The sequence below is a fragment of the Hyalella azteca genome, unplaced genomic scaffold (genome assembly GCF_000764305.2).
Source record: "Hyalella azteca isolate HAZT.00-mixed unplaced genomic scaffold, Hazt_2.0.2 contig7030, whole genome shotgun sequence".
Taxonomy (NCBI): Eukaryota; Metazoa; Arthropoda; class Malacostraca; order Amphipoda; family Hyalellidae; genus Hyalella; species Hyalella azteca.
In genome coordinates, this window is record NW_025937166.1 from 84,591 (window position 1) to 156,679 (window position 72,089).

The following is a 72,089-nucleotide window of genomic DNA, read 5'->3' on the forward strand; positions in this document are numbered from 1 at the left end:
GCCGCGCGTCTGCTCATCAGGAGCAGTCGGTTCCCTCTGGTGCTATTAATGAGTATGAATTTGATATTAATTCCTGAGATGTTATCAGGGCAGCGGCCTAGGGTGCATCACGATTGCCCCGAGCCATTGTGGTATTCTTGATGTTGTCGATGTTGTTGTGGAAAACGTTGATTTTGCGGCTGCTTATGATGCTGAAAAATTATAGCAAAGTAAAGTCGTCGATGTAGGTTATCATGCTGAGTAAATTATGTGAAAAATTGTATCCAATTCTTAATTCGACAATTGATTTATATAAGAAAGTCTTTATGAAAGTGATGGTGATTTGTTTACACAATCTCTCGAAAGTTTTTACGATCGTGACAGCTTAGCTGCTGTGTAAACGGTTTATCAGTAAGCATGATTCCTGACAGAAACCGATAAGTATATATTCCAGCCATGTTCCAACACTGGAAAACAGTTATTTGTCAGTGTACAGTTCTAACTCTGACACCACCCATGCCACGTTTCCATGTCTAGAACATCCATGGAAAGCTTGGGCTGTAAGCTGACCCTAGAGCGACCACATGCGTGTTTGGCTTACACCCAAAGCCGTGACCTTATACAGCCGCTGTTCAACACAAGCCTGACAAAAAGTAGCGAGGCACTAAAACATCACTAAAATGAAGCCCAATAAAATTCTGTCAAGGAAAAGCGTTGTCAGGAAGACATGCCGGTAAAGGAATTAGCCGCCCAAGCCCCGCTGTGCCCATATAAGGATTGCGTCGTGAGCCGTCTAACCTCATGCAATTTATCTAGCATATTGCAGCAGAGTTTATTAATTTGAACCTATGGTACTGCTGAGCAAGACCTTCCATCTCTACAAAGGCCTGCCAATTCTGATGGAGATAACAAGTAAATCATCGAAGGATATTCAGCGGCCGAATGTCGGCCATCAATGATTTGCCTTTGACTTTTGAAATGATAGTTGGCTTATTGTTGGCTGAATGTGTTGCCGTGCGGTCTGTTCTACTCGTGGTAATAAATTTAAAGGAGAAAGCTTTAATGCTTGCATCATTTGCCAATATTGTTTTACATTGTACGCATGTTTCGCGTCGTAACCAAGCAAAATCTACGAGTTTCACGAAATTTTATCGCAGCTTTTCTACACAAGCTGATCATACTGAAAGAAACAGAAATTTAAACTATTGATCGAGACCGAATAATTTTATTTTATTGAAGCTGACGACTGTAAGTTAAATAAATTTCGAGAGCTTAAAACTTTTAAATTTTTTTAGGTTGATGACTGAAACATAAAGATATTTGCAAATAGAAGAAGTATACATGCAGTTTTATATACGTGATTCTCGCAAACTCTCCTCGGTTCAGTTTAATATTCGCCCTGTGTTATCCGCTGTCTGTTGAATCTATCCGCCGCATTGTTAAGTCTATAAATCTTTCATGGATCATATACGTCAGTTGACGCTACACAGTTATGAATCTCGATCCGAACAAAGCACGTGCATTTCCAAGCCCTGATCCTGCTGCTGACCTTCATTAAAAATCAACAAACATGCACGCGCGCTATAGGGTCGGTCGGTTCTTCGTTCTTGAGTTTACCATCAGGAAGCTCAGTAAAGTATTGCTTCCCGTACATGAGCTACGACGTCGTCATGACAAGACAACGACTCAGTCGTGAGCTATTTGAATGTGATGAAAAGAACGTACGAATTTTCAGAAATAATAAGGTTTAATAAAAGAATGATTGTAATAAGTCACCATTAATTAAAGTGAGGAATTAATCATGAACGCAGGATTATAATAATGTTGTGAATTTCGTAACAAATACTTTCCTATAGAAATTGTCAACACGTCTTCTCTGTGCCGACTATGTTGTGCTATATATTATACATAGATCAGATAATATAATATTAGATCACTAAATCTACATTACTCCACTACCTACCCAGGACATTTTGCCAGTTTTAGGCACTGTACAGGATAGCAAGATTGTTTCATTGTAGACAAAGAGACATTAGCTGTCAGCCAAGATGAAGTTGTCACTGGGAAGAGGCGTTGTAGCGAAAGCTCGCCGCTCCTCGCATCACAACAACAGGATCTACTCACATCTATTTGAATTCTCCACCTGCCAAACATCGCAGCGTAACTGCGAGTTCTCGCGCTGCAAAACATCGCAGCGTAACTGCGAGTTCTCGCGCTGCAAAACATCGCAGCGTAACTGAGAGTTCTCGCGCTGCAAAACATCGCAGCGTAACTGAGAGTTCTCGCGCTGCAAAACATCGCAGCGTAACTGAGAGTTCTCGCACTGCAAAACATCGCAGCGTATAACTGCGAGTTCTCGCGCTACAAAACATCGCAGCATAACATCGTAGCGTTGCGTTGTAACGTATTCGCCTAATCCTGAATTGCTGTATTTCTTCCCGTCTCGGTTGTAGGATAAAAATTAATTGCCATTAGACGGCAGTTAAAATCGTCAGTAGGTCTAAGATGGACACTAATGTGACATGAAATAGCATTGACTTCGTCGAAAGACTTGACCAGCACGAAGAGACAAAAAAGTTTGTGTAAAACTCGACGCGTTATCGACAGAAATGGAATGGTTGCGTCAAGCAAATGTTGCGTTTGATTAATTCAAATCATCATGCTAATTCCAATCCTCAGTCATAATAAATGTGAGAAAAATTCTCTATACTGTAGAAAATATTCAATTTTCACACTTTGATTCATGGCCTATGAATGTTTATAAGCGAAAAATGTATCCAAGTTACGCATTAATTACATATTTTTTGCCGAGCTCTCAACAACGCAACTGATGAGTCACTCTGAAAACATTGCGTTCAGCATCGTAAATCGGATCAAACTTTGCGATAGAGAAGGGAAAGGAGGTGAAGGAGGGATTATCCACCCTTACTCATAACTTGAACTGATTCATCTCCGGCCGGCTTGTAACTCAAGCATTGGCCGAATATTCTTCAACTCTAATCCAAAATAAGGGTTTAGTACTTAATTAGACAAGTGTTGCTGGACGTTGAGAGCCGCGGATGTTATCTCAAGCAAGGTGTCAGTAAGTGGCAGTTTTCCTACAACCTGGAAACGCTTCTCGTGTCAGTAAACCGCAAGTGACAACTCAGACCTCCAGTGATAAGATACCAGACTTCTTTATTAGGCTCGGGCAAGACGTGCCGAGATGTTGAGTTTCACGGAAATTTATCAGGAATGTGCATGACTGGAATGATCAATAACACTTAACACTTGTCGAGTATGTATTTTGAATTATCGGAATTTTTCGTTTCATCATTAGGTAAAAATTTAAATGATGAATCAATTTTCTTTTATTTTTATAGCTTCTTATTTAATTTTATTTTTAATATAACATTTATAATTTATTGATATTTCGTGAAGAATATTCAATGATGCATTTAGGATGGATTCTTAGTTATGTGATTATTTAAGATTGAAACATTTTCTGTCATATTTTAATGTATACAATGTATTAATCATACAAATTGGAAAACTGCGGGTCATATACGGAGAAAAAAAAATAATATATCACGTTTGTAGCAATTCCTTCTTTTTATAGAATATATTTTTGTTTCACGTATCCGCACTAGAACTTTTAATTCGTTTTTCTAACTGCATTCCAAAATCGATGTGACGATAGCCTTATTACATTTCGAAATAATGAACGTTTATAAATATTTAAAATGAATTAATTGATATTGCTATTTCTGGGATAATTGTGAAGAAGCATTATAATGAGTCTCATCTTTTATTATATAATCTTTTCCTGATATATATAAGATATATAATAATCAATTGACCTCTCAAGAATATCATTTCCATTAATAGATTCCAATTTTCTTGCGTTAAATTTTCTTTTTGGTATTTTTATTAAATAAAAGAATGAATTAATCCTGTTATTTCAAAATGTATGGATAATTCTTGGGAGCGCGTGTGAATATCCTAACGCTGGTCTGTGTAAACACCGTACCAAGAAATAATTCAAATTAGTTGTGGTTCCATGCATGGCTACAAATTTAAATTAATTTTTAGTCGAGTACTGGGGAATTGTTAACATTGATCCGTACATTAATCAAGATTAAAGCTACTTGATAGAAGCTTTGAATTGGAATTGTTAAACCTCGTTCTAGTTTTGACTATTGGACATAATGCCTTGTTTTTAATTTCTGAACACAATGCTAGCATGCTTGGGATTTAGGCTTACAGCATCAAACGCATGACATTGTTTGTATTCAGTCAATCAATTATGGCCAGGAGGAAGACGGGGCAATCTAACACGGTTACCGTGTAAAAATTCTCGTCAGGCGTATTTGGCCGCAGTATGTAAAGTCTATGACAGCTTGATGGATGATCGGAGGCTTTTTAAGCCAATTATTCCCCATTGTCTAGTGGTTGGCAAGCCAATACTGTAAGGTTAGAGCTCGTGCCTGTCACAGCGCTCGTGCTCTCACGACCAATGTTATTCTAAGAAGACAATGTCTGCCGCTATTAGACACGCAAGCCGCAACTCGAAATAAGCTGAAGATTTATTTTCTGCTAATGGATCCCAAGAGAAAGTGCGAGTAATAGTAATCCTTGTCACAGGCTTGTTTCAAGAGAATTTCGAAGTGTGTCCTTGCGTCTTAGTATTGTCTTGAAATTGGATCCACGTTTACTGAAAGTATTTCGTTTATTGAGGTAGGCGTGCCTGTTGCTTTTTAAGAAGACACGATCGTCGTGAGAATCTCCGCACTTTTGAAAGCTTTGTATTCGTGAAGAGATTATACGCATTTCGTATAGGAGGCATCTTGCTTACTGAAATAAGACGGGCCACTTCTGAAGCTTCAAAAGTTCTATTGAATTCTACACTTCGAATTGTGAGCAAGCAGATGTAACTTCGTAACAGAAAAATTCTCAACACATCTGAATTGCTTCGGTGTTCTGGACTTATTATTTTACGAAAGAAATAAATCATTTCGGTAATTTTTACCATCTTAGACATAATTGTTTTTTTTTTCAAAGAAAATATTTTGGTATCATAAACTTTTATATAAATTTATTAATCTAGTGCTTGAGATGAATTATTGCGAACATCACTACTCTCAATTAATTTTTTCAGCACGAGTTGCTGAAAAAAAATTTTTAATGAAAAGTAAAACTCACATATATTGATTTTTTATGTTGAACGTTTCACGGTTCCAGTCATCACAGACGGCAAATGATTGGTTTATGACGTAAAACCTGCTTATGGGGAATTTGTGCGTGTGGTGACACACGTTCATGTTAGGGACTGTAAGAAAATCTCGCTGTTAGCAGCATGGCGATGTGTCAAAATGAGTGGAATTTCCTGACGCTTCCACTTCCGTGTCGCTTAAACTTTTAAGGTTAACAGTTAAACTGCCTAGTAGCCTAACCCAATTGTAGTTGTACTCTATTTTTTTGCCCTGAAAAATATTTGGGGTGAGGAAAACTTCCTTTCGCCGCCACTACAAGAGACGTTTTTATTTGTAATTTTTGTCATTAATTTTTCATGACAAATGTTACATCCTGGACTAGCTTAGAGTGTGCATCTACATGTATGTATGTTACCAAGCACGGAATATTTAAGCTAGTAATTTTATGGAATATAGGAAGGTTCAAATGTTTTACCGATACAATTGTATTAATATTGCAAAAACTCTAAAAGCTTCGATAAGTGATTAAATTAAGCACGATTGTGAAGGGCTAAGAACAGTAAAGCTGTACAAAAGTTCTTCATCGGAATGATGAATGTCTCTGAAAAATGAACTTCTTTCAATTTTCTAGTATGGCTCAAAATGTTTTATTTCTATATATGAAAATTTGAAGGTGTCATAACAGAATTAAACTTAAAAACTGATTCTGCCTGGACATTGAATAAAATACAAACACATCAAGAATCATCTAGGAAGAAATCCACACAAAATGACTAGATAATTATAAATTTCATTCAGCTAACCGATTAACTCAACTCGACATCACAGATTGAAAAAAATAGCAGCAAAATATAGCTGAATAGCAGTATGTATGCTCACCCTTACCATCGCCCTTATCAAGACTTTTTTAAACATCAAAACCCAACAACATGAAAAAAACACATTAGTCCTATTTAAAAATTGCATTCAGAAGCAGAGAGTTTTTTCTTCGAAACTGGAACTGTTGAACATCGTTCAGTAGCCTCCTTCAAACCTACCATCATTCATTAGACTCCTTTAAACCTAACATCGTTCAGGAGTCTCCTTCAAACCTAACCTAGTTCAGGAGCCTCCTTCAAACCTAACATAGTTCAGGAGCCTCCTTCAAACTAACATAGTTCTGGAGCCTCCTTCATACCTCGCGTCTGCATGGGTTTGAGCTAACGCAGGACGGTAGCCTAGCCACAGGCATTTATTTGCCTACCAAGAGACACATGCAGGTAGTTCAAGCCTCCTTCAAACTAACATCGTTCAGTAGCCTCCTTCAAACCTAACATCGTTCAGTAGCCTCCTTCAAACTAACATCGTTCAGTAGCCTCCTTCAAACCTAACATCGTTCAGGAGGCTCCTTCAAACCTACCATCATTCATTAGACTCCTTCAAACCTAACATCGTTCAGGAGTCTCCTTCATACCTCGCGTCTGCGTGGGTTTGAGCTAACGCAGGACGGTAGCCTAGCCACAGGCATTTATTTGCCTACCAAGAGACACATGCAGGTAGTTCCCTACAGTTCTGGTACAGTCATCCACTCGCAGTCCCCACGTTGTTACTGTCATTTACCTGACATTCTGACGTTGTTACAATCATGAACTTTCTGCTATTACTTTGGTAGAGTCATTTGATTGCTTTTCTGCATTTTTATGTTACTCTGATTTTAGAAGTCCTTTAATTCCAACAATTCTAGCAGTAGTAGAAATTTTCTTTCACTTTTGAATATGACACAGTAATTTTTTGTCTGTTCGTGTGTTGATATAGTCAGATTATATAAGTAGCTAACTGCATGACACTCGGCAACTCTGATGAAAGCCAACTATCTAAAAGTTTTGGAGTGATACATTATGTTTGTCATTAATCCAGACAAGTTTATTGTCTAAAAATATTGATTGCAAATATATCTTACTCAATGTCTGATTCAAATCAAGTTTTAGTGACATATTTGCCACAAATATTCAATTGAAAAAAATAATAGGAAAGACACACCATGTAATTAGACCAAGAATTTCGATCAGTTTAAAAATCATTTCCTACATGTGCTGATCTTGTAGCGCTACGCCAGACATCGCTGTCGGCTTCTCTCGAACGTAACGTCAAGTTCAACATAATTAATGGCCCGTTTCCCATTGAAGAACAAAGCCTTGAATAATATTGCAGCAAACACCCAATGTTTACTCAAGGAAAATGCGTCCATAGAGTAGGCTCAGCTTGAGGCACTCCTTCACATGAATCTTGTGCCTCTTTTAAGTGGCCAATCGATGGCTAACGCATGGCCGACGAAAATTTCATTATATTTTCTGTCTGTGCCTCGGATAAAAGTGCAACCATTGTGAAGGCTGCGCATAAATTTGATATAATTAGAGTAAAAAGTTATTACAATATAAGAAGTGCAGAGAATATGTATTGAATATTAAATAAAGGCCGGCGCACCCAGGTGTTTATGCATTTTCGGAATGACGCAATAAGTGCATCTATTTTCAGAGCTGAGAAAATATACTTTTAATGAAGATTTTTAGTGAATATTTTATTCATTTTTCCTCGAAGTATTGAAATTGAAATGTTTTTTTTAGCATCTCACTTATACCGTTTATATACATAATTATCCAATTATATAGTTAGAAATAGAAAAATATAAAATGTTTAAGATTTCGATATAATTTGCCTTTTTTAGAATGGTTAATAATTTTTTTAATTAATTATTTTCATTTTCTATCGAAAACATTAATAATCCGCTGATCATTACAATTTTCCGGCCATCTGCAATAATTTTATAAAAGCAATTGCGGAAAATGCTTAATTAAAACACAACTGAGATAATCGATGCCACTATCGCCCTCAGGTAATACCATAAACACGGAAATTTCTACATTACCTTGCAATTTTCAATTGTAATCCTTGATATCCAACATGTTTAATTATAATTGTCTATACTGTGAATATTATATATTTTCATATCTACAAGTGTGAGATTTATTTGTGGGAGGTTGGGTGATGGTGACGGAGGCTGCCTGGCCGGACGTCTCATCCGCACCTCCCGCTGTGCCGGACCATGCGCATCAAAATGTCTCTGTATAGGCGTCAATACAATAGGAATCATAACACTCAGGAGCCGACAGTTTATAAAAAAAATATAACTCAGTACTCACCGCAGTGAGTGACAGACAGCGTATTTTCTCGTCGACGAAAACGTGAAGTCACGGACGGACAGACAGACGGACGAACAGATGGACATGGCGAGCAAAATAGTGCATGTTTTCCATAAATGAAAAAATGCGCTAAAAATAACACCATGATTAACTACAAGAGGATATTTTAGAGATGACATTATAACAAACGGATTTATACTTAGGCGTCAATAGCGTTGAAATAGGATAACTCTTTATTGAGGACGAAATACCATTTTATTGCCGCTAACACGATAGGAACCAAAATACTCAGGCACCAAAAGTGTCAAAAAATATCACTTTATTGTGAACTAAATATCCTTGGGTAGCCCATAACGTCTATGAAAAAAATAACACTATGTATTTATACTAATATTTGTCAATATTCTGCTCAGTAAGTGTTTTCTACTTTTTGGGAACATATTTAATTTTCTATGGTTTCTAAAAATATCTGAATAGAGACAACAAACGGCATAAAACTAATAACATTTCAATGAGGTTTCAATTCCTAAGGAAATTTGTACGCATCGATATAAACAACAAAACGTTACATTTTATGAAGTCACTATTGCGAGCGAAATTTCTCTTTACTCATTGAAAACAGTGATTGTAATTGTTTTCTCCTTAATCGCCGAGGTTTCAAGCATCACAATGCGACAAATGTTTACTTTTTGAAGATTTACACTCATTAACATATAATCAAATATAATCATCTATCACATGATAAAATAGCGATGGAATTTTCAGAATTATTATTTGCGAGATAATATTTTTAAACCAATAAAATATTTGTCAATTTCAGTGAAAAATATATTATTATAGTGACCAAAAGAGCGCTATTTTTGGGTGTCCAGGATGCAATTGTGAGTCGGCGCGTTGCGGTCAAGTTCTCTGGGTGGCCCAAAAGCACAAATAAATGAAACTGAAAAGTTTTTCAGATTGTTGGTCCAGAGCTGGACTAATTGAAGGCAATGACTTTATATTGTTGGGACGCTAGGCTTGAGAGAGACATGACGCTATGACGCCATTGACGCAGAAATCCTGGAGCTACAGCTACACAAAAGGCATGAAGTGTCAACTTGTTCAGTGCTGTTGCCAGCACCACTGAGGGCTGTAAAGTAATTTATTTGTGTCGCTTGTGGGATTGAGAGATCGCGACTCAGGCTCGAAAATTTGCTCACTGAGGTGAGTTCGTTAAAATAAATTGTTTGTCTTAATCTGTGGGATACTTGGAACCTGGCAGTGTGGGCAGCCAAAATTAACAATATGAGTAGTGAGTGGACATGAGAACAAATATGAGACTCTAATAATAATTTAGTTTTAATCCCATTCATTATCCATTTTATTACTTTCTTACTTATTTTTCTCATTAAAGTATTGTGGTCACGAGAAGTTGCCTGCACTTTCATCTGCCCAATAAAAATTTCCGGTATTTAGGGAATGGATTCGCCGAAGTGTTCACGGACCCTAAACGCCACGCAAGGAGCCTAAAAATGAAAGTATTCTGAAAATCAATAAATAATTTTTTCCTCTACGGAAATGTCGGCAAAAGTTTTTACGACCTGATGCCTCGGGCGGTAATTCTGACCACGTTTCACGTGACCACATAGCAGTTAATTGAAGATCATCAATCGTCGCTCACATTTGACCTGAGTCATACAGGGAAGATTATTTAACACCAATTATGTTTATGTTGGCAATTTGGAGTTCATGAGTGCTGATGATGAGGAGAGACGGTCTTGTTACTAAGATGAAGGCGTAGTCGCTGGTCAGAATTTCGGACGATTTCGTGGGCGAAAAGTCACGACCAACGTCTATTCTATGGGGTTCTCAGAACTGCCAAGGAGGTCTACGATTCCAGATTTTTGAATTGCAACAGTTTTGGAAACGTTTCCTCTCATCATTATGTACGTCATCTCCTTCTTATATTTCGCATAAATAACTCACTGCTCCAACGTACCGCAACATACTTTATCTGGAAGAGCAAGGGTCAGGGGCTACTAAAATAAAACTCATGTCTAAACTACGATCGCGAGCTAAGAGGTTTTCTGCAGTGAAATACTTTCGATCCAGCTGATGCTATCGAACTTTTTGTGGAAAAATCCACAAGAAATCAACTGACATGAGAGTTGCCTTGTTAAGAAGAAAAGAAGAAAATTAATCAATAAATGGCTAAAATGTATTATAAATTAATTATAAATGTTCTCATTCTCGCAGTTAAATTTTTACGTTTACAGTCATTCCTCAAGTGATCATGATGCTTCACCAATTCGATAAAAATTGTATAAATTCTTGCGTGACTTTCATGCGAAAATCTAACACGACCCGTGGTATCGAAGGCTGCGATTTTGCTCAATGGTCTCGAAAAAGCAATAAATATTACTGCAACTGAAAGGAAATATTTTATTACAGAACAATTCCAGTAATTTGCCCGCTTCTGCTCGACCAAAGATCACCCAACTGAAACAGACACCTTCCATCATGGCGCTCATGGTCTAATGTCACGCGACCTTCCTCGAGATGTTCCTTTATTTTTTTAGAATTTTTCTACAAACATCTATTTTCATATTCACTCTATTATATTCCAATATCATTGAGTTATCAATTAACTATTGCTATCGCTCGATCAACTGAAATTTTTTTTCACCTAATCGCATGATCGAGTGCCAAATTATTTGTTTTCTGCACCCATTTCAGTAATGTTTCACAGAGCATTTCAGATTTCACCTCATCAAATTCACAGAACAATTACAAGTCTCATATTACTAATAAATAAACTAAAATAATATTTGTATATTATTCATGGCGTGTCGTACGTAAATGGAACAACTTTCTTCCGATAAAGGTTTTGAATTCCTCATTTCAGTCTAATTGAAATCAAAGTAATTACCGTAGAAAAACTTTACAAAACATTTTCAGACATAATATACGAATTCCATCAAATAATTGATACCCAAATTTTTCGCTTTAGCTGAGGTTTTTGTTTCTAATTACCTGATTCAAACAATTAAGTGTCTTAATTTTAAATTTCTGCTCCCGGTACCCATCTTCAAAATTCATTAGGTACGTCAGTTTGAAAACTTTCACCTCATACTTGTTTCTTATCTCGTTCTTCACGCGCTACAAAAAACAATCTCATAACCGAGTATTGGGTGCCTGCAGCGTGACTCCTGGATGGCAATTTAGGTGTGGTTATCTTTAGTGTGTGCGAGACGTGATTGCAATCGACGCTGAACTTGACACCAGGACCTTGCAATCACGGCGTGGCTTTGTAATCAACGGCGAACCGCGTGCTGCATCAACGAGATTCTGTTAGTTATACGCGAGATCGCGGCAGATTAGATGGCTTCCTCAGCAACAACCTTTCCTTGAAATCAGGATCTCGTTTGCCTGTTTAAATTCTGGTTCATTTTCTCCGCCCTTGTTGTTAGGTTTTGGCTGTTGGTGATAATACTTGTCCTGGAATGTTTTTGGAATATATGAAATCGCCTAAATATTGGCAAAAGAATTGTAAAAACTGCAGAAATCCAAATATAAGAATAATAATAACAATAAAAATTTATTATATATTCAACTTGTCAGTGCTATCACGCTGCTAATGTCACAGGCATGCTTAAAATAACTAACTGCGAGTCTCGCCCAGTTCTGTAGTGCCAGTTCAAGCCTTTAAATAAAGGTAACAATACTTTTTTTGTGGTTGAGCGACAAATTCAACGAGGGATAATAAATAGCCATTCAGAGCTTGTTCGAACACCTGTTAGGACGTCCGTCATCCATCAGACGACCGCGACCGGTCTCGTTGAGCAGGAAAAACTTGAATTGTGTTGCAAATAAGTGGGTATCGATGCGGCTTATGGATCTGATTCACTGCCGAGTTCGAATTCAATTGCTAGCTATCGAGACCTAAGGCAACGTTCCGCCCTTCAAGCTTCTGCAGAGATAACTTCAACGCGTCTAAAAAACAGCAAGTGCAAACATTTTTTTTAATTATGGATTATTGATTAAAATTTGTTACTGGTAATTAAAAATGATCGCTTCAAACAATCCTTATGAGTGTTCATAACGACTTCAACGGACCAGATTTTACAGAGGAATCAAGATATATAAAAACAAGTCCTGCATGATTTACTGCTGAATTATGCCATCGTTGACAAGGAACTCATCCATCAAGCGTAGGTAAATGATTAGTTCTACGTGGTTGCAGGGCTCATTATGGTACAGACGCATTTGTGATAACTTGTTGGATTTTCTGATGAGCTGCTTCGTTAATTCAATTTGACTTTACTGCATTGCAAGAATTGCAATTTTAAGACATAAATAATTGTTTCTCAAGGTATGTGCAGCGTATTTTTCATCAACGAGGACTTCCTATTGAATCATAATTTAATATAAACTTTTCTTCGTCAGCGAATATGACATACTGTTTTTCAACGAATATAATACCGAGTTTTTAGCATTAAGTGTTGGTCATTATTCTCACTATTCACACCTGTTACTCATTATTATTCACCTCTTAATTCTGAAATAATTTTTCACCATGAAATTACGTTTTGGAGAAAGCATTCACCTCTCTTCCTTGCCCGCACGAGTAGAGCGAATACTTGTATTTGAAACCCGCGCAATGAATTCAAATTTAAAAAAATAAGCCTCATTTTGCATCGAGAAAGACTTTCAAAGAACATAAGAGTAGAATTGGCCTTGTTATTTATGTCTTAGTCGGTGGAAGACAGCAAGTATAGACCAACATCGTCTAATGCTCGTCTCTTGTCGTTCGACAACCGCCGGCCGCTTATCGAGCTCCTCTGATGTGTATTTAATCACCGAGGCTAACCTATGATAGACTTATGCGAGAATAATGGGTGGATTATCGGTGGCCAATACATGACCAACGGCTGCCAATGTTTCAATAGTTTAATTAAAATTTATGGTAGTCAAGCATTATTATTAACAGAGAATATATTTTCCCAAGCATTGCAGTTTGGAAGCCGTACATTTTCATTTAGTGAGCGTCTCGTGATTACATGTAATATTGCATTGCAGAATTTCAAGAAATGTGTCTGAAATATAATTTTAATACCAAGCTAAACAAATTAACAGCCATAACATTCTAAAAAGAATTTTAGGGATCGCAACTTATTACGCATGAAACTCATTTAAATGCCTATGTATCAATAAACACGCAATCATTAATTACGGATTGCTGTCACTTCACACGGTGTTAAAATGTCACAAAACAGAATTTTCAAATCAATTCCAAACTGTAAATTTAAAATCATTTCTGACTTTTATGCGACTATCCGAGGACTAAAAGCAGCTGCCGATATCATTTATGTCCATCATTTTTGATAAGGAGTAGCAAGGCCAGTCTCTACACATCCTTTGTATCCTTAGAATTCTGCATGCTGAGTCGAAAAACCCGTCTGGCATTCAGCGAGAAAGAGAAAGTTTTGATGGATGGCTGTATATCGGTGAACAGCAAATGCTAATACAGTTGAAATTTATAATAAACTCAACAGATCTCCCGTCGAGCACAATGAGATTTCCAAGCAAATGTATCAGGACCATTTCCGTGATGTATCACAGCCATTACCCATTCAACAATAAGCCTGTTCTTATTGGAGCTCAAAAGTATTAATTGAATTGAAAACATTTTGCTAATTTTTTCTTAACAATTTCCTTTGGGGGAGGAAATTATTTTGTTCTGCGGTAATTAATCCGTCAACAAATTATAATGATAACCCACTCATCACTTCCATGTTTCTCCATGTGTCGAGATGGAAGTGTAACCGGCTTATCACTTCCATGCTCCTCGGTGTGTTGGGTTGAAAATGTTTCCCGCTTATCACTTCCATGTTTCTGCGTTTGCTGGGAGGAAAGTGTCGCTCATTCACCACCTCCATGCCCCTCCGTATGCACGGGGGAGAGTGTTACCCGCTCATCGCTTCCAGCTCCTCCGTTTGTGAGGAGGAAAATGTTACCCTCTCATTACTTCCAGCTCCTCCGTGTATAAGGAGGAAAATGTTACCGGCTCATCACTCCAGCTCCTCCGTTTGTGAGGAGGAAATGTTACCCTCTCATTTCTTCCAGCTCCTCCATGCATAAGGAGGAAGATATTACCGGCTCATTACTCCAGCTCCTCCGTGCGTAGGGAGGAAAATGTTACCCTCTCATTACTTCCACCCTCCTCCGTGGTTGAGGTGAAAATGTTACCCATGATGACTCCTCTTCCGTAGCTGAGACAAAAAGTGTTACTCGCTGATCATTTCCATGGTCCTTCGTGTGTAAGGAGGAAAATGTTACCGGCAAATCACTCCTGCTTCTCCCTGCGGATGGAAGAAAACGTTACCCTCTCATCACTTCCACCCTCCTCCTTGGGTGAGGTGGAAAACGTTACCCGCTCATCACTTCTCTTACGTGGTGGAGACGGAAAGTGTTACCCGCTCATCGTTTCTATGCTCCTTCGTGTGTAAGGCAGAGTTTTAACCGCTCATCACACCCATTCTCCTCCGTGTGTGAGGCCGAAAGTTTTATCCTCTTTATGAGGCTTTGGTCTCACGAATACAGCTTGGCATTGTAGCGGCCTGGGAATTTACGGCCTCTTCACATTTATTTCCATTCAAGTTGCATGGAAAAATTTTAATGCTTATCTGAAGGCACCGAGAGATTTGACTTTACAAATTTGAATTTGGGTAAAATATAAATTATATGAACTGATACATGAAATAAAATTCAAATGACCAAAACTTATCGATTAGACTCCGAGGAATTTGAAAAAAAAAATAAATTTTCCTAGAATAAGATGACCGAATGACATGATACACATTTATAATAATTAACTTTTTGCCAAGATATTGATCTCCATAGTCTGAAAATAACCGCCACGAAGAATTAATAAATGAATAATTTATTTGGAGATAAAATACACCTTGGAGTCATGTGTACACACGTGGGTACAATGCACAGATGTACGTGATGCGTCCATGTACGTGATGGAAGCAGATGCCACGAATGGTCTGCTCAGACCACCTCATTGCTGCCGCCTCAGGTACAGAATTTGTCACATTACAAATGCAGGATAGAGGCAGCTGCATTGCATCTGTTCTGGATACCTTATCATTCCTAATATAAGTAATATTTGTGTCGCAATAGTTTCTTTTCTTTTTGTATAAGGAAGCTAGAAATACATATATCAAAGAGAGTAAATAGTAGCTGACAGCATAGTTTCAGTTAACTAGTTGTGAGTAGTGCAGTCATCAGGCTGCTCATATTTGTAAACTTACTTCTTAAATGTTATATATATTTTTGAATGTTTTGTGACTCTGTTACTTATTTTGCTTACCAAATGAGCGAAGAAAAAAATTTGATTTTAAGCCTGAATATTTTAATAGGTACGTATTTCTCACCTTTTTATATTCCATTTGTTCATAATTATGATAATGTTGTTTGAATTATAAGATATTTCTTAGCTAATGCTGACGTTGTTTCGGATACTTGTTCTTCATCGTATTTCATATCTAGGCTTCTTTATATAAGCATAATATAAGTGCTAAACTCATTTATATTTTATTTTCCTTAATACAAGAGTTCCTCACTTGAAAAATTGAACTTTTAACAACAATTTTTACGGTAATCTTTTAAAATGGAAATGCAGTTATCAAAATGTTGTTTAATGGAAATTAATTACCTATTTTATTATCACAATTAATATTTTAATTTTATTATATTTACTATAGTTGGCAGTAATTTTATGTAATTAGTATTGTAGGATAAGAAGTATTGAAACTCTATAATAAATTTTCAGCGTCGAGTTGGCTAACGAATTTCCTAGGTTCACCCTATATATTCCTACCAGACCTTCAACTTGGTCAAACGATACAAGTTCTCACAAACTTTCAGGAAATTTAAGTTTTATCAAACATTTAATGATATAATGATTAGCTTCATCTGTAATGTTAACTTCGGACACACGATAGTCAGCTCGTTGCTGGCCTTTCATGATAAACCTATAAATTATTCGCTTAAAATTCGTTAGCTATGAAAATATGAAACAACTTAATTTCGGAACGTGAGATGATGTGTGCAAGATTTCACCACGCGAACAGGCGGCTGTCGCCCGATACTCGGAAATGCGTCTTAAAAATGTGGACCTGATAGGAAATTCCTGGTATCCGCGACGCGTGCGCATTGTGATGACGTCAGACATTGATAGCTTGGCATATCTTAAGCTCATTACGGTCGGTGAGCCTCACAACACATTACGGCCGGTGAGCCTCACAACTCATTACGGTCGGTGAGCCTCACAACTCATTACGGTCGGTGCGCCTCACAACTCATTACGGTCGGTGTGCCTCACAACTCATTACGGTCGGTGTGCCTCACAACACATTACGGTCGGTGTGCCTCACAACACATTACGGTCGGTGTGCCTCACAACTCATTACGGTCGGTGTGCCTCACAACTCATTACGGTTGGAGTGCCTCACAAAGCATTACGGTTGGAGTGCCTCACAACTCATTACGGTTGGTGTGCCTCACAACACATTACGGTTGGTGTGCCTCGCAACACATTAAGGTCGGTGTGCCTCACAAAAAGAACATTTTTCTCTGTTTCATGCCTCTCATAATTCTGTACCACCGTTCCTCGCGCGAGGCAGTCCGTGATGTTCGTTAATTCATAGTTTTTTCTGGGTTGCATTTTTTATTTTTCATTTTTATAGAACCGTGCAATCCTACCCAAGCATTAAGATAAAATAAACAAATCTAGCTTCATTTACAAGAATACTTTGATTTATATTCATCATTGTTATACTTTTTTCTCTTTAGGCTGTTGGATGAAAAATCATTCAGGGGAAGGTTTTTATTCAAGATTAACCAGCATTATCCAGCACAAGTAAGCAACCTTCAAATGACATGCAAAATGCAAAAATATATTATAAAGGATCTAATACAAAATTCAGGCTCGAAGCTTTATCATAAGTGACAGTTATTACAGAATAAATGGTAACTATGTATTACCGAAGCTTACTAAATAAAAGCATCGCTAAAAATGGCGTGTCAAAATAATACATAAGTGTTCTTCAATGAACAATTGAAACACTAAAATGGCAGCCAAAATAATTAAATTTTATTATACGAAACATTAAAGTTGATATTCGATCAACCCGTATTCATTTAATTATTTTTTAATTTCGTGTATTGGATAGTGAAGCGTTATTTATTTATTCAACTTTATCAAACTGAAACATGTACGTCAAATTTATAAATGATTCATTGGCCGAAGTGCGCTTGATATTAACGTAATAAAACAAATGCTTAAATCTATACGGAATATAAAGCGGACGTCATTGTACAAATCGAACCTCAGAGCTTGGAAAGTCGTAAAATTTACAAAGAATAAGAGGGAGCCTCTGACTAGCTTTACAACGTCGTACAACAACAACATGCAGCGTTTATACGTTAAAAAAACAGGCAAAAATCGTGAATCCAGGCACTTTTTTCGTGCATTCAATCCAACATACACAGAGTTTCATAATTATACGTTGAAATAACATATCGGCATAGACAGACTTTCACAGTCATACGTTGCAATGACATCGGTATCAACAAACGTTCACAATCATGCGTTACAAAGATATCGGTATCAACATAAATCACCATTACGCATTACAAAGACAAGTTCAAGAAACATCCATTACTGTGTCATGACATCCACCTACAGAAGTACATTTTATAGAACGAAGACAGTTTTTCTTGACTCAAACTGAAGTTGAACGTCAGTTCGACCTCCACACAGAAATGTCACACTTACTTTAGAAGTTCCACATAGATAATAAATGAAAATATGATATTCTTTTGGAATGAAATGCCTTCGTTCGATGATTTGACAACTAAACACCCAATTTAAAAATGTAGATTCCGAGTAACTTTTACATATATTTCTACAAATTTGGCACATAATAGTTGACATAGTTGTTTGTTTTGTAATTTCGTAAATGAAGTGACTTCCTATCTTTGTGTCGACATCATACATCTACATGAAATTCATCCACCAAATATCATCCATACCTTAAAGAAAACATTCACATTAACGTTTAACTCATTTCATCAGTTCCATGTCAAAACGTAATCGCTTTTATTCAACATAATCTTTATAAAAACTTAGTCGTGACACTTACCATTATTTTCTCATTCATTACTAAGCTTAGCCTCTTTTGGATTCCTCGCATATAGTGACGCTCACTTCACCAGGTTCTAGCGTCCTTACGTTAATGCTTGGCACTTTATGGTACAGGTAAAATGACTTAATAGCTTAAGTTAATATGCACGTATAGATCCTTCAGTTATTACAAAATATATTCGAAAATCACTACGCTATATTAACAATCAATACCCGCAGTTGCATCAGATCTGCGTGCCGTGACCACCGTCGGTCAGGGCTCTATCCTCCGTTCTTATGAAGACAAATTTTACATGAGCATTTATGTTCTTGCAACCTGATTTATCCTGATTGAAGACTTGTTTTAACCGCTAACCAAGCCAAAAGTTGAACAATGAAGAGATAAAATAAAAAAAAATAATACAAATGTAAAAGTTATGCCGATTTTCATCATACTTAACAAAGCTAGAACTTTCTGGAAAAATTTTTATGATAACCCCGGCAAGTTTTTCGATAAAATATTTGCAAAAGCTAATTAGAAAAAGTGAAAGTCAATCATCTTTAAATGCTGGATTGCTGGCAGGTAGGAATTATGCTCTCGTAATAGTAAATAATCATTATACAATATAGTAGTGTCAGCTCTGATTAAGCGATGTTCCTGTTGCCGATTATTGGACACCCCTTAAACTTGCCGATTACAACTAAAATTTTTGCAGCTTGTCGTGGGTTCCGACCCATCAACTCGTTTCTCCAATCTAGGCAATTCCAACCGCTCATTCACTCCCGAGCTTCGATAAGCTTGGGTAAGCTTCGTGAAAACTCCAAGTGGAGCATTGCTGAACACATCTTGGCCGGATTAGTAAAAGTTATTCGTGAAGCTTTAAGTCTCTGGGTTATGAATAAATAATGGCAAAAAGTTTGGATCAAAAGAAAATAACACTGCTGAAGCACATCCTATTTCTTACGGCGAATGGCAAAATGTTATATTGTAAAGTCGAATCGTACTTGTAATTTAAATTTCCGAGAAGCGAATTGAATAGAGAATACGCATTATTGAGGTGCTGCTAAGACTGGGTATGTCATGAATACCCAACCGGGATTTTCAACACATTTTCCGAGTTAAATTTTCCAGTTCGCTGCGAATAAATTGCGTGAGACAATCGAATTTTAAAACGAATAATGAGCAGGAAAGACATATCATAATTCCACTTGAATCGTTTGCTTCTTCCTCCAGCTTCACGGAGTTTAAACGTAAAATGATAAAAGCATATTCGTGAATGCTAATAATCTTCATGTTGTGAGTTTCATGTCTTGTACATGAACCTCATGAATTTATCTTTCTTCCTCCTACATTTCCTGGAGCCTCTCCTTCTGACGTGACCACGTTGACGTTCACTGGAAGCACGATCTCTTAGAAAATTATGTTCTCCACTGAGAAACCGTTCTCCAGTCTCGTGTTTCTCAAGAGAATTGATATAATTACTATTCTTTCCTTCAACAGAAGCATAGTCCTCGAATGATCTCGCTCCAGACTCATATGAAGCACTTTGGCTTCGCTCGAAGCTCCGTGGTAGGAGTTCTCTGGATCTTTCAGAGCCACTGCGTGACTTGGAATGAAGGTGTCTAATTTTCCTTCGTTTATTCGATTCATTTGTCTTGCAAAACCTGTCTCTGGCTTTTTGAAGTTTACCGTTTCTCCCCCATGCCATGTAGTCTCTTTTGCCTTTGCCGAAGTTGAAGTAAAAGTAGCCTCCTTGTGCGTTGATTTCTTGGATGTGGCATTCGAAATTTCTTCGTCGAGGCTCGCACCTCAGGATGTCGTCGGATGGATGCATGCAGTAGTTCTTCTGTAAAATAAAAAGAAAAAACTTTCAATCGTATTGTGGCAATAACAAAATTTTATAAAAAAGGGAAACACAGGAAAAATGTAATAAATTCATTTTTTTTACACTGGATTATAGAAGAAATCGGCAATTTAATGATGAATGATCGTGAAAAATTGTGGAATTGTCATTGGTGTAGGGCATGCTTACTTTTTTCAAAGAATATGATGATGAAATACAATAAATTTAACTTTCTCTGCAGTCATAGAAATGCGTCTAAATAGCGCAATTTTCTTGTAATCTCGCTTCCTGCAAGCCTTTACCTAGAATGCTTCTTAGTAATAAATCCCGGTTTTTTAACTTCAGCAGGAAGTTTACTTCATTTAGAGCAAATAATTGCATTTCAAAATTTAGTATTTTGAAAAGACGCATAAATGCATAAACTTTTCGGTTTTCAGCGACATTTTTCATCACAAATTGAGCCCTGAGTACCCGTTCAAAGCGGTTGTGTTTAGATCACAAGCCGCACGTCCAGTGATTAACAGAATATAAAGGCCTGGAGTGCAGACGGTTGTCTGCATGTCATTAACACGGACGGTGTACAAGGAACAGATAACAGGACCAAGTCATTCGTCACATAGCTTTTATGTAGGTAAATCGAAAGCGTGCGTGCGCAGTTGGAAGTTTGTTACGTAACTTCGAAGTCAACGCGGACCTGATATATGCACCTGTCGTATCAGGAGAATTTAACTCGGGCGATTACTGAGAATCTTTACCAATTTGAACTCAATTATCTGGTGAATGCCACGATCATTTATGTCTGTCCAGTTTGGATCACTTTGACCATATGAAGCGGTTTATCATCATTTATATGGCATTTGAAACAAAGAAATTCTAACGAAGTTATAGCAAGTAAAGAAAGGCTGAATGAATGTATAGGGTTATTGTTGACGAATCAGAGGCTGGTTGGAGGCTGTTGTGAGACTATTAATGGCGTTATGAAGGCATGTCAATAATAAGACCATAGCCGCGATCAAGGGCTGTTTTAGTGTGTTATAGTGGTAGAACTTTTATTTAAGCAGCTGATGAAGGCTTGTCAGAGTCTGTTTAGGACCAGTAAAAGCTGGTCAATGGCTCTTTTGCGGACTGATAGAGGGTGGTCAGGGGCTGTTTGGGACTGGTATAGGGTGGTCAGAGGCTGTTTTGGGACTGGTAAAGGGTGGTCAGAGGTTGTTTTACGACTGGTAGAGGCTAGTCGCAGACGGTGGATGCAAGACTGGGCGCATGTGAATGCCAGGTTATAGTCATTAGAGCGACACGTGGTGAGCGTCTGCTTGTGTCTGCCTCGCATTGTCAGCGTAGAGTAGAACGTTTCTCAATGAACTGTTTGCGTGCTGCGTGATTCAGTTCATTTATGTATGAAGTTTTAAAGACTTTACTGAACAATGGGATAGTCATGTGGCAAATTTTTATCGTGCATGAACGCCATCAGATCATGGTTTGAGGGGTTCTAAAATTGGCCTCTAGTGAGAAAGGGAGCGAAAATTAAATGTGTTTTCGATGATAAAAAACGTTTTATGTCTTTAATTTTCATTTGTTAGCGTGCATCATAGAAAAGAGACAGATTATACTATTGACCTCACGAGATCACAAATAGGATTAATTCACGAAAAATAGAGAAGATTGTTTTATTGATGAGGCAATGAGTCAGAGATGGTATGATTTGAAACTCAAAGAATTTACGCATATTATATTATATTATATTATATTATATTATATTATATTATATTATATTATATTATATTATATTATAATTATATTATATAAACATATAAACAACAAACTTAGCTTTCATCATGCAATTATTGATCAACACGAAACAATATACAATTAATTATTTGCTGAAGGTTCTGCTAAGAAACGCAGCATATTCATTCACTTGATCCCAGCATAGAGAAAATTATCTACCCAGATATCTGGACTCACGGTTTTACAAACTAGAAAATCTACATCATGATGAATGAACCTGAATGCAAAATTTACTCATAAATGGCTAACTTCATTTTGGAAGATGAATTGTTATAGTTTTAGTTCTTCCATGTGTAACTCGTGCATTAAAAGCTTTCAATTTCTGGAATAAAATTTATGGAAGATGTTTGTAGCAGGGAAGTCAACCACTCAACCACAAGCAATAACACAGTGTCATTGAGAAATGCGGACGAACAAAGGCCCAGTATTAGAACAAAAAGACTCAATTTAAGTTGGCCTCCGCCTTCTAGTGACTTATTGCCCAACTTCTGAAACTTGAAAGCGACATTTGGAAATTTTGAGTTATTTAAACCTACGCTGGTGAAAAGTACATGGTGCTATATGGTCGTTGACAATTGACGGCAAGATTTTAAATCTCGTTACCAAAAAATTATGTCCAAAATCTTTAGGGTTTCAGCATGTCACTCGCATATTCAAATTTTTATAACACACTTAATATATTTCTTACATGTACAATGATAAGAAAAAAATTTATAGCATTAAGCTTAATTTTACTTTATATTATGGGTCTACGATAATTTACTATAACCTAATTTAACTTGATGACTCTTTAAACAACAGAAATATAATTATACACGTTGGTCAGACGTTAATTCCTGTACGTTAATCACCAAAGTTCTACTGGCCATTTTTCAATATCAAAAATTCGAAAAATTTCCAAAGATCTCAAATAAATTGCCTATAAATCCTTTAAGCTATCGCAATACAAATGAGAATTTATTTACCATGAGGTCATCATTTGATGAATCTCTTATCTTTTTGACGCACGAGTCTTCACAATTACTCACCCCATATTGGTACGTGCTAGACTAATGGTGCGTGCGCGCGATCATAAAAATGTTAATAAACTGCTATTAATTTCATATGATCGTTGCAAGACATTGCGGAGAGATAAGAACTTGATCATCATTCGGCTTTATAGTCATTATTTAGGAATGTCACCGATTACATGGCGGTGCTTCAAGGAAAACTGCATGACTGACAAATATTGCGTTCGATTAGACCTCTGTTCAATCGAAAGTTTATCGAAAACTAATTAAGAAAAAATTTGTCTAAACGATCGATTGTTAGTATTGAAGTATATTTATATATAGGTTATAAAATCAAACTTTTATGTCTACTTATTAGGTAAAATTGATTACGCATTTTCATTCCTTAGTGATTCGCGAGCTTCTATAAAAAGGGATTCAATAATATTTTGTGAAAAATGAATCATTTAGAAAGGAAAGTACTGTTAAATTTGAGAAACATGACACCCATGTGTTATTTCAAATTAATAACGAATATCTGAGTTATTTCTTTTAGTTGAGACTAAATTTCAGTGAGTATGCATAAAATGTGCACGTATGGCTCAAGAAAAGTAGCAGACTTTCACTCCAATCAAGTTTATCGGAAATTACGCTTAGATACGCACACGCGAACAAGCACCGCAATTCGCATTAATGAAGCAAGTCTTTGCTATAAATAATTCCACACTTCATACTCTAGTCCAATTATGTAGCATAAAACAACCTTGAGCTACCAAACAAAACCTGCAGGGCATGCGCTTGGTGCTACATTTTTATAAGTTATGTGAACATCATAACATAAGTTATGTGCTAAACATCATTTATGTTCAGCTTCCTAAGAGCATCTATGAAAAAATGCGACCCCAGCGCCATCTTTCTCGCGACCACGTCCGAAATCTCCGGCCAAGAACTGCAATTAGGCGAAGCATTTCGCAGGACTGCTCACAGCAACGGGAGTTTTTGTCTGCTCTGTGATTACCATCAAGTTTCGATCGATAAAGTATATCCTTTTTACGTAGCTGCTCTCGATCATGGGATATGAAATTACCGTCGCGCAAGTGGCAGCGTAAATAACCGTGCGCGTTGGCAAGAACGGCCGTAGCTAGAGACGTAGTCTGTGCTACAGAGCAGGGTTAGGATGGGGCGGTGAGTTAGCGCCATACAGTGAAAAATTTTCGGCTGATTATCAGTGGCCATCCAATGGCCGGTGCTGTGCTCTGAATGAGACGACGAAGATGTTTGAATGAATGTCGCTCAGGGACAAAATATAAGACCATCAGAGGAGAGAAATATTAATAAAATGCGATAATTAATGGGAAATCATGACAAATATCGGTAATTTGGACTAAATTGTTCCGGATAATATATATTATGATGGACAGGATTATTTTAGAGGCAAATGCTCATAAAATCCAGGATAATTCATACACCGCAGTTGAACGAATGATGAGCATCAGCAAAATTATTTAAATATTTGTCTCTCACTTTTTGTTACGAAAGATGAAAATAACATAATAATTAAAAGTTCAGGTATCATTGGCATTACGTAGCAGACGACAGCCAAATATCAAGCGTCCCGCAAACGTTTCTTTTGATGCACCGAAAAAGCCGGCGTCTCGGGTTACTCGGGGCGTCATCCATCAATGTGATTGTGACGTCCAAGAACAGCGCTTCCGCTGGTCACAGCCTTGTGACGAAACCGTGACGCCTCATCGCTAAACTCATGCGAATGAACGCCCATCTAGCAAAAAAATAAGGCACTAAAGCATAAAATAGTTATTAATTCTTAAGCAAAACACGTGAGTTCTTATTCAATTTAACAGTGTTTCTTCAGTACGCGGTGAGTCCCGCAATCTGTAGCGAATTGAGTCATCGCGCTGATGTCTACATTTGTGTATCCGATTCTCAATCTGGAGATTCGATGTGCTTTTCACGTGGCATTTGTGTACTGATGCCGGCAGGTGTGCCGACGGGAAGTCGTCTTTAGTTACCGCGCGCTGGAATAATTATTTCCCTCTTCAAAGCACTCTGAGGATTCACTTCATTGGTCAACGGAAATGTTACACAAAACCAAACAATTAAAAACACCTTTTCATGTTTGTTTCCTGCGTCACTAATGAGACTTTCTGGAGCAAGCAAACATGCTGATGGTCAATATCCGCTTTAAAAATTTGTAATGCTTTCGTTATATGATTATATTATTATTATTAGGTTCATTATTCAAATCAGATGAACCCACTTTATCTGTTATATTTACTGTCAGCCTTTATCAACAAAAACGATGACACGTCGAGACCAGCGCACTCGAACCACTCGTGGCTGAATAGAAAAAATCCATTGAATGGCAGCCCATGGAATGTGATTGACTTATCAAGCACAGCCATGATAGAAAGCGGCTGTGATCGAGATGATGTAATTGGAAGCCAAGAACGAAAGTTCCGCCATTAGCTCAGCAAACAGGACGCGTCTAACAAGTAGTCGGGCGCGGACGTTCGCCGCTCCGATGGAGTCCGACGCTGAGGACAAAAGCTGTCCTGAACTGCGACCAGCTACGAGTGCTACAAAAAGGTCCTCGAAAACGGGGAACAAAGCCCGTGTGATTTGTATCGTGCGCCAGGAATCGACGATTCATTAGAGCACTCATAGAGGTCTTGTGGTCATATAGACGATCGAGGCGGCATTTTTGAAGGGATTAGATCGTGAATGGAACCCGAGATTTGGCTTGTTCGGGAGCTCTAATGACCCTTTAAGTGTCAATAACGGAGAGATGCTCCGAACAACTCTAACTACAGCATCGTTATGAAATCATTAATCAGAGCCGCTCTGTATTGTGCTTCCGTATGTTTTTAGCGATTAAGTTACGAAAACAATCTCAGATAAATCGATAACTGAAAATGAACGACATTAGAGACCTAATTAATTGTAGAAGTAAAAAAAAGCAAGTAAATTTATCCTCAATAATTTCCGGTGTTGTGAAAACAAGCACAATGAAAAATCGAACGAAAAAAATTGACCTAGTTTTCGAAGTTAAAATTGCACGCTACGTGCCCTAACCGAGTCATGGCACGCGAGTTTTTCAGGTTTTTAGCTTGGGGGCCACCAGCGTCGTGTAAAGCATAACCTGGACCACTGTTCACGTGACGGTTAAGGGTTAGGTTAGTCCTCAACCCGCCGCACGCACATAAAGTTCAGGCAAGAGTGAACAGTAAAAGCAAAGTATAATTGCTGGTGAGAGACAGCGTGACCGAACGACGGACGGTTAGACCGGGGCTGACTTTCTGTTAGGTAATTCATAATATTTCTGCGGGTGGTTATTTGCCTCAGACGCCGATAACCTGAGAACAATAGGCCACGTAACTACTCTGTCATTAGCACCGTTCGTATTACGGCCATTACGATGCGTCCTAGTAACCCTCTCTCTTGTAGCCTCTTAAGTCTCTTGCCCACAGAACCTTAAATGGAGTTATTACTTTCAATTTCGTGCTGGTTATAGGAGTCTCCTCCCATCCGGAGAAATTAAATTATGAGGAAACTTTAAAAAGTTTAACCAGGTTTCGGGAAACCTAATCCAAAGTAATTATGGCTTCAATCAATCACTTTTCATTGACCATGAATAAATATATACGAGTACAAACAATTTGCTGATAGCAACCTCACAAAAAATTGTTCTTTACTCGATGTTTTGTTAGAGTTTAATACGGAAATATCGATAATTTTTCAAGCAGCGTCTACTACAGAAAATCCATATCCTCGATGTTATGTTCGTTCGTAATTGCTGATACTTCTTTTGCTCGTTAAAAAAGTATCATAAAGTAAAAAGTATCACATAAAGTACTTCAGTATCATCTGCGAATGTAGATGTAACTTTTTTATGAGCTATAAACAGCAAGTAAATCCTGGTATGATGACCTGGTAATCACCACCACTTTAAAAGTCATTACAAGCTAATGCTCGAAGCCTGGCCAGGGCGCGGAAACGCCATTTACATTCGAGTTGGCAAGCGAATGATGCTGTTTGGTATTCGTTCCAGATAAAGTATTCTCAGAACCTGCATCCATTACACGGACCTTCTAAATTTTCCTAACTTGATTATGTATTCGGTTTCTAAAGTCGTTTAATTATGGCTTCCTGCCAATAAATTTGTGGGCATCTTAGGGAGCCTCCCAAGCCCAAGCCAATAATTATAGGCAAAGACTCAGCCTTCCTTGGCGCGAGGAAAGCCGGCATCCGCAGACAGATGAGCGCGACTCACTGCGTTCAAGATGAGAAATTCACACACAAAATATTTTTCAATATATGAACACTAAATTTGAGATTCACGAATGTTTTCTGCGTGGAATCTTATGAGCTGGTGAGAGAATCTCAATGGTAGAAGCCGAGATTTGGATAGAACTCAAAGAAATGCCCGTGTCATGGTGGAATCTTAGGCGAGTTCGACAGTCGAAAACTCAAGCGTAAGCCTTAATTTGGATCTGATTGAGCTGTCGGCGAGCGTATGTAAGGACACGGAGGAAAACTTTCACCGTCGTTCCTTGTACGTGAATGTTGTGAGGCAAGTGTACAATATTGAGAGTACTGACAAGGAATGTTACTAGTGAGGATACATTAGGAGTATCACATGAGTGATGAGACTAGGAATGTCAGAACACTTGTATAGTGACAGACATCTTGAGAAACATGACTATACTACTGCTGTGAGACAGACTGCAAGAAATGACAGTTTACGTGTTGTGAAGCATGTCTGAACACATATGTTGTGAGGCATGACAGATGCCGTGTTGTGAGGCATGTCTGAACACATATGTTGTGAAGCATGACAGATGCCGTGTTGTGAGGCATGTCTGAACACTTATTTTGTGAGGCCTGTCAGATGAAATGTTGTAAGGAATGTCTGTGCTCTTATTTTGTGAGGCATGACAAATGACGTGTTGTAAGGCATGTCTAACACTTATTTTGTGAGGCATGACAGATGAAATGTTGTAAGGAATGTCTGTGCTCTTATTTTGTGAGGCATGATTCGAGATATGAAGGTAAGTTTTTAAGTTGCTAGGCATGTTACTGGGCATGCCAGTGTACATGTCGAGAGGCATGTCAGCATAAAAGTTGATGTCACGTCAGTGAATATTCTTTATGAGGGCTTGAATTTTGCTTCAGATAACTTTTGTGAATAATGTTCACCTTATCAAAAAATAAATTGAATAAACACTTTTGATATTCATACTCCTAGATTTTTCATTGTACAGTTTTAGGTCCCATGACTTTCTAAAGGCTGTTATTACACGCATGTTTTGACTACCACTAATGCCGATGCACATGCACATGAAACGCCCTTTAATTTTATGGACGCTTTCTTTAGTCCGGCCAAAAATGTAACGCTCATCTGGACAGGTTTGGAAGAGACCGCTGATGAGGCGTAGCTAACTGAACTCATTGAAAACCGCCTGAAACACAGCAAAGAGTTCCTGAGAAAACCCTGAACCTTTTCTGCATACGAAGAGCCTCATTTGTATAATGTATCAAAGTAATTTTGATATGATGGTGCAAATGTGATCGTTTGGAGGCGCTCATAACGATCGCTGGTTGCTGCTCATGAATAGAAATTGTTGCAAATAATGCAAAAATTGCAGCATCAATGTAATACTAAATTTTCCATGCACCAAAAATATTTTTTATCATGAACTGCTTTCACTCGCCGAACCCTCGACCACCTTAATAGGAATACCTCGGGGTTCTCAATTTTTCTGGAAACTTCAACGCCGCAAAAAGTAGTGATCCATTTCCGAGAGAAAAGTAAGATGGCTGTTGAAATTAACCTATTACATGTACACGAGTAAAAATCTGGTAATTTTAAACCATCAGCATTAATAAATATACAAAATTTCACCAAAAACTCATAACATAACGGCGATTATGATCTCACTAACGAAGGGTTCAGAAACTATTACAAAGCTGGTAAATTTTATCACGCAAACTGCCATACATGGCTAGAGCTCCTTGTTACAGGGTGGTCTTTATTTACACGCAATAGACCTACTTTTATGAGTACTTGAAATGTTCAGACAACAAAGCAGTGAATAACGCACACTGACCGCCTCGCAAACTATTGCCGTTCCATTTTAAACACGCGTTCCAAACGCAAAATAGTAGAATAATAAGAAAGGATTTTTTACCTGAGATCTCGTATTATGAAAATCCATCTCAGCCCTGTGTTTTCAAGCTGAAAAATGTTCAACTCTGCGAGTTTAATACTGGATTCATTCGGTTGTTCATGGGCAATGCTATACATACAATAGCGTATTTAATCACACGCGTGTGTGTTCTTTTTTTTATTCCACTGTTCTCGTATGGCGAATATTATCTATTGTTTTTGTCCATATAAGATGGGTAGCTTTATGGTTTTTCCCAAGCGCCTACGTATAAGGTTACAGATATCGTATTACAACGACTCCTAAATATCGCCGGCAGTGACTCGTAAGGAGGTCAGTATAAAGTACGAATGATTTAAGCTATATTTGAACAGTAGTTTTCGATTGTGGACGTGCAAGCGTCAACAATAGATAAATAATTGTTTCACAATTATGAGTAATTTTCGATATTCTAACAAAAAAATTAAATGTATTATATTACGTGTTTACTAATTTCATCTCTTCTGTTGCTGGTCCTGCTAGAACAAACAGCAATAATGTAGATTTATTATTGAGATTTAATATTTCACTTTACGAAGGCATAATCCGAAGGCAGCTAATCTGTTCATTATTTACCGAACACTGCGCTCCATGCAACCGCCTTACAGAGGCCGGAAGCTGCGGATGATCCGTCAATGCGTGCGTAGATTAGTGAATATGAAAGGCGGAGCTGAACTGTTAGCGGTTATGTACTGCTGTGCGGACCGGACAAGTACATATTAAATAATTTCAATGGAAGAATTCAGTGCAACCGCTCAAAATGCATGGATTAGGAAAGTCAAAATATCTGAGTTTGCTAGATTTACCAAGGGACTTACTGCAAATCAATCGCTGTTTTGCAAGCAATGTAAAAATCAAAGCGAATTCTCTCACAAATTTGTGGTCTTCACAGCTAGGTACTTCTTTTCTTATAAATTCGCGTTCAGATTCTCCAAGAAGCGGGGATTCGGCTGAAGACTTTGAATGCCGCAGGTTTCAAGGAGTGAGCGACACAATTGAGTAGAAGTGCGACAATGCAACGGTGCAGTAAATAGCGCTAATGTGCCTCACACAGAGACCTGCCTCACCCGCCCTACATGTTTATTGTGCTTTAAGCTATCAGGCTCCATTGAACTGTGATGAGCATTTGTAGTGTACTAGTAGAGAGGCGCTATAGGCGATCTTGTAGGCTTTCGATGTATGGTAACAACAAACGTATTTCTGGTGTAGGCTTTATATATGGAATCAACAACTCTATTTATGGTTTAGGCTTTATATACATGGAAACAGTAGGAGTATTTATGGTGTAAGTTTTATGTATATGGAAACAACAGATTATTTAAGGTGTAGGCTTTATTTGAATGGAAACAACGAGTGTATTTATGGCGTAGGCTTTTAATAGATGGACACGAAAAATGTATATTTGGTTTAAGCTTCCGATATATGGAAACAATACATGTATTTATGGTGACACTCAAATAAGTGGACAGTTAGGAGCTTGGAAATCAATCACTGTAGTAAAATTGAAAACTTTTCAGTACCTACCATTGATGATGTATTAATGATTAAACGTTTATAACCCTATTTTAACACGTGTCCATGTTAATGATGCTCCATTGCACATTTATAAAATGAATCTCTTTACGGAAAATCGAAATGTTGGGCGAAACCCCCACAGTTCTAAAGAAAAGTTTTTCCTACCACCTCAAGTAAATACTGTATGGGGAAACTAATGCAAATTTTAATTGTCATGATTTAAAATCGATTGAACATAATTGTTCTACGTGCAGAGATAACATTCATATGATTAAATATGCTTAAATGATTGCTAGGCATGGGAATTTTCATTTCATTGCTAGGCATTTTCCTTATTAAAGGCAATAACTGACCTCCAATTTCAGCATTGCAGTACTCAAAATCTCAACACTAAAATTTTAATAATTTTGAGTACTATTAATGATTTTAAGTACTATTAATAATTTTAAGTACTATTAATAATTTTAAGTATTACTAATAATTAATAGTCCTTAAAGTATCAATAATTTTAAGTACTGATATTGTTAACATTAAAGCTCTCACAATTTTAACTGTAACTCACTCACAATTTCAACAATATAGAACTCGAAGTCTCCTCACAAAAGTTCTTACTATTCCAACTGTATAATACTCACCATTCAAACAATTAGGTGCTCATGATTTCATCAATAAGTTATTTACAATTTCATCAGTAATGTGCTCAAAATGTTATCAGTAAAGTACTCACAATTTTAAGAGCCATGACTTTTCTGGAGCCTCTGGCGTAGCAGAGAGCTTTGGAGCGCTGCTCGTTGAGCATGACGATGTGTGTCGCGTTCACAGCTACTCGGTAAATTTTTTCTGTAGGGAAAACAAGAATTTACCTATTAATTAAATTCTTTCAGATAGCATTTGCATTGCAAAAACGGCTGGTTACATTTATTGATTGAAAATAGGCAATATATATAGTCATTTTTTGGATAGTAGTCTTCTTATGATTTCAGGTGCAGCATAACTTACCATATTCTAACATTACCCCTACGTTGCTCACCCCGTAAATAAGTTGTCTCGAGAATATCTACCATGAATACTTGCATCTTTAATACAGAATTCGATAACGTACTACGGCTACAAATCTTCTCTAGCAAAGTTGTTATACGCGCTTTCTAGAGGACGCCTCTAGGGCTTGATAGAGTCGTCGTATATCTTAGCATTACCAAACTGATTTATGGTCAATATTTTGCCTGACAGTCTTTTTAGAAACATAAATTAAGACGTCGTGTACGGAGGTGAGTTGTGTAAGCACTTTTCAGAGCACGGGTAAATTCTTGAAGATCTTGCACACCGTAAATGGTCCGTTATTTCAATTACTTAAACCAGTAATTCAAATTCTAATCAGTAGCATTGACAGCCACGCTAACACAACGAATAGATTCCAATATTATTGGCCATAGATTATTTGTCCCGTGCAGTTAATAAGAGTACTTGACATTGTTTCATTCGAAACCATTTTGAATTTAATTTTAAGTAGCTGCGGCCGAGGTGAACGCAAGCAACTTTCACTCATCTTATCCAGTAAAAAATTTTACGATGCACATCTTGCAGTGTACAAATTCCAGTGTAAATCTTGCAGCGCACGAATTTCCAATTTAACTCTTACAGCGTAAAACTTTCCATTATATTTTCTTTTTATAGAAAAATTGACTCTGATGTTATGAACTGCTCATTCATCAATATATACACTCTGCACTTCATCGGTGGGTAATGAAGAAGCTGGAACGACTTTTACGGCAACCACAAATTCTATAACACTTTTACACTCCTTGGAATATTATGATCTTAAAGAGTGTTCAGTTAAAATCTAAAATGTCTCTTTCCAATAATAATTATATTTTTATTATAAATATCATCAAATTACATCTGAAATATTTAACACCCTCTCATTTTACATCAGCTCTGAGGTCTAACGTATCAGGATATCTGCCACTTGCTTACGGCTGCCTTCTGGACGCATAATGATCAGGCACTCGATCTCCTGCATTATTCATGAACACGAGTATTCATGTAATAGCTCATTCACGGAGACATTACTCACTGGTGAGGGAGGCAGAGGATAAAGCTCTTTAATCTCTCAGTAATGCCGAACGATTCTTCATCGCTGACTAAACCTGAAGCATCGGATGGCTTCGGCGTCGCGCTTTACAGGCAGCAGCACGATAAGTACTTACTCAGAATGTTCAATAACTAAAAAATGTTCACGAACGCAGAATGGTTACTAAAAAAAATGTTCACTAACGCAGAATGTTCACTATCGAAAACGTGTACACTAATGCAGAATTTTTGCTAATGAAATAATGTTCACTAACGCAGAATGTTTATGAACGCAGCATGTTCACCAGCGAAGACTGTTCACTAACACAGGGTGTCCACTAACGCAGGATGTACACTAACGCAAGAAACCTTGGTTTTCCAAAATTATAATCCTCATTCATTTAATAGAGTTAACCCTAGACTGTTATTGTTTCGATTTATAAAGTCTAACATTATTTAGGATTGACAAATAATCTGTCAGGCTTTTACTACTTTTCGCTTTTAATCGGTATCGTTTGGTTTGCAATCGTTCGTGTTAAATTTCGGCATGAATCGTTAGCAGTACAACATTACATTGTATCTGGTAGGTAAACGCATTCGAATATAATCTACGTGCTTATTATCTTATAAATATTTATGTATTATGGAGTGTATTAATAAAGTTAACATCAAACATCAATACATTACATCAATATACACATTATTGCAAAAAGCTCATCACAATACGCTATTTAACACATCAAATAAATTGTATTTTTAACACATCCCTGCAATGCTCACATCGTAGCAATTAGCACATAGCATCAATTACCATTACACCACTACAATTATTGTTATATCACATTATTTAGCACATCACGATATATAGCACATCTCATCAATTAGTACTCAGAATCAATAATCACATCCTATCAATCATCCCATATAATCACATAAAGACAAGCAGGCACTTAGCAGTGCTAGGACTCACGGCTGGGGTCGGAGGAGTCGCAGGATTTGAGGAGCGCGAGTTTAGGAGCGATGGTCACGCACTGGCCGGTCTCTGTGACGATGTGTGTGGCGGGCGCCTGACCGAGGCAACTTCGCAGCGGCTGATCACATGCAATCAAATACATCAATTATGATTCATGTGTAATAAATTTAGTAGATTAATTATTTAATTAATTTTGAGTTATTGTAGCAACGTGGCAGAGGCTGATCACATTCAATCAAATACATCAATTATGATTCATGTTTAATAAATGTATTATATTAATTAATTGTGAGTTATTGTAGCAACGTGGCAGCGAATGATCACATTCAATCAAAAACATCAATCATGATTCATGTGCAATAAATTTAGTATATTCATGAATTAATTAATTGTGAGATATTGTAGCCACGTGGCAGCGGCTGAAAGCATTCAGTAAAATGCATCAATTATCATGTATGTGGTTACTATTAGTTAATAAAGTTATTAAACTACGTAAAAGTAAGTAAATTGTATGTTATTGTGTAATATTCATTAAGTAAAAAAATTATTAGGTTTCGTTAAATTAATTAAACAGAATGTTGTTGTATACTTTTGAAATGGTTTTGTTAGCATTGGAGTTAAGATCGGAGTGTAATATTTTGCATCGTGAATAAGATAAGATCGAATTTTTGATACACCAACAACATCTGGCACGTATTCTATTTTAACATCGCTGAACAATATTATAGGATTTTCAATGTAAAGACAACGTCTTGCACACGTCCTATTTTAGCATGGCTAAAATACGATAAGATTGTTCACACATCCTTTTTAAACAACGAAGAAAATATGATCGGATTGTTAATGTAATTACCGTACATCATCTTGCACACATCCTACTTTAACGTAGCAGAAAAATATGATAGGATTTTTACTGTAAAGACATCTTGCAACATCGCTGATCGAGGACAATTCATGGCCAGATGCCCCCAAGAGTTCCTTATCAATGGTGATCGTGATATGTGAAGTAGAAGAGTTACAGGACAATGTCACTATTTATCGCAAGAATGTCATGTTATGTACAGAGATTATAAGAGCAAGTGTGTGGTCTCTCTAACAAGCCTGGAGATGTACTATCAAAAATAGCCCGTAGCTCCGTTAGTCAATCAATGAAGGCTTTTTAAGCTAAACCCGCCAATCACAAACGAGAAATTGGCCGCTACGTGTTCTTAAGGAGGTTTTGATAGTACACCCAGAAAAATTAAATAGGTCATACTGTCCAATTAGTGATACACGTTCTGCTAAGCCAAACTAGGTCAGGATGACCCACATGAAGGCAAAAAGTGCATCTTATTTTCGACAAAGTCTCACTCATTTTTTTGAGTGTACAACCCCTGCTCTATAGCAAGTAATGGTGACGTGGCACATTTTAGATTACATCAGATAGTATTGCTCGCCTCACCAAAATACAATTCACTTGAGAGTGTACCTGGAGAACTTTATCAGTCATATTACTCAAATCGTGGCACACTTTCGGGGAAAAATGGGTAGAAATAACCATAACAGAAGCATGAGGTGCATCGCTACCTGGACAGAGTTTCACGCATTTCTATGAGTGTATCATAATAGCGGTCTCACAATTTTATTCATAATCAAATAAGCCATAATTAATAATGAGCAATCAACGAAAATAACGTGAATAATTAAAAGGAAATATTCTTTATAATTATTCGATGCAAAAATTGTAAATAATTTGTAAATAATTTGTTTATGTAACTAGCAGTAAGATAATGTTAAATATCAATTATTATCTTTTGAATATAGAAATTTGTTTTCAAAATATATTATGATTATTGAATTTTTTACAGTCTATCTTTCCCAGTGAAATAATCTTATTTTTTTATTTAATGTAATGAATTATTACGTGTAGGTTTTCATGACTCAAAGTTGATATAATTTCAGTGATCACAGAAGCTCCAAAATTTCTCTTCAGGAAATCTAGGCGTAAAATTTCTGGTAATTGAAAAAATTACCCCAGGAAACTACCTAAAACTTAGGTGAACAACTGAGCTTCGTTTAAAATTTTTTAGGTGAAAATTCCTATGTATCCGAAAAGTAAAAATTCAACACTGTAAAATATTAAATAATCTAAACAACCCGTTAAATACGAAGATCAGGTGCAAATAAATATCGCTTACATGATTTTTTTACCAGCCGGTTGCAGTTAAGTTTAACAGTAAAAAAAACTGCTGAACCGCCTCATATGAAAACGTGAAAGTCTAGCCTATAAAATTCCAATACTGATTATAATATCCCAAAATATTCCCTACTATCGAGTACTCAACATTTCTACTCTCATATTCATTGGGGCATCGAAGTCTTGTTATCGGCAATGCGTATATTGTGCTCGAGCTACAGATACCGATACTGATAAGACGTACACAACGCAGCACTATAGACTGCACGCGCACACTACGTACCTCGTATACTGACGCGCACATGTATACCTTTGAACTCAGTTGTGCTATGTACACATAGTTTACACATGCAACGTGAAGCACCATTAAAGGCTTTATACAAAATAACGATTTAAAACATTTGGTTAGCTAGAGATTACTGAATTAATTCATAGGTTTTTATAGAATTTAACATTTAGTTAATTCTATTTTTTTGGTTAGTTAAGTTAATAATTTAGTTAATAAGTTTTGCAATTAATTTGCAAATCTGTCATTCATGTATTAAAATGAGTTTGTTGATGCAACATGCAGCACTCACCAGTATCAGGATGATTAAGATTATGAGAATGAAGTGTAGCAGTCTGCAACAAAAGAAAAATAGATATTAGTTCAAATTGAACAAAAGTTTTCTTACAACAATATTCCTAAACAGCTCGCTTATTATTATTATTAATAAAATCTACAGGTGCAAATTCCGGTGCCATGATGCAACACCAAAAGTCTAGGTGTAGTCTGCTGTACCGCGTGCCCTGGTGTAACATTCCTTCCAATTGTGTCACACCCAAAGTCGGTGTAACTCCCTATATAAAATCTGGTGCAACACATGCCCTGGTATAACACCCACGTGCTCCACTTACACAGCGTGACAATTGCTCCTTCAGAGCACAAGTCTCGTCTCTGAAGTCTCGTCTCTGAAGTTTATGGCAAGCAAACGACCTGAATTACGCGACCACTTGCCTCTCGTCGAGACATGCGCACTGTGAAGCGCAGGTTCGAACAGCCACATTAAATGAGTGCTGAGGTATTGAATGCGTGCATCGAACAGACATAGAACATATAAGACTTATGTGCGCAATTTTTAGAGAATGTATATCGTTTATGTATAACACATAAAGTAAAGTAGTAGAGATCATTTACACTTTGGTATGGATATTATGATGGACATTGGATATTTAGTATGCATGAGAAACATTATCTCGTATTAATATATTTATATCGCGGGCGAAAATATAAACAAAGTATCTGCAGAATGGGAGAAATTACGTAGAAAACTGCTTGTAATTTATAAAGTGCATGCAAAGTTTCTCGTATATGCATTGATTAGGCAAACTATGAAACATTCCCGTCGATATTTGATGCAGTTGATGTATAAGTTTCTTTAAAAATGTAATTTGTCTACTGATAAATACGAGTACTTGGAAATAAAACGTGTGGTATATACACTATAAAAAATTCACCAGTAAAATTCTCATGTGGGAGAATTAATGAGAGATAGCGGTAATTCTCGGTATCTGTGATACGACACAACTAATCAACAATATTGCGTTAAATTAATTTAGTTTCTTTTATTAGCGTGAATTTTTATGATGAGGCTCTATAAAAAACCGATCTCCGCAAGTAAAATGAAACTAATTTATCCACTAAATTCTTTCTTAGCCAGTTCATCACATGATATTAATTTGTAATTCTAGTCAGCCTATTATTAAAACCATTAAAGTTTACGCCGTCAAAAAAACGGGGAAGAATTTAAGGGAACATTTTTGAAGAGAATTCTTTGGCAGCGACTTGTTAGTCAAGATATGCTTGACTTTGTTCAACCTGTCCCTGAGGAATGCGACTGATAAGATTGTCATTTCTGCCTTTCAGGTTATCAGACTTTTAACATGTGTCCTCAAAAATACATAAATGTCTAATTAGGAATATACAAATAATTAGGTTAATAGAAATACTCAACATTTTTGAAGTGAACGAACAACAGGTGCATTATTAAACGGCTTGTATTAACTTTTCTATATAAATACTGCGAGTATTTTTTATATAAATGCGGTGATATTTTTATGGTTTTTAAAGTCAATCAAGTGGATAGCCTTGTACTCATATTCACGCTTAATTGCGCGTGTTCAAACTGTTTTGAAACATGGCGCCCGAGTAGAGAATCACAATAATCGAATTTAAATCCGGTTCCAAAATAATTACATTTAATTTACTGGAAAATAATGATTCATTTTCAGTCGAACAGAATGAGCTATTTCATTAAATTCAAATTTTGTATGCAGGCTCATTTGAAGGCATAAAGTCAGTGTACCACCCACACGAGTAACCTCGTCTCAATCCTTCTTGCCAAACACAAAAAGATTTTGCCAAAACTAGTCAAGCACAAGCAGATTTAGCCAAAAGATTTAGCCAAAAGCAGCCAAACGTCAGCAGATTTTGCACAAACCGCCAACCGCAAGCCGATTTAGTCAAAACTAGACAACACACGCAGATTTATCTTAAACTAGACTAGTACAATCATATTTAACCAAAAGTAGCCAAGAACAAGCAGATTTAGTCAAAGGTAGCCAACTGTCAGCCAAGCGAAGAACTTGTACGCTCTAAGGGTTTAGTCTCCATTCCGGAGTTGTGCGGTTTTCTGCCTACAAAAGCTAAATTAAGTGTAAAAACCGAAATAACCGCAGCTGAAGAGATAAAAAAACTCAACTTCTCATGGAAGAAGGAAAGAAGGCTGAAAAAGTTACCAGCTATAGCGTTTTCAACATTAATAATTTCTAAGAAAAATTAAGACGAAAATACTTCTCGTAACAGTGAACAAGTCGAAGAAAATTATTTCCTTAAGTTTTAATTGAATGAAGAAACCGTGTTTAATCACATAAACTCCATTTATAAGATTGTAATTTTTTCATATTTTGCTGGCAAACTACAAATGAATGCGGGAGTCGATATTGTCCACAGTGAATTGGCTTCAAGCAATAATAGAGTATCATAATTTATGTAATTTTAAATGTAGAGAATGGGAGCATTCCAAATTTCTCTTAAAAACACAGATACATTTTTTCACCGGAATCCTAACCTTTTGGAGATTGCCGCAATGCATTTCTTGTGCAAAAACTAATAAGCTTTTTTCCTCATCCCAATCAAAAAACTTACTGCCATAACAAAAGTTCGGTGCAATTTTATCCGGGTTCATTTCAAACAGGAAAAGCTATATTTTCGTGCAGCGCGCCAAACATTTCTCGGAAAACACATCTAGCAGATTGAATTTTTACAGATAACGGCTTACAAAATTCTTTTGCAACATGGTCAATATTTTCTGAATTTTCTATTATCCTTTCCAACCAAACATCGCGAACAGTAGAGCTTTGTGGGCACTTGTTATTACCACTATACGGCGTCTTTAACAAACATGAAGCTATTTGTAAACTGATCAAACTGTGTGAATTGCACAACCGCCTGGCACGTGCGACTCCGGAGATCCGACCTTCAGCAACAATTCGTGGGACAAATTATTTTCAAAATTTTTCGCCTCAAGCATTTCGAGCTGAAAATATTGAACCTGTTCTTTTGGCTGCTGGATCTAACAAAATAAGAAAGTTTTCGATTTTCTATGTGAAATTTAGTTTTCTGAAATTCGTGCAGATTCTATTGTTCTGGAATTGGAAGAAAACCAAAAAAATATTAAAATTATTTTTCCTGAACCGCAATGTTTTACTGAATTTGCTAACCTTCATAATTTTTCAAACAAAAATTCAGCACCCTCTGTTTCGAACAAAGTTTTATCCCAGTTGCGAAATTTTCTGGGCACTTATGGGCTAATGAGAACTTTGCGGATAAATTTCAGTTCTTTTTCAGAGTTTAGCGATGAAAAGAAAACTTTTAAAGGTAAAAGATTAATATGAAGGGAAAACCAAAGTCAACATTTGTTCAGACATAACCAACAGTTCCTTGCATCTCTGGCTACCCGAACCCGTTGTTTTTCGAGTGTCTGCCACCCACGATCGGTAAGAAAATGCATGGCTCCCGATGAGTACAGTTCCCGAACAATTGTCGCCCATTGCTTCGTCTCTATTCTGAAGGCCGGATAATTACATACAAAAAGACAAGTGTTCCAACGAGCAGTGACCGCAAGCTATACAAAAAATTCTCATGAGCTTCCCAGACGCAGTAAAAAGGGGGAAAGATTTTACCCGTGCATCGTTACCATAGATTATATACTCGACATCGGCGCCAGAAAATAATAATAATATCGAACAACATTGAAATGTAAGTCCATTTTTCATGTAAAAACATAAATAGGTTATGAAAATTTATGAGAAGAGAATGTGAACGGAGAAACAGAGTTAATAAAATTAATATTTCTAAGTTTTTTTGAAATTTCGTCCAGCTCATCAGTCAATGAAGAAAATTGAATATTAAGAGTCTACCTGCCCAGTAAAATATCTCAATGATCATTCCCGAATAACCAGAAATTTCAGCAAAATATCCCGGTGTATTATATTTTCGTGTCTCATTGTATTCCAATTCGAAAAAGGCATTGACTTCAACAAAATTCACCAGTTTGTAACTCAAAAACCGGATAGGCCACTCCGCAGAAATCCTTCTCAATAAAACAATGACAGAGATTCTAGAAAAAAATCACACTTTCAATATAAATTAGTTATACTTTAGACTGTTACATATATGTTAAATCATAATCAGGTCAATTATTTTCCATGCTACATGAGCGCTCTCATTAATAAAGAATGCGCTGAACCCAGCATTACAGCCGGTCATACAAGAAGGTTAAACCCCATAGCATGAATTGCTTGCACTGATAATTGATTTATGCTCGTTTGTGATGACGTAAAGTCCAATAATGGTGAAGGTGTTGGGGCAACAACGTTTGTTGTTATGCGGTTGGTCACAAGCTTGTGACGGGCGCTTGTTTACGGACACCAACTGCGAACAACTCCACCGACATCCACCGACTTCTCTACCGACATCCGCACCTCACGCTCATGCCTGCATATCATTCAATTCCTTCCATTCGACCGAAAATACTGTGCACATTTATGTACTGAACACATTTATGTGCTGAGCACATTGATGCACTAAGCACATTGATGTATTAAGCACATTAATGCACTAAACACATTGCTGCATTAAGCACATTGCGAAACGCGATTTTATTTGGTTTCAATTCGTGGTCCCAAAGCAGCAAAAATTAGCCAAAATTTCATGGTTATAAGTTTCAAAATTTCACTACACGCGGTATTTTTGAGCAATTGAAGTGAGACGAGATGATGGTGATGATTTTCTAAGCTATTCAAGTGAGACGAGACGATAATGCAGATTTTTTGAGCTAGTGAAGTGAGACGAGGCGATAGTGACGATTTTTTGAGCTGTTGATGTGAGACGAGACGATAGTGATGACTTTTTGAGCTATTTAGGTGAGACGAGGCGATAGTGGTGATTTTTTTTGAGCTGTTGATGTGAGACGAGACGATAGTGATGATTTTTTTGAGCCGTTGATGTGAGACGAGGCGATAGTGATGATTTTTTGTGTTTACCGAAAGAATCAGCGATGTTGGCGCTCACGACGGCGGCGAGTAGCTTCAGATGCCAAATCTTATCCTGTAGTTGTTAATGTGAGATTCAAACAGTGGGATGGCGGCGCCAGAACTGAGAACCAATTGAGAACTGAGAACTGAGGTGACAATTGGCACCAGGCCACCTTCAGGTGACACTTCTCGAACACATATTCTCAAGTTCTTGTATCAACAAGTTCTCCTTAGCACTTCTAGGATCCTAGTGAAAAGTTAAGTCTCAAATTAACCTTTCTGAAGATTTTCATAAGTTATCTCAGATATCACAACTTCAACAAGTTGCCTCCACAATCTAGTCTCTGGCTGTTAAAGTTACTCTTCAAGCCTTTTGCTTACAAAAAAACTTTTATTAATAATAAGCGAATATTGCCTAAGCTTCTATTCAATTTGGATGCGATAACGTATCACTGGAATTTTTATTGTGGAATATGCGACTCAACATCTAGTGGTTTAATCGTGCAATCGTACTAACTGGTATTACTGGTATTGTTGACTTTCACAGAGGAGACCGACGTACGTCTAGGCTATTTAAATTAACGACGCTATAAATTTGGTTTATTCGCAAGAATCTTAATTGATTTTTCGATGAAAGCCATGCAACAACACTTCATTGAGGAGTCTGGGTTAGAACAAAGTCAGTTAAGTGTGTTTAAGAATGTGTTGAAATTCACACACCAAGATTCCCTCTGTTTCACTCAATTCGGAAGTATATGTTCAACATCAATTCGATGTAATTAAAAAAGATTTTTAGGACATATAATAATTTTTTTGCGCGAACTGGGTGAACTCATGAACTTCTCTTATATTTATTGTAACAAACCCATACCGTTAACCAGAGCTTTCCTGCCTTCTTACGGCAATATTAAAGTGAACGAAACAATACCTGTAGAAGACACGCATACTCGTATAGCTTATTTCGCCAGCTTTTTTTTCATTCCTAGCGTAGCAGAGCTGCTCTCAAATTGAGCTTGAGTTGTAAAGTTTGCCGAGCAGAGACAAATTTGTCGAGTGCCTCTGACTTGTCTATAGACGCAGAGATCACTGCCCAGCCTAGCACACTTCTCAAGCCGACACCAAAATATACAGAGCTCTTGACACGAGAACCTGGTTGCGCACAATAGGTACAAGATCGTGCATGTGCAATAGGACCGAGTCCTTGTCTAGCGAAAAATGGAATACCTACGAAAAAATCCACGTAGCAGGATGAGCGGCGTCATTATTGTTGCTCCCCATTTAACCCAATTAAATTAAATCAATTGTCAAATTCCACCGTTTCCATTGAATTTTTAAATTCACTCGCTTTCCAGATTATCTAGTCAAATCAAATTCACTCACTGATCTTGGACGCCTTTCTTAGATTTATTCTCAGGTTAGTCCGTATCCTCAGACATGCTCAGTGAATTCGCACTTGAGTAACTGCGCGCTCAGTCCATCTTGATCGATCGAGCGCTGTGCTAGTTTGGAGTGTGCAAGAACTGTGCATTATGCATGTCAATGTACAATCTTGTTGATTTAGACCGCCTGCGTAACGGCCGAGAAAACAGGTGCGTTAGATGGATCGCTTCGCAAAATTCCCGTTCAGAAGTTAATTTGCATCCAGACGATATTTTTTGTCTGAGAAAAAATATTCCAGTTCAAGGAGATTTGTAAGACAGCTCAGCGGAATGATTACCACTTTGCAATTAGTCTGAACAGGTGAAGGATTATTGCAGGTGACCTAGGAAATGGGAGCTTAATGAAATTATATTTAAATTAAAACTTCTACGTTATTGGAAAAATAGGAGACCGATAGATAATTTTTAAGGATCCATCTTAATTTTGAATCAGATTTGAAAATGGAACATGAGCAGACTATCGTGTAATTAATTTAATAGTTATTGTTTTCGGTCCTTTAATGATCGCAATATTACATCTCTTGTCATAGTTTTCGTTATCGTTGCAAGAGCTTTTCCTTTATCGATCTGTTACGTTCGTTATCACTTTGATACAATTTTCTTACATTCATAATAATCCACTTTCTGTAATTATGCAATTCAATATCATTATAATTCTATTTAAAGTGTCATCACATGATCGCAGGTGGTCTAGCGAAGAAGTGGGCAGAGGGGGGCGTTTCCCCACACGGGTCGCCTTACGACGCGAGGCTCCCATGTCCTTTCCCAGACTTCGATCGCAGTCAGCGGGCGTAAAAAAACTGCGTAAAGGAAAGTATCTACGCAACTGAAGAAGAAATCGAGCGTTAAAACTGAGCTCCAAGTGTATGTTGCTGAGAAAATTTGGGCTTACTGAAAAATAAAACTTAGCGTCAGGTATCAAGGCAAGTGACGAGGCAAATGGCACAAGGCAAATAAGTTGTTAAGATCAAGGTCATTCTTTGATGGCTTTGAGAATATGAGCTAAGTAGGAGCTGCTGTTATAGAAATAAAGTGTGGGGGCTATAATAGGAAATTAAAATTGTACTGTGGTGTATTTAAGTTCTTAGACAATAAATGACAATGAAAATATTAGCTCGAATTAGCTATGATGCATCTAAAAATTTGAGTTTCACACTTGAAATAGCCCAACAGTTTCGTATGTTGTGAAAGCGCATGAAGTTGGAAAATATTTTAGCACGAAATTTGAAAATGATCTTAGTTATCAGGTTTTTTTTATTAGAAAAGAAAATTGATCATAACAGCCTCTGAGTTCTGACGACAATTAAGCGGTGCGTATTTAGAAATTGAAATGGGGACTGACATCACTTCCGAAACTATGATCAAACAATGGTTATTTATAGGTCTACCTCCGAAATATGAAGTTAGCGTCAAAATTGCCGGGTGATGTTGAGATTAGTTCTAGCGTTGGCATGACATTTCGAAAATAGATTCAATTTAGGCATGTAATATTGCCATTAGTTTCGCCTAAGGGATGGGGTACTGACAAAGGTTCCTACTAATTTATTAAATGCTGGAATTACTTTCAACTAAGTTTTCAAATAATAAAATTAGTTTCAACTAGGTTATTAAATATCGAAATTAGTTTCCACTAAAACGTTGAATGTAGAGATTAGTTTCACCTCATGCACGGAACGTTGAGTTTATACCTTCATCTCATGAGCAGAACGCATTAAAGTCTACGGTGCACACTACCCGTTTTTCGGGACCCTGGCACCACGATATTTTGCTGACGCAGCATCGTCGCCGAGCTAGAAAGGCTGGTATTGTACACAATTGCTCAACGCTCATTATTCACGAGCTTATTGGGAAATGTGAGGATTTAATGGGAATTAAACGTGATTGCACTGCATGTATAGAGTTTCATAGCATTCATTTCCCCCATGGCGATATTGGTTCTATTTCACTTCGTACATTAAGTTATGTCTGTTGAGAAAAGTTTGTTTGTATCCCAATTGTTATACAATAGTTCATAATAATATCAATTTGTCAGAGAAAATAAATTTTAAAATAGTCTTCATAACACATTAATGAACATTACTAAATTCTAAATGTAATTCATGGAAAAAAATTACAAATACAAATCCTAGTGCTTCATCGGCATTAAATATATTTTATAGTGTCGCTCTTCCTCCGGGGTTCAGCTTGACGACAGCATCACGGCATTCATTAACATGCAACACTTGAAACCTAATGGACATGGCTTACAAAATAATCATATTATTAATTACGTGTATTGTGTAATGCATTGGCTGTTGCCGAGCCTTACATGCACCGTCAGCAAAACTGTTATGATTTTTTTTTTAGTTTCATTATTGAGAGCAGAGGAATGAATGTCGACGAGCCATGCAGTTCTCTCGTCTGACACGAATTTTGTACGGGTAAATGGCAATGAATTTTGTGTACAAAAAAAAAACAATTAGTATTATAATAAAATTACTGAAATTAATAGGTAACACAAATAATGCTGCAATTGAGGTGCTCTTTACAATTTTATGAAAGAAAATTCGAATTAAATAAAATTTAGCCGTCCAGATGTTATGCAAATTGAAGTGATAATGAAGCTCATGCATATTGATCGTAAAATTGCAGTTCATCAATTTCAGAGACTTATTTTTTCATTCAGTCTGTGTAGCGGCGATCAATGTATGAGCAAAAGTATGCTGACTCAAACACACATGTGATAAAATATTCCATTCTGGTAAAATAAGCGCTTCATATGCTTAATTTAGCCACAAATAATGTGTGTCGCATTCGGATAAACATAACTTTAGCCCATATAATTCGAAATTCGAGTACAGTGTAAAGCATTACGAAGGAGAAATTTATCATTCAAAGGTCTATTAATTTATAATGAAAATTGGAGTTTCACTTAAAATTTTATTGTACGTACCTTTGAAATATCATTTAAGTCGCTTGACAAAGCATTGAGTCGCGACGAAGACCTGTGTGACCATGGGTGACACAGGGTGACTTCGCTGTGCGAGCTCGCAGGTTCTTTTGAGATAATCACACAATTGATCACCACAGTCAATGTTACTGCACTGCTAGGCAATACCAATTTCAATTCAAATTCAGCACAGAAGTCGATAGTTTGATAAGCTAAATAATTCAAACGATTTTGTAGATGGCGTTTGATTTTTCCTAGAAATAAGGCAAAAATAATGGAATTCTTCCAACTGCAGCTACCGGTAGAAGATGGATTGGGTGGTAAGGAGATTGGTTTTGGGTGATTAGAGCGTGACAAATCGCTACCCTGAACCAATATCACGCTCTTGGGTCTCTTTTTTATATGTGAAGCTTGGCGTGAGTGTGTCGTGTTTTCGGTGAACGATGCAGTCGATGGCAAAAAGCTCGATAAGAAGTGCCACCGAGAGTTTGCTGTGTTGGATCCTCTGGCACAAGGATGCTTTGTGTTAGACGGTCGTGGCTTGTAGACTCTTAAGGCTTGTCGATGTAGTCGCAACGGAGGATATCTATCAATGCGACGAGGAGGATATCTGTCACTGCGACGTGGAGGATATTTGTCACTGCGACGTGGAGGATGTCTGTCACCGCGACGTGGAGGATATTTGTCACTGCAACGTGAAGGATATTTGTCACTGCGACGTAAAGGATATCTGTCACTGCGACGTGGAGGATGATAGCGCTGTCCGTCTTGCACCAAACGCCTCCACCGCATTCTAACGCTGATTTCTGGTATGTGGCAGAGCGCAAGGCGCTACTCCAACGCTCGAAATTTAGGTAATATCGCAGAAAATCGATCGGTATCATTTAAAAGTGGCCGGATCTCCATTAAATTTCTCAATAAAAATCCACGGTTTCTTTTTTATTTTGAAGCTTTGTTCTCATTTTAACTTTCAGCAAACAGGCGAATTTTTTCTGTGTTAATTTCAGGCTTGTTCAAAAAGTTATGAAATTTTAAAGAACAATAAATCTCAGCCTATTTATCTGGGTATTTAGACGACAACAGATCAATCTCACTTCACGGAGGACACGTTCTCTTGACATTCGTTCAAGGCGATACTAATTTTTTATCAGGACCAGTGAATTATCCTCCACAGCTTCGACGAAAAGGTTCAATAGATAAGACAGAGTGTGCACGTTGGTAGCGTACGCAGCGTTGATAAGAACTATGTAGAAGTATTTGCAATCTAGACAACATCAGTTCTCGTTAAAGATCCCAACACACAGGTGACACTTTCTCAAGTTTTTCAGATAGGAAAATACTCATCACTGTTATGTGGAATTTCTAGGTAACGGAATGACGATAAAACCTCTAATGAATTGGTCGTTTCCACAATAATGTCTAGAACTCAGCACGGGGAAAGTTTGAACTCTTATTTTAAAAACATCCACCGTACTGTGCACAGAAAATAACAAAATATTTGCGTCGTTCTCTCATGACCATTGAAAATTTTCAGTTCCAAAATTCCATTAAAATTTTCAGCTGACTTTTTTCCACGTCAGGTAAGAAGGTGCTCCCATCAGTACATACAAAGGCAATTGTTAGTTTCACAAGAGAACATAAGAACTCGAGGCTAGAACACAGTCAAGAGGCAGGAGCAAAGGAAGGTAATGGCTAACCGAGCACTGTCACACACACAACAATCGAGGCACTGAGTTACGCACGTCCGTTCAGGTCGACGTCTCGTCTACAAATGGCCTGGCTTCTCGGGAGGCGCGCGAGAACAGCGGCCAAAGCTCCGCGAACTTCAAGTGACCAAGCCTATGCCTTTGTACCTGATGGAGGTGGGCTTGTGATGTGATGGAGGTGGGCTTGTGAGGTGATGAAGGTGGGTTTGTGAGGAGGTGATGGAGGTGGGCTTGTGAGGTGATGGAGGTGGGCTTATGAGGTGATGAAGGTGGGTTTGTGAGTAGGTGATGGAGGTGGGCTAGCTTGTGAGGAGGTGATGGAGGTGTGCTTGTGAGGTGGTGATGGAGGTGAGGCTTGTGAGGAGGTGATGGAGGTGGGCTTGTGAGGTGATGGAGGTGGGCTTGTGAGGAGGTGATGGAGGTGAGCTCGTGGTTTTTAATAACATATAAGGGTTTTTCGGGGTTTTAAAGCCAAACCCACGGTTTGAAAATCATAAAATAAGGGTTAAGAAGGTGATGGAGGTGAGACTCCCAATTAATTGGAATTGGATTACCAATTAGGGACTCTAAAGTAGAAGGATGCAGGTTTGGAGGTAGTAGATGTAGGCGAAAGATGAATAAATTAATTAAAAATAAGAAGTGTAAATAAGAATAAAGTTAAAATGGATGATTGCAGGAGAAATTAAAAATAGAAAATGGAAAGTAATGGGTTGGTAATTAAAGTAAGATTCGTAACCGGTAAAAATTTATTCATACTTTTTACCGATCTTTGGTCTCTGTATGAGTGTCCCACGACATGAATCTAATGATGCTTTTCCGAAGTCCTTATTTGGGAAGGCTGTTTTCCTAACTTAAATTGGGCCCCATTCCTACATTTCCTCACACTCTTTTAAGAATCATTTCCTCAGAGTCCTTTTATAAGAATCATTTTCATAGAATACTTGTAGGATCATTTCCTTACACAAATTTAAGATTCATTTTCTTACATGATGAAAAGTTACTGGCCGGAACTGCTACTCATTCTTCGAATTTCCTACTTTAATTGGAACTAAATTTCATTTTTTCTGTTCGCATATCGTAAAATTATTTGAGAAGTTTATGATCGTGTTCCCTTTTGCTGGGAAACATTCATAACTTTATTTCTCAACATCACATCTTTTTCTAGTGATTTCGATTTCCGTAATCTGCCGTTTATCCACTTTCAACTATTATGACAAGTGACGTTCGTTTCTTTGAACAGACGATCCGCAGATTAAATTGTACAGTTGTACACGTGCGCGAATGGGTGATCAAACAGTTATATGTTTCAAGCTTTCCTTCGGATTCATTCACAAATGTTACCACAAAATTAATTAGTGAAAAAAAAATAATCAACTTCCGTTTCCTTCACAAAACTTTACTTCTTTCCCGTAGCAGATCAAATGTAGTTTGCAACCCTCACTATCTTTCAAATACTTATAATTATTTTAAAAACATTAAACCTATTTATTTTCACACCCGAGTGCTTCAAATCTGCTGCTTCTAAGCTGCCATAAAATGCCACGCGCCAACGATGTTTTTTATTGAAATACTTGGAGTTAAGCGAGCTATTATCTGGCGTCAGAGCTGGGATCTTCTCACGCTCACTGACACATTTCCGGTGAGGCATGAGATCTAGACGAGCTTCCTGAGAGCCCGCTTGCGTCATGCTGCATACAACTCTAATCGTATACAATTTTGGGATAGCTGCTCTAAATTAGCAATGATATTTTAGTAAAGTTTGGTCAAAGTTATTTTTTTAAGTTATTGCTGTTTGAAGTTGTTTGAAAAAGCAATGATATTTTAGTATAGTTTGGTAGTAGTTGTTTGATTAAGTAATTGCTGTTTGAAGTTGTTCGATTGAAAATAAAATATTGGTTATTATTTTATATTGTTTGTTTGCTCAAAGAGTCGAACGATATTTTTTGCCAGCAATGGTAGATCAAGATGATTTTTTCAACTGACATTTTGATGTATTAACAATGTTTCGAATAAATAATATTTATCAACTTTTTAAAAATTTATAAAGAGTTAAAACATGCTAACCAATGCAATGTGTTGTGTACAAGTATCAACTGTAAGTATTATGATAAAGTTCTCAGACTAATGATGGCGTCGGTCTTCGTAACTTGTTCATTGAATAACACGGACAAATTTTCTTTCCATAAATTCTGTTCATTTTTTCTTGTTTGAATTCAAATTTTTAATCAATTTATGAGTTATAAGCATTCATTGTACATGATCAATTTTATTTTATGGGCTTTTTCTTGAGAAAACTAATTTTGTTCCTTTTTACCGATAAATCATAACGATAAAAAATTATATTACCGATAAATCATAAATATAAAAAAATAAAATTGCCGATAAATCATGACGATAAAAAATTAAATTACCGATAAATCATGACGATAAAAAAATTAAATTACCGATAAATCATAGAGATAAAAAAATAAAATTGCCGATAAATCATAACGCTAAAAAAATTAAATTTCCGATAAATGTTAAAGATAAAAAATTATTTTACCGATAAATCATGACGAGATGACTGACGATGAACGACGTAACGAAACCTAATGAAAGTATTTGCACGAATGTGCGGCTCAAATGCAAGAATTTCAAACCAAAACTCAAGAAATTTGAGCAAAGTTTAATGAAGATATATTATTCAATTAACTATAATAATAATATAAATATAATATATTAAGCATATATTATTCATACCAGATAATCTAACGTGTGTCTCACTACCATGACGTGTAACTGACTACTATGACGTTTTAACAACGTTATAACTCGGCTCAGTTCATGGTGAGTAAACAGTTTACGTTTAATTTGTTCAGTTCACGCCCACGGTGAAGAGTCGCATAAATATACCTCGGCCATTGCCTAGATGTGACCTCTCACCCATAATCCACGCAGGTATTACCGTTAAAAAAACATTAAATTTTATTCCTGTTTCATCCGCAGCAACTCACATATCCCAGACCAGACATTTTAAGGACTCGGCGATAATTCGAAGTTGTATTATAAAAATAAATTTTATATCTACTTTTGGCAAGAGTCTTCCTGACCGAGACTACGAGTCATTCATTGGCAATTTGGTTTTAAACAGTGATTAGCAGCTAGAACTTAAAAAGGGATTGGAAAATGGAAATTAAATGTTGATTGGCAACTGGAAATTTAATAATAATCCACAAATTTATAATAAAAACTGATTGATCACTGGACATTAAGCAGAGATTGGCAGCTGGCATCATACAAAAATCGGCATCTGGGCATTAAAAAGCGATTGTTCCTAGACGTTAAAAAGTAATTGGTTAAGTTAGTAATAAGTATTAGTAACTTAATATCGAGTTAGTTAAGAGTTACTTGATATCAAATTCTAATTGATAACTCTGTATTGAACCTTGTTTGCAGCTCGACATTAAGCATTAATTGAGAACTGTATTTCAAACGACTGTAATATTTGTACATGTATATATATATATATGACATCAGGAGAACAGCAGATACGAGAGACTCGACTATATATAGCAGGCCGGGCACTGCAAGACCTTGTTGCTATGCGACGTCAAAGTTCGTTTTTCCTTGCAACCTTTAATAATATTCAAAATTCTCAAGCTAACTGTGCATCAGGCACGTCATGCTTAATTGTATTCACTTTACTCAAGTTTTCCAGCCAAAATTTTCCACATTGTTGATAAAATAAATGATCAAACATCGTGAATTTCCATATTAATTAACTCAGTGAACTATGCTACATTTTTTATCTTCCAATGAGGCATCTGGTAAAAAATCATAGATATGAAATTTTTTTTCGCATGTCACACTTTTGGTTTTGTCCCTCAGGTATGGAGGGAGTGGTTTGAGTGGAGAAGGGTTCCCCCAAGTTGGTAGGGGTGGAGGTAGGGAGAGGGGAGAGATTTTATCACAAAGTGAAGGAGATAAAAAGCCATCATCGTGCGATGCACTCGTGTCGTATCAAGTCTTGTATTTTGCATGGGGGGGAGGGAGACCGGGGGGGGGGGGGGTCACCCACAGGCGACATGCAGGCTACGAGCTTCAATTTGACCTACAATGAAAAGTAATAGAAATATATATGCATAGGTATATTGCATAATATACAATGAAATATAATATAGTAACTTGGTATAGCTGCATCATTTCATATCATATTGCAAAAACTGGCGATCCTTAAAGCGATAAATAATATCAAATATATAACAATTTATTATTCGAGTAAGGATTTTTATTGATGGAACTCAATACGAAAAAAATATTATGAATTTCATTTTTTCAATTTGTTATGGCTTACATAAAAGTATTTACTGTAAGATATATGGATGAAGTAATATAGCAAAAACAAAGAAATTTCAGAAAGTTAGGTGGCCTCTTGACTGCTACATTATAAAGCAATTCACATTTTTTCTAAAAAGAGTAAGAATAACCTACATAAATATCTCTTCGACATTTTTTATACATTATAGCATACATTCTAAATATTTATAGCATATATTCTATTGATTATCAAACTATTAAATCAGTTGGGTAAATAAAACGCCCAAAAGTTTTGTATCTGTGACCAAAAAAATATAAACCTGAGCAATGATGTTCGGTGCGCGCGCAGCTTCTGTTTGAGAACCGTCATGTTGGAAGGTGCTTATCAGTGATATGAACTATCAGCTGTATATCGTATGTATATCAGCTGTATATTGTATACTACGAGGCCGTATACATCGCTATACTTCACAAGAAGCTACTAAACGCGGCGCTTTTTTCCTCCTTTAAAAATGTCGATACTGGTATTACATCGTGGATGGAAATTTCGCTTGGATGTTCATTGGTAATCCAAATTTAATTGCCTCTATATTGTTTGATAATTTGAATCAAGTTGTTTTAGTTTTGTTCGTAGAAAATAATCCAATTTATTTTATTAGGTTGGTAATATAAATCTAACTGCTCAGATTTTGTTTCTTAATCGTAATCCAATATAATATATTTATTATACATCATTAAAATTTGCAATATACTTTCCGTATAATTGCGCATCATCATTTATGGAAATGCTCCCACAAAATATATATTATATATTCATAACATTCCGTTGTTTAATTGTTCGACATACATTCTGAAGAAATCCGCATCCGCATTTGTGGGAATTTTCTGTCACAAAAATGAAAAAAAAATCATCAGGATGTTTATGTATTTATTTATATATATTGTGGCGAAGTTCCTCGAAGTGCCCAGAATAATAAGTTTACGCAGGAGCCTTTGTTTGGAATAACACTTAGCTGCTGGCCTGCAAAAATAGCTGCCAAGTATGGACCGCTGACTCCACATGCTTGTTGCACCTGAGATAACGCAAACTCTGTTAATTATAATAACAGTTTTTTATAACCTAGTAACCGAGAATAGTGATATTGAGAATAATGGAAAATGGTCGAAAGTGTGTAATATTTAATTATTTTGCATAATATAGTACATCTAGGGGTTTAGTGATAATTTTTCATAAGATAACGCTATAATATGGTTAATTTGTATAACAGTTTTTAAGACTTTTAACTGAGAATTGTGATGTTGGATAGTTTTGTATAGTATAGTACATTTAATAGTCATGAATATTTTTGTTTTGTGTTATTTTAGCATAAATTATATCGTACAACACAAGTTTTAACTTAGAATTGAAAATCTGCAACAGAGCTCGAACAGATGAAGGTTAGAATATAAAAGGTATACATATATATAATTGGAATAAGATATAAAAATTGAAATATAAAGGTATATGGTTGGGACTTAAGTTATATGATTATTTTATAATAGACCTTATGGCGAGTTAAATTAACAATATGATAATTAATTATCATCTAATAACTAACTAATTGACTGGTGTAGGAGAAACTATATACAGTCAATTATTTAACAATGAACCGAATATCCCAGCATTTTTGCTGTTCTCCGGGTTTCGCTCCAGCATGTCACTGCATTCCAGTCCCTTGTGGGAATTGTTCTCACCACATTGTATATTACTTCAGTTTCATGCTTCATTTTTCTAGTATGTGTTAAATTATTTATATATTTAATTTAAATTACGGAAATTTTGCAACAAAAAGAGTAACTAAGAGCGAGAGAAATAATTTAAATTACGGAAATTTTGCAACAAAAAGAGTAACTAAGAGCAAGAGAAATAATTCAAGTTACGGAAATATAGCAACGAAAAGAGTAACTAAGAGCGAGAGAAATTGTTAAATTTCCAGCGCCATCCAGAAAAATGGATGGATCATATTTTCCAAATAGTATACCGGGATAAACTGTTTCAGAACGACACGGATAAAAAGAGAATCACTATTAACACAAATTGTCTCACTCATTCCTCTGAGTGTACAGCGTAGGAAGATACGAAGGAATTTTCTCACAGCGAAGTTTTCGGTTCGCAGTCGCCGCTCAAGTCACGATCTCGGAATTCTCTGCCTATGTTTATGTTGGCGCTATCATCTTATAGCGCATATCCTGCAGCAATTTATAGCGTATACCCAGCACCTATATATAGGTTATCATTTTATAGCGCATTTATCTTATAGCGCATACTCAGCAGCTATACACTATCATATTATAGCGTATGCCCAGCAGATATACGATACTAACTTATAAAGTATACCCACAAGCTGTGTGTTATAATATTATAACAGCTACATACTCTGGGTATATAATTGCATAACCCAGGCAGTGATGCGCTATAATATTATAGTGTATATCCAGAAGCTATACGCTACAATATTATTGTGTATATCCAGAAGCTATACGCTACAATATTATAGTGTATATCCAGAAGCTATACGCTACAATATTATAGTGTATATCCAGAAGCTATACGCTACAATATTATAACGTATACCCAGCAGCTATACGCTACAATATTATAACGTATACCCAGCAGCTATATACGCGCGTCACTGCGTATATACGCAGTATCTGCGTATCTGGCGGCCGCTTACATCCTCCGCCGCGTTTACGACTTAAAGCCTAGGGAAAGTACCGAGTCTGATTGTAAATTGGAATTCTTAAACTTACTTCGTCTGATAAAAAAAAAAGAACTGCGCAGCTCCCTGCTGTAATAGCTCTATACTGCGTCGTTCTCGCGTCACTGCAGTGCCAGTCTCTACACATTATTATTTTAAATTTCACATAACGAATTAAATTTATACCGAAGTGAGTACGAAAATAAAGTAATTTTGAACTAAAACTACTTTAATTCTTTCATTAATCAAGTCATATTTTAATCCTTCCATAAATCAAGTCATATTTTAATCCTTCCATAAATTAAGTCATATTTTAAATTCTCTTCCTGTTCCCATTCAAAGTTCGTTGCCTTTTAAATGCTGCACGGAATTCAAGTGTTGTGTGAAGGTCGCTTAAAACATCTTCACCTTCACACGTCACTCCGTGGTTAGTCCATGGAGAATAACGACCTACTTACGTCATTTACGTCACTTAAATGATTTTCATGGTCACAATTGAAACCTTAGTGGTGCATTAGGTCGGTGAAACAAAAGCGTTTAAATGTAACTCGATTCCTTATCTACGCAATCTTCACTGATATTAAATCAGAGTTGAAAATAGCGTAACTCGTAAGGTGTTTCAGTAGCACTGCTACGACTTTGTGTTGGACAAAACTAGGTCAAAACAGCACACATAAAGGCAAACAGTACATCGCTATATGAAGAATTTTCTCTATATTTTTCTGAGTGATTGTATTGTGTGCTGTACTTTGTATTCCGTCTAGTGTTTTCTAATAGATCCTCGTGAATGAATTAAAAATATTTGAATTATTGCATTGTGTGTTCTTAAGGCGTGGTTGATAAGGTGAATTGAAATACCATTTATTCATTTTATATAAATATTATGAAAACACGGGTCATGAATTTCAGGGAAGTTCTTATCACAGTGGGCTGTCTACTCTCACAAAAATAAATATGTAATATTGTCCAAATATTATACTGATTTCTCACACACAGCACGAGCTGTGAGAGAGAACTGCAGGTATTTTTACACTGATATGCTTTTACATTTTTTCTGGGCCAAACTGAGTCAGGTCGACCCACATAAAGTAAAAAGTGCATCGCTATTTGGATTATTCTCACTTATTATTCTGAGTGTACTGTTCAGTATCTGCCACAAGCCTTAAGACGCACGAGGCATAAGCATAGTGAATAACATACACAATAAGAGTATATTAAATAANCATCGAACATTGCAGGTTCAGAGCACCGAACATTCCAGGTTCAGAGCACCGAACATTGTAGGTTCAGAACATCGAACATTGCAGTTTCAGAGCATCGAACATTGAAGGTTCAGAACATCGAACATTGCAGGTTCAGAGCACCGAACATTGCAGGTTCAGAGCACCGAACATTGCAGGTTCAGAGCACCGAACATTCCAGGTTCAGAGCACCGAACATTCCAGGTTCAGAACATCGAGCATTGCAGGGTCAGCTGCCCTGCGAACCCTGAGCCGAAGAGGACATACAGAAGCTGTTTTACGTGCGGTCCGAGTCCTATAATAATTAAGGAGGCCCTAATGCAAGGTCGCGCACGCCCCTAATTTTGTTTGGGTAGACACCCCACGTAGACGTGTGTGGGGGGCGAGGTCCCCACAAGTAGCACACTAACCCCCAGCTTGTGCTCCCCTCTCCCCCCTCAGGGCGGGACTGCTGCCGGAGACGCTGCAGGAGCAGGTCTCGAGTTCGCGTTTAGTTGCGTTCAGAAGACGTTGCCCGCCGTCGTGCTGCAGGTAGCGGCTCTCCGCGTTCTGCTTGCCATTTAAAAAATTATCGTTTTTTGTTTGTACAAAAATTGTAACGTTCTGCTCATGGGGCGCGTTGTGATGAGCTTTGTATGCTTACCTCGTACGTGGCTTACGTATGGATTACGTGTGGCTTACATACGGCTTACATTCGGTTTACTAATGGCTTACGTATGGTTTATAGGTTGTGTTCCAATGTTGTGACAGATGGGAAGCAATCAGTCAGAGAAATGAGTGACGCTTTGTCCAAATAGCGGTGAACTTTATGCGCTTGTGTAGGTCATCCTGACCCAGTTTGGCTCGGCAAAAGGGCTTATATATGCTACGTCCGTTCGTGCTGCCGATGAGATAATGTTACTTTTCGGACAAAATGACCCGTTCGATTTCCTGAGTGTATAGTTTGTTAATGCGTGGTGGTGGCGAGAAGATTAGATGCCCATATAAATATGCCCTTACATATAATATATTATGCCCTTTTATACCTATATGTTATGCCCTTGTATATGCCCTAACAAATTGAAAGTTATGCCCTTATGCATGCCCTAATATATTATATGTTATGCCCATATATATTATATATTTTGCCCTTGTATACATATTGAGGTAGCACGGCGACAACATATTTTTCTATCATATACCAGTCTCTGACTCCTATAATAATAAGCCATTGAGTGTACTGTGCTTTAGAATATATCAGCGTTATAATATACAACTACCAGATGCTATAGCCATTGTACAAAGAATGAGATGGCAGTTACCCTCGCATATAAAACAAGAGAGTCATGATGGTTCTCTGTATATCAATGTATACCCTGGCATCTATAGTTGTATACTATACGCACATTTGAATTGTATTTACGAAACATGCCGCCCAAAAGTAATGAAACGTTTTATTTAACGAAATGATATTTTTCTGATTCATTGTGTTTTATCATAATTTTTTTTGTGATTCATTATTTTTATCATCAATTTTTTTGGGGAGGTGAAATTTTTTCCACTTTTTTTCACTATTGTTGGTCCTTCACCGAAACTTTGAAATTTTGCCAATTTTTCACCACGTTCGTTAAAATCTTCTATGTTTCAAAAAAACATAGTTTGTTAAAATCTTCTATGTTAAAATAAATATTCAAGGTTGGCCCAATGGTTAGAGTAATATGAAATCAATAGAAAATTTATAAGAATTAATGAATAATGCGGTAAATGTATCCATAGTGTCGAAAAATATCTGCAGATACGGTATTCGCTTTTATATTTATTGATGTTTTTGAAGTTGAATGCTTCCCTAAACTGCGTTCGATTTCCAGGAGTTTTCTGTCTTCTGTAAATTTTTTTTGCTTTGAAAAAACCGCTTGTTTTGATTACTCCGTGTAATAATTATTTCAAATAAATAATAGTTCTGAACGTGAACTTTTTATAAGTAATAATTATTTATAACTTATATTTATAAAGATAACTCTGTGGTCGTGCAGCAGCAGCAGGAGCTGCAGCGCGTGAAGGAGGAGAAGGAGCAGCTGCTGCAGGAGCTCGCCGCCCTACGCCAGAAGGTGGGTTGTGCACGACTGTCTTGTGTGAGTCATCCTGACTCAGTTTGGCGCGGCTAAAGTGCGTATCTGTGATACGCTCCGAAAGTGTCGCGCTATTTGGACAATGTTATCTATTCCTTTTTTGAGTGTAGTACTACATATTAAAAGTTCTCAGACTAATGATGGCGTCTATCTTCGTAACTTGTACATTGAATACACGGACAAATTTTCTTTCCATATATTCTGTTCATTTTTTTCAGATTCTTAACCAATTTGTGAGCATTCATTGTACATGATCAGTTTTAATTTATGGGCCTTTTCTTGAGAAAACTAATTTTGTTACTCTTTACAATTAAATCATAACGATAAAAAAAATTAAATTACCGATAAATCATAACGATAAAAAATTAAATTATCGATAAATCATCTAGATAAAAATAAAGTTATAGATAAATCATAACGATAAAAAAAAATAAAATTACCAATAAATCATAAAGATTGAAAAATAAAATTACCTGTAAATCATAACGAGATGACTGACGATGAACGACGTAACGAAACCTAATGAAAGTATTTGCACGAATGTGCGGCTCAAATGCGAGAATTTCTAACCAAAACTCAAGAAATTTGATCAAAGTTTAATGAAGATGCAACATATATTATTAATACCAGATAATTTAACGTGTGCCAGATAACTTAACGTGACCACCATGACGGTGGAACTATATTATAACTCGGCTCAGTTCATGGTGAGTAAACAGTTTACGTTTAATTTGTTCAGTTCACGCCCACGGTGAAGAGTCGCATAAATATACCTCGGCCGTTTTCATTGACCGAATTCAAGTTTATGCATGTTTTTAATAAAAATAATGAATGACACCTTTCAAACCATCTCTGTTGAAATTACTTTTATATATTATTCTAAGAAATTTTGTTGTTTACTGAAGAAAAGGTAAACGAAATATTCGTACGTGGTATGTTAGTAGCCAAGAAATGATTCTACTTTTAGCATTAACAATTACTACATAGAAGTCTACCTACAACAAACAACTCAAATTAAATAAGCTGAAGCTCTCAGTTCTCCAGTTAACCACTTAGTTCAACATTCTTTAATCAGGTAAAGTGAAAATGCTTTTTATAACGATTAATGATGAACCCACTACATGATTCTCTCTGAAAGATACTTGTACGCGAGACAAAAATCCAATTTTTTATGTACGGGGCACAATAAAGATATATTATTGGGCCTCTTTATGACGCCACAACTCCACCTTCTGCGGTTATTATCTCCATGTTCGCTCCTCCATGAACTGCGAGGAATCCTAAGTCAAAAATTTACGTTTGCCAATTTGATGAGAAACTATTCTATTATGGCTGCTCAGTTATATATGATCTCATGGATGTTATGGGTTTAGTATTATGTTCTATTATAGAAAATGACAATAAAAGCATTGTGATTCGTCAGAAACGTTGTGTATGCATATACATAAGTAAGATGCTAAGATTGGAGCACGTTTGAAGTAAAAGTAACGGGTAATGTTTTTTCAATTAAGTGAATTCTTTCGTATTAAGGTAATTTTCATGAATTTGATCATTTAGTGCATTAATAAAGTCGTTTGAGAATTGTTCTGCAATCTAAGGCAGATATAATAAAAAAGAAATCAATACAATTTTTATCTACATTGGCTATTTTTTACATAAAATTGTTCAGCGTGAAAACTAAGGTCTTTTATCTTGTATGAAAACTAAGGTATTTGTATTTTTTTAATTTGAAATAGCCTTTGATAAGTTTTCTCCAAATATTTATTGCATTATCTTAAATATTTTGCATTTATAAACCAAAATATCACCATTTCCGATTTGTTAGGAAAAATTTTTACATGATCTAATGGTTTTCAATTGAAAATTTAAAAGCTAATAAAATGCCGCAAAATTTGTTACGATATTCTATTTTGAGTAAAATTTATAGTTAAGTTGCAATTCAAGCAATCAAGTATCTTTAGTCATTGACAATCCTTTTGGATTCATGCCTTGGGATTGCCTAGATGTGACCTCTCACCCATAATCCACGCAGGTATTACCGTTAAAAAAACATTAAATTTTATTCCTGTTTCATCCGCAGCAACTCACATATCCCAGACCAGACATTTTAAGGACTCGGCGATAATTCGAAGTTGTATTATAAAAATAAATTTTATATCTACTTTTGGCAAGAGTCTTCCTGACCGAGACTACGAGTCATTCATTGGCAATTTGGTTTTAAACAGTGATTAGCAGCTAGAACTTAAAAAGGGATTGGAAAATGGAAATTAAATGTTGATTGGCAACTGGAAATTTAATAATAATCCACAAATTTATAATAAAAACTGATTGATCACTGGACATTAAGCAGAGATTGGCAGCTGGCATCATACAAAAATCGGCATCTGGGCATTAAAAAGCGATTGTTCCTAGACGTTAAAAAGTAATTGGTTAAGTTAGTAATAAGTATTAGTAACTTAATATCGAGTTAGTTAAGAGTTACTTGATATCAAATTCTAATTGATAACTCTGTATTGAACCTTGTTTGCAGCTCGACATTAGGGGAGGAAGGGGAAAAATTCAGAGCTGGTCTTAAGCGATAAGTTGAAATTACTCGTATTGATGCCTAATTTGCTTTATCGAAGTTTCAACAGAATTGATATTTTGTCTTCATTAGCTTTGAAGGCAATGACGACCAAAAATGTCTAAGAAATTAATTATCAAAATATGAAACACGTACACATACTAACAAATACTCGTACAATACAGGAAATGAATATAAAAAATGTTCGATACTGTGTGATATGGACGCATTTTTATTTTGTCAATATTTTTACAACACTGTGTAATTATCCAAAAATTTTCTAATGCCATAGACTAGCTTTCTGAAGCTAACTTTTTATGTAAAATAATTTAGAATGTTTTGAGGATCGGCATTCTAATAATTTATTTAATCCAAGTTGTATCTAATTTTTTCATGATGNCGGAGGGTAAATTGTCATGTAGGCAATAAATCTGTCTCTTATACACATCTAGATGTGTATAAGAGACTTGTATATTACTTCAGTTTCATGCTTCATTTTTCTAGTATGTGTTAAATTATTTATATATTTAATTTAAATTACGGAAATTTTGCAACAAAAAGAGTAACTAAGAGCGAGAGAAATAATTTAAATTACGGAAATTTTGCAACAAAAAGAGTAACTAAGAGCAAGAGAAATAATTCAAGTTACGGAAATATAGCAACGAAAAGAGTAACTAAGAGCGAGAGAAATTGTTAAATTTCCAGCGCCATCCAGAAAAATGGATGGATCATATTTTCCAAATAGTATACCGGGATAAACTGTTTCAGAACGACACGGATAAAAAGAGAATCACTATTAACACAAATTGTCTCACTCATTCCTCTGAGTGTACAGCGTAGGAAGATACGAAGGAATTTTCTCACAGTGAAGTTTTCGGTTCGCAGTCGCTGCTCAAGTCACGATCTCGGAATTCTCTGCCTATGTTTATGTTGGCGCTATCATCTTATAGCGCATATCCTGCAGCAATTTATAGCGTATACCCAGCGCCTATATATAGGTTATAATCTTATAGCGCATAACCTGCAGTAATTTATAGCGGATACCCATGCAGCACCTATTGATAGGTTATCGTTTTATAGTGTATACCCAACCGCAATACGCTGTTGGTTATATGCGTATTTATTTTATAGCGCATACTTAGCAGCTATACACTATCATATATGATAGCGTATGCCCAGCAGATATACGCTATTATCTTATAGCGTATACCTACAAGCTGTGTGTTATAATATTATAACAGCTACATACTCTGGGTATATAATAGCGTAACCCAGCAGCTACACGCAATAATATCATAGCGTATACCCAACATCTATATACGCGCGTCACTGCGTATAGATGTATACGCGCGTATACGTATATCTATATACGCGTGTCACTGCGTATACGCATTATCTGCGTATCTGGCGGCCGCTTACATCCTCCGCCGCGTTTACGACTTAAAGCTTATGGAAAGTACCGAGTCTGATTGTAAATTGAAATTCTTAAACTTGCTTCGTCTGATAAATAGAAAAGAACTGCGCAGCTCGCTGCTGTAATTGCTCTATACTGCGTCGTTCTCACGTCACTGCAGTGCCAGTCTCTATACTTTAATATATTAAATTTCATGAAATAAATTAAATTTATACTGAAGTGAGCACGAAACTAAGTAATTTTGAACTAAAGCTACTTTAATTCTTCCATTAATCAAGTCATATTTTTAATCCTTCCATAAATCAAGTCATTTTTAAAATTCTGTTCCTGTTCCCATTCAAAGTTCGTTGCCTTTTAAATGCTGCACGGAATTCAAGTGCTAAATGAAGGTCTCTTAAAACATCTTCACCTTCACACGTCACTCCGTGGTTAGTCCGTGGAGAATAACGACCTACTTACGTCATTTACGTCACTTAAATGATTTTCATGGTCACAATTGAAACCTTAGTGGTGCATTAGGTCGGTGAAACAAAAGCGTTTAAATGTAACTCGATTCCTTATCTACGCAATCTTCACTGATATTAAATCAGAGTTGAAAATAGCGTAACTCGTAAGGTGTTTCAGTAGCACTGCTACGACTTTGTGTTGGACAAAACTAGGTCAAAACAGCACACATAAAGGCAAACAGTACATCGCTATATGAAGAATTTTCTCTATATTTTTCTGAGTGATTGTATTGTGTGCTGTACTTTGTATTCCGTCTAGTCTTTTCTAATAGATCCTCGTGAATTAATAAAATTAATTAAATTATTGCATTGTGTGTTCTTAAGGCGTGGTTGATAAGGTGAATTGAAATACCATTTATTTATTTCATATAAATTTTATATAAACATGGGTCATGAATTTCAAGTAAGTTCTTATCACTCTTTGGGCTGTCTACTCTCACAAAATAAATAGGTAATATTGTCCATATATTATACTAATTTCTCACACAAAGCACGAGCTGTGAGAGAGAACTGCAGGTATTTTTACACTGATATGCTTTTACATTTTTTCTGGGCCAAACTGAGTCAGGTCGACCCACATAAAGGCAAGAAGTGCATTGTTATTCGGATTTGTCTCACTCATTTTTCTGAATGTACTGTTCATTATCTGGCCAAAAGCGACGCACGAGACAAAAGCATACTGAATAATATACCCAATAAAAGTGTATTAATAATTTACTCAATAAAAATATATTGAATAATATACTCAATAAAAGTATATTGAATAATATACCCAATAAAAGTATATTGAATAATCATATTACATTACAATACATTAACTCGCATGGCGTTCTTAGATCGAGTCAGGCTTGCCGCTATCGTTATCAGCTGCGTCGCTCGATCAGAATATCAATGATCAGATGATTGAGAGCGACGGCAACCTGTCAATTCTGTCAATCGCCAGGTATCCGTCACTACTGTCAACTGGCAACCCGTCACTGCTGTCAACCGCCGGATCCTTGCCATCACAAGCTGGCGCCGCTGTAGCCTCGCCGTGCGGGGCAACGATCGCTTAGCGTCTCGTTGCCTTGCCGCTCTGTCAACTTCAAGGCAATAAATTGACTCATACATCGATAAATAGATAATGATAATATATAATATAGTTTAAAATAGTTCAATATAATATAATATAATATNTGCACAGTGTACCGAACATTGCAGGTTCAGAGCATCTGTCTCTTATACACATCTAGATGTGTATAAGAGACAGGTACCGAACATTGCAGGTTCAGAGTACCGAACATTGCAGGTTCAGAGCAAGTGTCCTGGTGCACAGAGTACCGAACATTGCAGGTTCAGAGCAAGTGTCCTGGTGCACAGAGTACCGAACATTGCAGGTTCAGAGCACCCAATATTGCAGGTTCAGAGCACCGAACATTGCAGGTTCAGAGCACCGAACATTGCAGGTTCAGAGCAAGTGTCCTGGTGGACAGAGTACCGAACATTGCAGGTTCAGAGCACCGTATATTGCAGGTTCAGAGTACCGAACATTGCAGGTTCAGAGCAAGTGTCCTGGTGCACAGAGTACCGAACATCGCAGGTTCAGAGCAAGTGTCCTGGTGCACAGAGTACCGAACATTGCAGGTTCAGAGCAAGTGTCCTGGTGCACAGAGTACCGAACATTGCAGGTTCATAGCACTGAACATTGCAGGTTCAGAGCACCAAACATTGCAGGTTCAGAGCACCGAACATTGCAGGTTCAGAGCACCGAACATTGCAGGTTCAGAGCAAGTGTTAGTGCACAGAGCAAAGTTCGTCCTCAGCGTCGTGGTGACGTCACTCAGGTCTCCAAGAGGCCGCTCTCACGAGGCGCATTCTTGTCCTGATAAGAGCGCGCCTCTCGGGAGCCTCGCGTAGCACTGCGCCTCTCCCGGGAGCATTCAGTGAGCCTCACGCCTCCCCTTGGCCTCGTTAACGAATAAACAGGGGTTTTTATCCCGTTAAATTTGCGGGTTAGTTTATCCCGTACAATTAACGGGTTAGTGTAGCCTTTACAAGTAACAGGGTTTTTATCCCGTACAAATAAAATTTTTTATACCGTACAATGAACGGGTTATTGTTGCCTGTACAATAGACTGGCTAGGAAAGCCCGTCCAATTAATGGGTTAGTGTATGTTGTACAATAAACGGCTTAGTGCGGCCCGTACAATAGACAGACTAGTGAAGCCCGTACAATAGACAGACTAGTGAAGCCCGTACAATAGACAGACTAGTGAAGCCCGTACAATAGACAGACTAGTGAAGCCCGTACAATAGACAGACTAGTGAAGCCCGTACAATAGACAGACTAGTGCCACCCGTACAATAGACAGACTAGTGTCACCCGTACAATAGACAGACTAGTGAAGCCCGTACAATTAACGGGTTAGTGTGGTCCGAACAATGAACGAATTAGTTTATATCAGACAAAAAGCGAGCTTATGTATCTCGTACAATAAACATGCGTATTCAGCACAATAAATGGACGTGTGTATACCGTACAATAAAAGCGCTTATTCATTCCGTACAATAAAAACGTTCGTTCATCCTCCGAACAAAAAGCCTACTTGCTAACTAAATAAACTCTTTTACCTTGACAATAAACGCGCTCGCTAATAATTGACAATCTAATATATACAACAGAAAATATAAATAGCGATACACTCCTTGTGCCTGTACTGGTAAACCTGTCCAAGTTTGCTCCTGGAAAATGACACAACAGTGGTACATGCAGAAAGTGTGTCACATTTTGGACAATAAAACCCTGTCATTATTTGAGTGTACAGAGTTCATCGTCTTCCTGAGCGCAAGGGTCAACCGCCGGGAGTTCTTTATCTCTTCTAATCGCGATATTGCTCGGCCTTGCTTGCAAAATACGAGCTACGCATTTGTTGATCTATGCAATCTACGATGCCATGCAATCCCTACGTGAAATGCGATCACGGATGCGGTGGGGATTGAAATTATATTGTCTGTAAAAATTATCTGGTAAAAATATCAGGCCCGTANAATGTTTGTAAAAATTATCTGGTAAAAATATCAGGTCTGCAAGAAATATCTGGTATAGTATTTGAAATGGTTATGATAAGGATTCAAATAATGGTAAATTCTTTGCCAGAAAGAATTTTTGGTCACGGTCTCTTCAATGGAATCCACTATAGTGTTAGCCGTTGATATTAAATTTTAGACTTAAAATGACATTGTCGCTGTTCAACCTTCATATTTGCACGTCATTACGAAACGTTTTAATCCTAATTTCGGTTACTGAACGACCGCGTAGTGCAGATAAGCAGGCTATGAGGGGAACGTGTGTTGTGACACGCATTCGTCACTCCATTATTAGACAAATACTCCGTTTACTCACGAGGAAACTGCGTTTATGTCAATTAATATAGTTTATATTTGATGCAAGAAATTGATATAAGATATTTTCATAAATTGTAATATTGACTAGATAAATTGATGATAAATTGATGTATTGAATTATTTATATACGTATGGATTTGCATTACATGACATTTTCGGATTACAATCGTCGATGATAGAAGCAAAAAATTATTATATTGAAGGTATGTAGCAAAATGATTAATTGATGATGAAATTGAATGTATAAAAATGATTAAATGATTATTAATAATACAAGTCGCCTAATTAAGTATAATCTCCACTAAATTTTTCGATTGATTTCAGTTTGTTGAAAAGGACGGTACAAAAATTTTGTGCATATGACTTTACCTTAAAAATGAACCTGAATTAACTACGTAGGTACTGTGACAGCACGAAGAATGTCAAGCATTTGTTGTTTGAGCTGAGTGCACTTTCTTTGCGAGACTTAAATTGGTTTTACTTAATATTTTATGAGGAATCTCATGAATTAAAAATTGCCACAAAAAACATACATTTAAGAAACCCCCCCCCTATATGATGAAAATATGAAATGCTTTATTTGTCTGTGGCTAACGTCATTTTCTTTTTAAGTTTCTTTTTCATATGTTTTAATGGAGACTAAGTTTGTTATCGCAAAAGCCGAGTTTTAAATGGCAGAGCTGTGGTCGGAGATTCATCTCGAGCATTTAGCCATTGATGCAATCCGACTTGAAGTGTAAGAGCGCAAGTGAGATTAGTGCGACATCGTAAATAAGATTAGTGAACAGTCTCGTAATTGCTAGACATGCGAACACATCGCCTTAGGTGCCGTCATAAATTGAAGCGACCTCTGGTGGCGGGTGAAGCAAGCGTGTGTCGGAGCTACGCGCGCACGCGAATCATGCTTTTCAGGAATGAAATTTTTCTTAGAAATATTTAATATTATTTAAACGAAGTTGTTCTAATGCTATTGAAACTTTACCGTTCAGAATAATTCTATTCGTCGTATCGGAAATCTAGAAACGACTGCAGTTGACTGCTGTTTGCATACGATAAATAGGTTCTTGTTAAAATATTCAGCATCGTATTGAATTCATCCGAAATTTTCCCACGGGATAAACAAGGAGATCCACAAGAAATAAATTATTTATTATTCATTATTATCATATTAGCGAATTATTCCATTTATTTTTGCTAAATTTTGCTGACTACGGTAAGGTTAGCAACATATACGCGCATTTGAAAGGAATTTATCAGGTGAAGATGTTGAAATGGATTGCATGCAGTTAGATTATTTGCTGGCCCTTCGTCTGAATAGTCGAGAACTTGGTAAAAGGAGTTAATTGTTTCTGCAATACTCAAGCATTTACGGGAGATGCGCTAACTGCTCAGCCAATGGCGGACACACGTGGACCTTGTATTGTTACATAATTTTTTGTATTTGACATAGATTCATACATTATTTGTACGTATTTGCTATGCATTCATACATTATATGTGTGTGTGTAAAGGTGCTTGTACACGGGGACAGTGCAGGCGGCAAGTAGATCGGGCAAATGTCGGCAGCTCGGTGACTATCCGGCAAGTAAGCCTGTACACAAGGACAGTATAAGGCGCCGATATCTTCTCGTTCGCGCCCGCCAGTGCGTCGTTAGAAGTCGTCAAGTGAGGTCTGTGAAGATGGATAGTGGGATCACCTTCAACAACTCGAGTCTGTACGTCGTTTTTATACTCTTTATTCTAACCTTTAAAAATGCAAATTCGGGAACAACTAAACCCTGACTAATAATGTCTTCTTTCAGTTTCGAAATACTCGTTTATCTCTTCATTTCATTGGAGTAACCAGCATGTCGAACATTCCACATTAATTCATATTTTTGGAAAATCTCAAAGAACAATTGAATATCGTCTGGACTTCACTTTGTTTGGTTCTTCTTAGAAACATTATCGTTCAAACAAGCAACGATTCACTTGACCCAAAAGGCTTCACAAGAGCGGCACAGCTCTCACTCACCATGAAACGGCTGAACCCCTTTACACGAGGCCAGTATAGCGTGGACAGTTCAAGCGGCGGATGAACAGGCAGCCAGTACTGTCCCTGTGTACAGGCACAATAAGCGTGAACGAACGGTATCATACGAAGTATCACATTGGTAAGCATTACTCATACGGTAAAAAACATAAAATAAAATTTAGAAGGGACATGATATTCCTCTTCAAATTGAAAAAATATAATTTAAAAAATAAAATTTAAAAAAAATTAAACATTTTACATTTTTAAACAACGGGATAAGTTTGAACCCAATACAAACATACCGCAGACGTTCCCTTCTAAAAGCATTGCTTGCAAAACGATGCTTGTACACGGAGCCAGTAATGGCGGCCAGTACAATCTCCAAATGTTATAGGTGCTTGTACACGGAGCCGGTAATGGCGGCCAGTACAGCCTTCTTATGCTATAGCTGCATGTACAGTGTACACTGGACATGAACGGCAGACGTTGCAAGTTTCTAATACTATCATTAGAAAGTTGTACTGGCCGCCACTACTGTCCTCGTGTACAAGCATCGTTTAAGGGGCTGATTATTGGTACGCTGAAGCTCCTTCTCCCCTGAAGACGCCAAACCCCGCAAAGCTCGCCACTAGACCGGGACTTTCAGCCTCTCACTGCGGACAAATTAAAAAAAAACGTCAAATAACACGAAATAAATAANCTTTTTGGCCTCTCGCTGCGGACAAATTAAAAAAAAACGTCTAAATAACACGAAATAAATAAAAGCTGACACAATTTGTGTCTTAAAATTTATCTTCACAAAAAATTTTCGTTTATTTTGTGTAGTGTAATTTTTTATTTTCGTTTATTTTTTGTAGTATCTCCTCAGGTATAATGATCGGTGATAGTGCGAGTAACAATAGAATGAAATATTCGGTTGGTAATGTTTGGTAAAATTGTGATTCATTTGATGAGAGTATTGTGAAATCGAGGATCTTCTTATTTATTAACTTTTTGGCATATGTAAGTAAATGCGCTGTAAAAATGCCTTACTAGAAATTCGTTTCGCTTGAATTTCTCTCCAGAATTTATTCTCATAGAAATTACATTTATCATTGACATATAAACGGCAGTCCAGGATTTTTCCAGACGCTTTCAGTTATGGAACGCAGCTGCCGCGCAGTCCAGCGAAAAGATTCGTCTTTAAATCGCAATTTTGATTGGGCGGCGCTGGTCAAACTGCCTCGTCATGGCGATGTCAGCAAGTGTCGGTGTAGGAAAGCAATACATTCATGCCATATTAGGAGAAGCAGAAGCTTATTGGTGCGCCTAAAGGAACCGGCCAACCGAAAAAAACTGGAAAGTGCGAGACGTCTCAATTTATTCTGCGATTTACGGGGAGCTGCATAAGAAGAAACGAAGCGCATTAGGTCGAAGCATCGTTTGTCTCATTGCAGATGAAGCAGAGCCTCTAAGTTGCTTCTTGTCTTTACAATCGTGATGTTTAATTAAAGCGGCTCGCGCTACTGAAGACCAGCCAATTAACGAAAGCTTTTCTTAAGAATTATTCGGGTCATATCTGTACGAAGTACGGCCGCTACAATGATAGAAACTCAACGCCAGGCGCCGTGATAAGCAACAACATGAATGTTAATGCTTAAAGTGTGTTAATTTAGCGTCTAAGAATTGCTCATAATATAACCTAGCACAAAATAAGTTGCACATAATATAGCATAGTACAAAATAGGTTGCTCTATTCAGGTAACCCCATGGAAAATGAACTCTATTTGACTGTAATTCTTTTGGAGTGCGATTTGCATTTATTGTCTCATTGTTGAAGGTTTAGTCGCTAGACATGGAAAAATTTTCTGTGGTTACATTGAAAACTCTTCATCGAAATACATACGCATTTATTACTTTCAAAATGAATGTCCCAGTATTTACCGAGCACCTTAAATGAACCTACATGATTTAATAAATCTCTTGAATTTCCTACTTTGATAACAAACAAAATGTTATTAGTTATTATTATTAGTTTGCAGCACAACCGACAGCCTTCGGCTGATAAGCAGAAGCACTCGAACTCCTTTCATTAGGCTGCATATCAAGGAATTTAGAAATAAATGCAAACTGATGTTAGCTCTGACTAATTTGAAATCAATAATGCTTTGTTTCTCTACTTTCAGAGTCAAGAAAATTTCAGTTTTCAATGCAAGTTCAATTTCAATTCAACAATTAGCGATTTTCATTTAACATTTCCTCATTAATGCATTTATTATTGCGAATTTTTATGAAGTTCGACTGAACTGAGAGCTGAAATTGACAAGTCATTAAATCTTTTCAATCTCATTTATAATATTTCACACTATTTATATTATATAATATATCGCACTATATTTTTTATTTCCTTATGCTTACAACACCATACCTAAGCAGTTAACATTCCAGGTCGGACCAGCCTGCTTATCGTGCGACGCTCATTAATGCGGATGTTGATGCATTTTCATTCCCTCACAAGTGGCCATCTCTGTCAGCCGCCGAAAGCAAAACCTTGCGTATTGAATTTACGACAATTAAGGAAAATTTATCGCCCAGCATTAAAATGCCGGAATGGAAATGAGGAGAGGGAGTCAGCTCAGGCTCTGACACCTGAAAGCCTCCTGACGGTGTCGAGCTAATGTCGGAGTCATGGGGGTGCCTTCCTAACCGATGTCGGGGGAAAATTCAGAGCTGGTTTTCTGCGTACGGGAAGGAAGTGGAAAAATTCAGAGCTGGTCTTCAGCGACATGCTGAAATTACACGCATTGATGCCTACAGAAATTCAGTATCAAAATATCAACACATACCTAAAGACTAACATACAATACAGTCAAAAAAAGTTAAGAGATCGTAAGTTCATCAGCCAATCATTGACGGCCTTTCAAGCAAAATCCACCAATCATAGACAAGAAAATAGAGCGTAAGTACTTACGTTCACTTAGCGAATTTTGAAAGTACGGCCCCAGGATATGACTTGAAAAGTATGTTTGATACCGTGTGGTATGGATGCATTTTTACTTTGTGAATATTTTTACAACAATGTGTAACTATCGAAAATTTTTCCAATGCCATAGACTAGCTTTCTGAAGCAAACTTTTTATGTAAAATAATTTAGAATGTTTTGAGGATCGGCATTCTAATAATTTATTTAATCCAAGTTGTATCTAATTTTTTCATGATGGTCTTCAAAACTTCGTTTGATGAGATAAACGTCCAAGTTTCATTTTGATCAATAATTTTTGTTACTTATATTTTGCTAACATCCAGAGAAAATCTTCGCGCAAAAAATATGTATTCAAATTTACTGTTGTCTAACCGCAAGTTGAACGATTCCTCTACCCTTGTTGCGTGAGCTTAAAGAAAGTTAAGAACTAAATAATTTCTTGATGAGAGTGAACATTTATTCCGAGATGGCAATGTTGTATTAAACAGAGATTACTTTTTTTCGCAGAACGTGTTCCAGGGTTTAGTGAAACGAACTAACCGGCGGCAGGGTGGATCTCTGCTGTCTTATAAGGCGAGGCAAAATCGTGCCGAAGCGCAGCGTGTTTATTTTGGTTACTGCTGTAGAAATACTTGTTGGCGCCAGACCTGTAAATCTCGATGCCAGATCCGCCCTCAATGTTATTCCTACGAGGCTTTGCAATTGGGTTTACAGGTCAAAAGTTGAGGCCATGAGAGTAAAGGAAATCTCAGGCGGCCGCTGAGGCTAATTCCCACGATTATGGAAGAGCTTGGAAGTTTTACTACACGTGCGACTGCTGGAACTCTACCGTCTACACACATCATACTCGTAAATGTTTACTTGGAATGTTATAAGTCCTACGAGGTTCATAAACTCCAGGTTAACCTTTGCTATAAGTGCCATATTTGCTATAAAAGTCCATGTCTAATATATTAAAGAGGCATAACACATTATATCAACCGTTCGTTTAACCTTCACACAGGCAATTATTAACCGTTCGTTTAACCTTCACAAACGCAGTTGAAGTCTAATGTAATTGCGTCAAATAAAGCGCAATTGCAAGATGATCTTGACAGCTTAGTTAACTG

At 36.9% G+C, this 72,089-nt stretch overlaps 1 protein-coding gene across 1 annotated transcript; it reads right to left on the reverse strand.

Moving 5' to 3' along the window:
* Nucleotides 1–17,210: 17,210 nt before the first annotated feature.
* Nucleotides 17,211–47,515, reverse strand: LOC108682805. The gene is made up of 5 exons (XM_018172045.2): nucleotides 46,052–47,515; nucleotides 36,682–36,724; nucleotides 33,925–34,045; nucleotides 31,612–31,724; nucleotides 17,211–20,371 (listed from the first exon to the last, which is right to left on the reverse strand). The coding sequence occupies exons 1-5, from the start codon at nucleotides 46,063–46,065 to the stop codon at nucleotides 19,829–19,831; spliced, it is 834 nt and encodes a 277-aa protein (XP_018027534.1). The 5' UTR covers nucleotides 46,066–47,515; the 3' UTR covers nucleotides 17,211–19,828.
* Nucleotides 47,516–72,089: the final 24,574 nt, after the last annotated feature.

Coding starts and splice junctions, on each gene's coding strand:
- LOC108682805 (XM_018172045.2), bottom strand. Junction 34,046..36,681: donor TCTTAATCATCCTGATACTG/GTGAGTGCTGCA, acceptor GCATGTGATCAG/CCGCTGCGAAGTTGCCTCGG. Junction 20,372..31,611: donor AAGTCATGGCTCTTAAAATT/GTGAGTACTTTA, acceptor TTTATTTTACAG/AAGAACTACTGCATGCATCC.